At 42.7% G+C, this 71,890-nt stretch overlaps 3 protein-coding genes across 9 annotated transcripts; 1 reads left to right on the plus strand and 2 right to left on the minus strand.

Annotated features, from left to right (window-relative positions):
- Nucleotides 1-7,613: 7,613 nt before the first annotated feature.
- On the plus strand, nt 7,614-13,697 carry si:ch211-212d10.1 (mast cell protease 8). The gene is made up of 5 exons (XM_021603742.3): nt 7,614-7,827; nt 10,281-10,443; nt 11,109-11,238; nt 11,458-11,685; nt 11,843-13,697. The coding sequence occupies exons 1-5, from the start codon at nt 7,770-7,772 to the stop codon at nt 11,972-11,974; spliced, it is 711 nt and encodes a 236-aa protein (XP_021459417.3). The 5' UTR covers nt 7,614-7,769; the 3' UTR covers nt 11,975-13,697.
- Nucleotides 13,698-16,059: 2,362 nt separating this feature from the next.
- LOC110524260 (cold-inducible RNA-binding protein B) lies at nt 16,060-22,801 on the minus strand. 4 transcript variants are annotated; one of them, XR_002473567.3, is made up of 8 exons: nt 22,680-22,801; nt 21,644-21,758; nt 21,417-21,523; nt 19,466-19,619; nt 18,703-18,793; nt 18,421-18,455; nt 17,619-17,725; nt 16,060-17,083 (listed from the first exon to the last, which is right to left on the minus strand). XR_002473567.3 is itself a non-coding variant. In XM_021603747.3 (7 exons), the coding sequence occupies exons 2-7, from the start codon at nt 21,741-21,743 to the stop codon at nt 17,064-17,066; spliced, it is 507 nt and encodes a 168-aa protein (XP_021459422.3). In that variant the 5' UTR covers nt 21,744-21,758; nt 22,680-22,801; the 3' UTR covers nt 16,060-17,063. The 4 variants fall into 4 exon arrangements, 2 of the variants coding, with proteins under 2 accessions (XP_021459422.3, XP_021459421.3); XR_002473566.3 differs by having other exon boundaries at nt 19,445-19,619; XM_021603747.3 differs by lacking the exon at nt 17,619-17,725.
- Nucleotides 22,802-23,954: 1,153 nt separating this feature from the next.
- LOC110524259 (cold-inducible RNA-binding protein) lies at nt 23,955-30,451 on the minus strand. Of its 4 annotated transcripts, none has more exons than XR_002473565.3 (7): nt 30,342-30,451; nt 28,465-28,571; nt 28,242-28,377; nt 27,946-28,135; nt 27,718-27,785; nt 25,170-25,237; nt 23,955-24,377 (listed from the first exon to the last, which is right to left on the minus strand). XR_002473565.3 is itself a non-coding variant. In XM_021603744.3 (6 exons), the coding sequence occupies exons 1-6, from the start codon at nt 30,439-30,441 to the stop codon at nt 27,270-27,272; spliced, it is 615 nt and encodes a 204-aa protein (XP_021459419.3). In that variant the 5' UTR covers nt 30,442-30,451; the 3' UTR covers nt 26,320-27,269. The 4 variants fall into 4 exon arrangements, 2 of the variants coding, with proteins under 2 accessions (XP_021459419.3, XP_036833914.2); XR_002473564.3 differs by having other exon boundaries at nt 23,955-24,383; XM_021603744.3 differs by lacking the exons at nt 23,955-24,377; nt 25,170-25,237 and adding an exon at nt 26,320-27,283.
- Nucleotides 30,452-71,890: the final 41,439 nt, after the last annotated feature.

A 71,890-nucleotide genomic window follows, 5' to 3' on the forward strand; every position in this document is an offset into this window, starting at 1 on the left:
CAGATCACAATTGTTGAATGGGGTGTTGTCTGTAAAGTGGAATACAGATAACGAAGAGGAGGGCATCAAGGCATTCAATATGGCTACAGGGATGGATGTGCAGGAGTCAGGGCTTTGGGTCACAGGGCCTGGGATCCTGGGTGCCTGATGGGCACCACAGCAGTTGGGGAGGTCAAGTGTCCCTACGGTGCAAGTTACATTACCATTGAGGAAGCAGTGATGTCAAAGGATTTCGATATCAAGGAGGGAGGGACATACTGAAGATCATCCGTACTGGCAGCAGGTCCAATGTCAGCTCAACATGACTGGAACACCTGTCACTTCTCGTTGTGTGGACCACAAAAGCTTCCATCACCATCCCCATTCAGTGCGATGACCTCTGACAAACTCATATTGCGCCTCCTGTCTGGGTTAGGGAGGGTATGACCGGTAACCAAGGTAGCCAGGTGCACAGTGTTTCCTCCGACACAGTGGTGCGGCTGGCTTCAGGGTTGGAGGCACGCTGTGTTAAGAAGCAGTGTGGCTTGGTTGGGTTGTGTTTGGTAGGACAACATGGCTTTCGACCTTCGTTTCTCCCGAGCCCGTACGGTAGTTGTAGAGATGAGACAAGATAGTAATTACTAACAATTGGATACCACGGAATTGGGGAGAAAAGGGGGCAAAAATGAATACATAAATAAAATAAAAAATACCTTAACCCACAGATTTGATCATAGTCACAGTAAAATAGGCTGGGCTTTGGTCTATCTGCACATCTAAAATCCTACTATGTGGTTGGGATATTTCTGCTGGGATGGAGGAATTATCTGGAATGTTCAACTACATGATCAGGACAATCTAGGGTACTATTTGCTTAAAGAGGTGAAGTATTGCACTATGAGCTATACTACACTCAGCTTTGAGGTCACTGAGGAGGACCAACAGTTATAAGGATTCATTCCGGGATGGAACATAAGGATTTTGGGCAATGACCACGATTTCTACTAGCACATTTAATTCCTAAATCTGTGGCATGCGATGGTTATAAAGGTAAAATTTCATTGATGTGTCCGGCTAGTTTGCACATTTTCTACAAGCCATTTCATTGCCGTGTCAGGCTAGTTTGGCACATAGTCTACTAGCCGAGTGTGAAAAGTACCAGCCTCAGGCTAGCTTAATTTCCGTCCATGCTGACATGTATAACTGACTTCACAAGTTATCTGACTAGTCATGTACAGCAGATGCACTCGTGGAACAAAACCATGTGTTTTTTATTGGAAAACATTTAGCCTACAAGTCCATTGTGTGCTAGCTAGCCAGCGAGTTATTTTCTAGCGCACTGTTCGTGTAGTAACCATTTTCAATGTGGTAACATGCTAGCTAATGTTAACCCAACAGGGCACGGATATTTATTTAACGTTTAGCTAGCTAGTTACGTTAAATCATTGTTTGTATGTGTAATGGATGTGAAACGCTAGCTTAGTTAGCGGTGGTGCGCGCTATAAATAGTGTTTCAATCGGTGACGTCACTTGTTCTGAGATCTTGAAGTAGTGTTTCCCCTTGCTCTGCAAGGGCCGCGGCTTTTGAGGAGCGATGGGTAACGATGCTTCGTGGGTGACTGTTGTTGATGTGTGCAGAGGGTCCCTGGTTCGCGCCCGAGTATGGGCGAGGTGACGGTCTAAAATTATACTGTTACATATAGTCAGAATTTTTCCCAGACCCCACAGGTGGTGATATGCTAGCTAGTCCATCAGGGAAGGGATATTTAATGTTCACTAGTTAGAACTAATCGCTAACATTAGGCACATTCGCTAGCATGTCACCGTCTATTGGGGAAGTTCGACTACACCACGGTGAGATACGGTGGTTAGCTAATGTAGCCAGCCAACCAAGGTGCCTAACTAGCTAGCCCACCAGGCACTATTTAGCTAGCTATATCCCTGCCCTGGGCTAAAGTTAGTTAAAACTCTAGTCAGAGTGCGTGTCTGTGTCTCCGCCGACGGAGGAGAACGAGCAGTAGCAGGTTTTCTATTCTTAACCACATTAATAACAACATTAGCTCATCATGTTAATTCTCTCTGATTACTGATCCAATCTCCCCCCGATGGACTTCCATCAATTAAGAAACCCTAATCCCATTTATTGTGTTGATGTACAGATCATTTGCACGTATAAAAGCTACATTTAGTTCAACAAAAAAACATTTTAACCCGTGACTTGGAGATCATGTATTGAAATCGCAGGTGGATCTCTGCTATTTCCCTGGCCTTCAGTAACTGTAGGAAAGCATGAGCTACCTGAGTAGCCCCAGTACCTTTCCAGCTGTGTAAATAGGATAGAGACTTTTGCATGAAGTCTTACTTTCATCAGACGCTGAGTGCTGGACAGTGGGATGTCAGGTAATATCCGCTTAGTGCCTTGGCAACCCTTGTGGTGTTACCATGGCGACAGGCATACATCTAGCTGACTTGGCCAAGAGGGTCTGGCACACAGACAGTTGAAGGGGCTAGTTAATCACCATGAAGCTTTTGGCCTATTGCCTTTGCCATATCTATTTACTTAATTTCTGTTCTTGCCTGTTTTTGTAAATAATCACACTAAAGATACACTACGTGCGGAAGCGTGGCCAGTCAACTCATCATGATAAGTGCATGACTTTCACAAAGACACATTTCCTGAGTGTGTTACTCATCCGAATGCTTCAAGATGTTCAGGACGTACAGTATATCGCTTGCTGTGTGGTCCTGTCAGATTGTAAACATAACGATAAAGAATCTACACATGTCATTTTGAAACTAATTCCATTTGTGTTTGAGTGGACTGAGCCGTGTGCATAGCGGTTACATGACAGATGATACAGATACTTTTTTTTGTCTGTGTCACAGGAGGAGTAAGGCCTAATAAACCTGTATATCTCGTGAAGCGATACAGATATCAGCACCTGATCAGATAACTTGTTTTTTTAGTACAGTACGGTTCACCAGTCTCACCATTCATCAGAAAACGCATGCTACTGTTAATTGCATGCTTTCGAAACGGTTCCAAGCACTTTCGTACAGCAGGAGTCATCTTTGGAAACATACAGCAATGATAGAATGGAGTGAGGAGGGCAGAGGATGTGCACTTGGCCTCGGTCTCGACATGATACTTGGTGAAAAGAATCACAGGTGACCAGCTGTCAAATGTTATTACCATTTACTATTACCATTAATATTTTGTTATTGATTCTGTCATAAAGAAGCTTATGAAAAAAATCAGATGAAGTCATGCACAGAGGTCTGCCAAGAAGCTTAACAGCATAACCTCTGGCTCTCTAAATAGTCCAGGCTGTCAAACAAATAGCAATTTACCTATGATTGTGTAGAGAGGGAGTGCATCCACCCCCATTTTTTTTCTCTATGCAGGGGAAAGGCATGAGTTCCTCCTTGGGTAAGCCTACTTAAACTAGCATTTTCATTGGTTCAGCAAGTGGAAAGGGGTAAGGGACCATTTGGGAACACTGGCCTAGTCACGTCCCCTGGTCTCATGGTTGGGGTGAGCTACTACTCTGGGCTCCTCTCTCTGTCCCCTGGACTAGTCACATCCCCTGGTCCCGTGGTTGGGGTGAGCTACTACTCTGGGCTCCTCTCTCCCTCCCCTGGCCTAGTGTGCGTCTGTTTGGCAGGGCCCTCTTCCAGGGCCCGGCGGGACCCCAGCAAACATGGGCCTTTCTTCTTCAGCTCTCCTCTCAGAAAGAGAGAGAGGGCAATGCGTGCATAACTATGGCCTGATTTCACCCTGCTCCTCGAAAAAAACACCCTCAAATACATACGACTGGGTTTTACAAAGTTTTCATTGTTGATAGTGTGAATGGGATTTTGAAACACACATCTGTGGAAATGTGAAACACCAAACTTTAGAAACAATATTTCAGTTTATGTGCCTTATAAAAGTTATTACTGAAGTTGTCTTTTCCCCCCTCATCTAAAGAACAGCATCTAGACTTTAGATATATTTTTTATTTTATTTATTAAAATAAAATAAAAATATTTAGCCTTTATTTAACTAGGCAAGTCAGTTAAGAACAAATTCTTATTTACAATGACGGCTTACACTGGCCAAACCCGGACGATGCTGAGCCAATTGTGCGCCGCCCTATGGGAATCCCAATCACGGCCGGTTGTGATACAGCCTGGAATTGAACCAGGGTGTCTGTAGTGAGGCCTCTAGCACTGAGATGCAGTGCCTTAGATCGCTGTGCCACTCTGGAGCCCCTACAGATTTTATGTCTATTGATTTTTACTTTCTCAACCAAGAGTCCCATAGACCACTCGGCTGTCATGTGAGCCGCTTCAGAGGCCACGATGGACATGTGGCTAAAGGATTACTTCTATAATAAACATGGCAGGATGTCAGTCAGAGGCTGGAGGCATTGTAGCTAGTTATCTGGACAGACAAATCAGAACTGAGCTGATGGAGGACTCAGGAAGTTAGTCTTCAGTACTTCTCCATCCTATCAACATAAATCAAATCACATTTTATTCGTCACATGCGTCGTAAACAACAGGTGTAGACTGACAGTGAAATGTTTACTTACGGGCCCTTCCCAACAATGCAGAGACAAATAAAATAGAGAAATAATAGAAAAGTAAAACACGTAATAATAAAAGTACTAATAAATTCACAATGAGTAACGATAACTTGGCTGTATACACGGGGTACCAGTACTGTGTTGATGTGCAGGGGTACGAGGTCATTGAGGTAGATATGCAAATATAACTACGAATAAAGTAACAGATAATTAACAGTAGCAGCAGCGTATGCAATGAGTGCAAAAAAGGTCAATGCAGATGGTCCGGGTAGCTATTTGGTTACCTATTTAACTAACTATGTAGCAGTCTTATGGCTTGGAGGTAGAAACTGTTCCATGTCCCGTTGGTTCCAGACTTGGTGCTTCGGTACCGCTTGCCATGCGGTAACAAAGAAAACAGTCTATGAATTGGGTGGCTGGAGTTTTAGAAAAGGTTTAGGACCTTCCTCTGACACTGCCTGATATAGAGGTCCTGGTGTACTGGGCCGTATGCACTACCGTCTGTAGCGCCTTGTGGTCGGATGCCAAGAAGTTGCGGGGATGCAGCCAGTCAAGATGCTCTCAATGCTGTGGAACTTTTTGAGGATCTGAGGGCCAATGCCCCAAAACAATTTTTTTCGGAGAGGGAAGAGGCGTTGTCGTGCCCTCTTCACGTCTGTGTTGCTGTGTGTGGACCATGTAAGAACTTAATGATGTGGACACAGAGGAAATTGAAGCTCTCGACCGGCTCCACTACAGCCCCGTCGATATGAACGGGAGCGGGCTCAGCCCTCCGTTTCCTGTAGTCCACAATCAGCTCCTTCGTCTTGCTGATATTGAGGGAGAGGTTGTTGTCCTGGCACCACACTGCCAGGTCTCTGACCTCCTCGCTATAGGCTGTCTCATCGTCTTCGGTGATCAACCACCGTCGTGTCGTCGGCACACAGATCCATGTGTTTCTGGGTGTAGCCCTCTTTATAACATGATCATACTACAGAGATAATGCCACATCCACAACTCTACAGTGGGTCAGGAATGAATCCCCTGCCTACCACATATGTGATTTCAATAAGAAATCAAGGAATGTCCGTTTTTTGGTCCTCATTTTAGTGTTGTTGTTTTGTTTTCTTCTTAATAAACATGTAATTTGCAACATGATTTATGGACTTTTTACGACTGTAACTACTTCCCCCCGCTTTCTACCTCAATGGCCAATGGCTAAACCAGGCGGAGCTCAACCCCCGCGGTTCCAATAAAACTGACAGACTGACGGTAAAGGCCTCTCCTGCTGGGCTGCCTCTTTGTCCAGCTCCTCTCTGCCTCCTCCTGTGATTCCCATTACGCCATCGCACAGCTCCCAGAGCCCATTCACTTCTCCCTGCCACTTTTCTCCTCACAAAATTCACTGTTGCACATTATTCCAAACAATTAAAATAAAAAGCTTGTGGCTCAGGTATGAAAGGGAGTATTATTCAGTCTAGACTCTGGAAGGTATGTAATAGACATACCTGGGGCTATGCGGTCAGTTTATTTGCATACCAGAAACAAATGGGTACCCTTTTCAGCCAAGGGAAATAGGTTGTTACCAAATCACATTTTTTTTATGCATTTCTGGTTGGTAGGTTTTATACATCCCATAAAGGTATCTGGAACAACTTAACAGGAGGGTCACTTAGGGAGAAAGGAGGTTCATGTGGTTTGAAAGTATCAGAAAACAGAACTTTGGTTTAGATTTGCATGGCAACCAGAAGCAGCTTCAGCATCCCTGTGTGTGGGTGTGAGAGACAGTACAATAATAGATATGTTCACATGGGTCACAGGGAGAAGAGGAGCCAACTGTTTCATTGCTTTTCTGGCAAATAGTAATACTAGTAATACCCTGCTATTATTATGTTATGAACTAAAATCAACTGAAGCAATTGGAAACAAATTGCACCATGCCAATGGGGAAAATGCAAAATGTGTAAGATTAATGGACATTCCTAAAAGTGATCTAGACTTAAATCCTTGAGGCAGCTCTGATACTTGTGTGACAGTCCGTGGTCCAATCATTGACCCTGAAGTTTAATTCCAATCTAAAATAATTTTTCCACTTGAATAAATGGAACATCCTTCAAATGTTATTTTCAAAGAGAATAACGATGTTGGGCGCTGGTATTTTACGACCGAGGGTACCCATACCTTTCAAGTCAGCTTCTCCTTTACTTTTCCCAAGATACATAATTAACTGCGTTTGATTTATGCCATCCATTAATATTTCTAATAGTGGTATCATTTTATTTGGATTTCTGGTTGGAAGTAGAATGACTGACCGTGATGCTCACTGTTGTCTGTGCATGTTAATATAATATACTGTAAGAGAGTCACTTGATCCTCTTGATTTCTTCCCAAAGGACTCTAATGCCTTCTTCATACCAGACAAATGACCCAGATCAGAAAGCACTTGGTATAAGTAACCCTTATATCAAACCAATCCTATTTCAATACACTCTCTTTTGACTGGGGTTACGTTGAAATAGCGTTACCTCTGGAGCCCGATGGCAGACAAAGAGGCTCTTACAAGAGCCATGACTTTGAACAGGGAATGGGAATCTTCAAAGCTGTCTGCTGCTTCTACCTCAGAGACATTGAATGGTAAATTATGACGGATGTATTTGGATCACAGTCGGCCAAATGGCCTGATTTATGCTAAAGGATGCACCAGTAGACTCAATTATAAGTCAGCCTTGGGTCACACACTAGAAGTGGCTTTTCGCATCGTATAAACCTATCAAAACATAAATCATCATCATAGGATATGTGTTCAATGTCACCCACAAGGGTCTTCTCTCGTTACAGCAGACAATAGTTCTCAAAAATAATCCATGTGTCTGTGTTCTTTCCTTTCAGCCCCATGATATTCCCGAAAGACCCCTATAGTCCACAACAACTAGCTATAGTATCACCATTTCAAATATTTATGTCTTGCTTGTAGTGGTTCAGAGGCAGTAGGCTACATGCACAACCAATGTTAAATGAAAGATGCACACAACAGGAAAAATGACAGGCACACAACATAAAAGGGTTTAAGCTCTGTCATTCATCACTCTCAGTGTCAATCGCTCATAATATATGCATAGATGATTAGTTCCTGGTCTGTCTCCCCCAAGGCCTATTTAAAGCTGGAGTGTAGTAAGAGACTGAAGGACATTTCTCACAGGTCTCCAACCACATCAATTGCTCAACTGAACTCCATTCACTATGGGCATTCCACTGAACCTGGGTACTCTGGTCCTAATGCTCATTTTCTACAGCGAAGGTAAAGAAAGCAAATACCTAGACTTTAAATGTATGTATTGATTCAGGCTCTTGATGTACTTTTGCAGTCTACTACTACCAATCCAAACTTGTACTGAAGGGAATTCAAGGAATGTACAGTAAGAAAATGTGTTTGAAAAGTGTTGATAAAAGACAGCTGACTCGCTCGCCTCCATATGTATTTGGACAGAAAGTCAAAATGTTAAATATGGTTCTATACTCCAGCGTTTTGGATTTGAGACAAAATGTTTGGTATGAGGTGAAAGTACAGAATGTCATATTTTAAATAAGGATATTTTCTAACATATCTGTTTTACCATTTAGAAAATAAATGCATGTATCTACAGTTGAGGTTGGAAGTTTACATACACTTAGGTTGGAGTCATTAAAACTCGTTTTACAACAACTCCACAAATGTCTTGTTAACAAACTATAGTTTTGACAAGTAGGTTAGGACATCTACTTTGTGCATGACACAAGCAATTTTTCCAACAATTGTTTACAGACAGATTATTTCACTTATAATTCACTGTATTACAATTCCAGTGGTTCATAAGTTTGCATACACTAAGTAGACTGTGCCTTTAAACAGCTTGGAAAATTCCAGAAAATGATGTCATGGCTTTAGAAGCTTCTGATAGGCTAATTGACATAATTTGAGTAAATTGGAGGTGTACCTGTGGATGTATTTCAAGACCTATCTTCAAACTCAATGCTTCTTTGCTTTTCATTATGGGAAAATCAAAATAAATCAGCCAAGACCTCAGAAAAAAATGGTAGACCTCCGCAAGTGCAAAGTGCAAATCAATCCCAGAACAACAGCAAAGGACCTTCTGAAGATGCTGGAGGAAACAGGTACAAAAGTATCCTTATCCACAGCAAAATGAGTCCTATATCCACATAATCTGAAAGGCCGCTCAGCCAGGAAGAAGCCACTGCTCCAAAACGGCCATAAAAAAGCCAGACTACGGTTTGCAACTGCACATGGGGACAAAGATCGTACTTTTTGGAGAAATGTCCTCTGGTCTGATGAAACAAAAATAGAACTGTTTGGCCATAATGACCATCGTTATGTTTGTAGGAAAAAGGGGGAGGCTTGCAATCCGAAGAACACCATCGCAACCGTGACACATGGGGGTGACAACATCATGTTGTGGGGGTGCTTTGCTGCAGGAGGGACTGGTGCACTTCACAAAATAGATGGCATCATGAGGACGGAAATTGTGGATATATTGAAGCAACATATCAAGACATCAGTCAGGAAGTTAAAGCTAGGTCGCAAATGGGTCTTCCAAATGGACAATGACCCCAAGCATATTTCCAAAGATGTGGCAAAATGGCTTAAGGACAACAAAGTCAAGGTATTGGAGTGGCCATCACAAAGCCCTGACCTCAATCCTATAGATAATGTGTGGGCAGATCTGAAAAAGCGTGTGCGAGCAAGGAGGCCTACAAACCTGACTCAGTTACACCAGCTCTGTCAGGAGGAATGGGTCAAATGTCACCCAACTTATTGTGGGAAGCTTGGGGAAGGCTACCCAAAAAGTTTGACCCAAGTTAAACAATTTAAAGGCAATGCTACCAAATGCTAATTGAGTGTATGTAAACTTCTGACCCACTGAGAATGTGATGAAAGAAATAAAAGCTGAAAGAAATCATTTTCTCTACTATTATTTGGACATTTCACATTCTTAAAATAAAGTGGTGATCCTAACTGACCTAAGACAGGGATTTTTTTACTAGGATTAAATGTCAGGAATTGTGAAACTGAGTTTAAATGTATTTGGCTAAGGTGTATGTAAACCTTTGACTGTATCTAGTACCCCCATCAGTATTTGGACAAATTCACTTATAGTGTATTAAGTAGTTAAAAGTTTGGTAGGTCCCATATTCCTTGCACACAATGACTACATCAAGCTTTTGGCTTTACAACCTTTTTGGATGCTTTTACAGCTTTTACAGTTTTGGTTGTGTTTCGGATTATGTTTTGCTCAACAGGAAGTGAATGGTTAGTAATGTATAGAGTCATTTTGGAGTCACTTTTATTTGAAGTTAGAATAGTTTCTGAACACATCTACATTTATGTAGATGCTACCATGATTATGAGTAATCACAAATTAATTGTGAATGATAAAAAGTTAGAAAGTTACAGAGGGACAAAGATCATGGGGGACTAGATATATAAAGTTCTTTCATTTCTAAATGGTAAAACAGATATGTCTGAAAATACCCTCGAATAAAAGGTGACATTCTGGGCAGTCTCCTCATGTGAAACATTCTATCTTAAATCCAAAATGCTGGAGTATTAGAGCCAAATTTGAAATGTTAGCTTCAATGTCCAATTAGATATGGAGGGGGTGTACATCAAGTATTGCATAACCTTTATGAGGGTAAGATGAAAAATGCACATCTATCGTTAAATATTGTGGGTCCTGATTTTTGGTGCTGTCACAGTGCATGCAGGGCGCATCTATGGGGGCAAGGAGGCCGTGCCTTACAGTAGACCCTACATGGTCCTCCTGGAGAGGGCTACCACCAACATCCTGAAGCCCAAAAACTGTGCTGGCTTTCTAGTGAGAGAGGACTTTGTGATGACTGCTGCCCACTGCAATGGGAGGTCAGTAATGTCCGCTTATCTAGTGAGAGAATACCAGGGGCAAACATATGGGAAGATATAAGCCATTGTCTGCCCTATAAATCATGCAACTGTTTCTCTTTCCTACCTTATATATGCAGGGAATTAGATTTCAGCCAAAACAAGTGCAAAATTATTGCTAGTCAAACACGGATATTTATTGCAATCCCACCTATTAAAAGGGCATTTTAATAGGCCACCATTTCAATGTCTCTAGGTTTTTCACACCTGAATATTTTTTACTGTTTTTAGGCTAGGGCTATCCTACGCTACCCCATGTTTCACACAGCTCTTCCTAATTTTGCATTTACACATTTTGACATCATGCATTTCTAACGTCCCCTTTGGAGAATTAAGATGTGAAACACAGCTTAGCCCAGGGCTAAGAGCTCCAATAGCCAAACAAAGGTCCAGTATGAAAAACCTACCAATACATTGGATCACGCACCATTAAGATGTATTGCAGACTGTTGAAATGTCAAGCCACATGCTAAACAAAGGGGAGTGCAAGAATATACTGTAGATTGACATGACATAGATTAACATTATGTTTTCAATCAGCCTCTGTGATTAACCCACTACTGCCTGGTGCAGATATGTGTAAGACCACAGTATATTGTATTACATTGTGTCTGTGTATGTTACAGATCCATTAAGGTCAAGCTGGGAGTCCACAACGTGCAACAGGAAAGCGCTCAGGAAATGTTTGTGAAACAGGCATTTCCACATCCACATTATGATAATGAAGAACATGATAATGATATCATGCTACTCAAGGTAAATCTCCTAGCTAGGACCTAAAGTTATACATACTGTTTTTATGTTTAATTGTGCAATGCATGTTGATGTGACTACAATGTCAAAGTATGCAATCTCTTTGTATCAGACATGTCACAACAAATAATAATTATTAGTTTACCACTATTAAGGTAGGTTATAGAACATCTAAGGTTGTAAGTTGTAACATTTGACATCCCCGCTCTTTCTTCCTCCCAGCTGGAGAAGAATGTGCTTGTCACCAACCGTGTGAGACCCATTGGCCTCCCGCAGACAGAAGATGAGGAGGTGCCCAAGGACTGTCTGGTGTCAGGCTGGGGCTTCAATATCAGGGGAGTAAACAAAGGATCCTCTGTGCTACTGGACCTCAACGTGACACTGGTTGTGCGTCAAGTATGCTCAGACAACCATGCGTTCTGCTCTGCAGGACTAAATGGACCTGCTCAGGTAAGTGGCGTCTTAAAGTATGTCATTTTGCAGGGGAAAGAACATGGGAGTAAAGAAAGAAAACAATACTTTCACCTTGATGGATGGCATGAATCATTCCAAGTGAAATGTGCCTGTTCATTTGGTCAGTATCGTGGTCACCATGTGTTATTTCCAGGGAGACTCCGGAAGTCCATTGGTCTGTAACGGTGTGGCCTATGGGGTGGTGTCCTGCTCTATAGACCAACTCTACATTTACACGCGCATCCCTGACTACCTGGACTGGATCACCAACACCATGAATAATTGATACGACACTGACCAGAAACCTATACAGTTTGTTCATTTGTTCACCCAAGTCCCTAGAAGCATGATTATGATACTGCAGAATCTGAATGTGTTTATGATGCTTTCTGATTGATTTAACGGTGCTGGTTAATGTCTGTGTGCCTTCATGCAGTAAGCCAAAGATTGTTAGTATAACCTCCTTGTTCTGTGTTGAAGCCTCTGAATTTCCATCTGTCAAACAATGCTTTCAAGTCCTGTTCTGTGCTGCAGCTGTTTTAAATCTTAAATTGTGAATTGTGGGATTAAATAAGTAGAGAGTTGATGTTATTGAACACATTTATTTTGTGAATATCAATATGAGCAAACTGAGAAGAGGTGCTTTGAACAAGTTGTCCCTTAAACAGTGAGGCAATCACACAATGCTTACTGCATTTTGGAGTAGGCTATATTGAAAATATATGAGCAGTAAAAGACATTGAGCATACCAAAAATCTTAACAAGACTGCCCCCTTGTGCACATCTGAATAACATACAGTCCATGTAAAATACATTAAAGGCCCAGTGCAGTCCAAAACGTGATTTATTGTGTTTTATATCTATTTCCACACTATGAGATTGGAATAATACTGTGAAATTGTGAAAATTATGATAATGCCCTTTTAGTGTGAGAGCTGTTTGAAAAGGCTGCCTGAAATTTCAGCCTGCCTGGTGACATCAGTTAGTTAATAGACCCATAAGAAAGAGTTCCAAACCTCTCTGCCAATAACAGTTCGTTTTCAGTTTTCCCCTCCCCACTCAGACTCCCAGACAGTCCTAGTAAAATTCTTGCTTGAGAAACTGTTATTTGCTAAGATGCTATTTTTGTTATTTTTTGACAATTTTCATTGAAAACAGGTACTTAAAGGGTATCCACCCCAAACCACAAATGCCCATGATTAACAGTGTTAAATAACACTAATATGTGAAAACAATATTTTTGGTGAACAAATGTTTCGTTTTCTCATTATAATAAGCTTGGTAGCAACATGAGAAAATCGGTGTTGAAATCTGTTGAAGCTAAAAAATTGACTACAAAACCCACAATGCAATACTCTCTCTGGGCTGTCTAGGTAGCTAAGCTAGCAAACGTATAATACCAAAGTCAATATCAGCATGTGAATTAACTAGCTAGCTGTAAAATCGCTTAAACTGCACTATCAATTTAGGAGTCTATTTCACCGAATTCAACCTGCAATTATCTCTGACTAGAGCACTGAGGCACAATAAAAATGGACCAGAGCAAGGGCAGATGACGTTGCTATGGCAACAATTGCCTTTCCCATGTTTCCCACAGACACACAAGGCGCATTGCGAGAAGGAAAAACTGAGTTTAATAATTGATTGAGCACATCTAAGCGAAATATACACTTTGTCATAATGATATAAACGGATGGATGTGTTATAGACACATATGCCAATGCCATATATTGGCTGATTTGGCGATCTGGAGTGCAGGTAATTGTTTTAAAAGCTTTATGAAATGTGATAGCATGTTATCCTCTATTTCCAGTGAAGAGAACCATGTATCTATGACGCATTCCTACAAGATTTCCTGATTTCAGTTTTTTTTTTAAATGTGTACTTTTTTGCATTTGTTAATATATATATTTAGATGTTTTATTTATTTTTTACATTTTGAACACATAAAAAAACAAAAATATACAAACAAGAGCACATAAATACATTTAATAAATTTGTCAAACACTTTTATGGTGCATATTGCTTTTTTGCTTTTACATTTACTGATCATTTAAAAAAATATTTAAATTCTATCTTAAATAATGTGAAGAGGGGTTTGTTCTCTGCCCACTTCATTTTATGGATAAAGAATCCTCCATGAAAAATAAACAAATTAACAATGAAAGTTAAATCAGGGTCCATATAATTTGGATCAAAACAAAACATAATATCAGTCTCTCAGATTAACATTAATAGTCGTTCCTTTTCAAATAAAATCTAACTCTCTCCTAAATCTTCTGACATAAGAACAGTCCCAAAATAAATGGTCAAGAGTTTCTGGGTCAGAACCACAAAATACACACTTGTTATCAATAGCTATTTTGAATCTGTGTATAATAAAGGTCTTTACAGGGTAGATTCTATGAATGAGTTTGTAGGATACTTCTTTCACCTTATTAGATGTAATGGAATGCAGCCCTAGGACAAGTGAACTGGAACAAAGTCTTGTTGTCTGGCAAATATAGTATATCTAATAAAATGCCATTTGATACTCCTCAGGAGTAAATGTAACATTGTGTGTTCTCATGAATCCTGGATAATCATATAGAATAAAATCATCATTATTCAATAATTGTTTAACCCAGATAATGTTGTCAAACCAGTTCTGGAAAAACAAAGACTTGTTTTTGTATTTTATGTCTTTATTACTCCAGATTGCATAACTATGTGGGGAAAAATTGTGTAGGTACATGAGTTTCCAAGTTAGAAGTACTTGTTTATGAAAGTTTGCAAGCTTAATAGGGATTTTACCCACATCAAAGTTGCATTTGTGTAAAAATTTTAGACCACCAATCTGTTGGAATATTAAATAAGGGATTATATTCCAAATGCAATCCTTATTTTTAAATAGTTTTGTATCCATTTGATCTTAAAGATTATATTAGATGTTTTATAATACACCTGATTTCACAGATGGACCACAAGTTAAATCATGGGGAAAATGTGTATTTTACCCAATGATAGAACATAGGCTTTCACCAAATTGACAGGGGTTTTGTGATTTGTATTTCTGGAGGTGGATTATCCCTTTAATTGTTACCCAGAAATTATTTGATTTTGAGATTTTAAAAAACATATTGGACCTTCAAAACAGTCTGGGATGTATTCCAAGGGCAAAATTAATTGCAATAAATGAAGCAACTTCTCTCGTGACTTGTTTACATAGCCTAACGATAAGATCGCTAATACTGTGGCAAACAGAAGCGATACAACAGAAGAAAAGTCATATATCAATGTGGTTCAATGGAGTATGATAGCATTCCAACCGACCTACAAAATATTGTCCCCGTTATCAGCCCTGGCATGCCAGGCTAGATCTGTTGAATACTGGTGAATCATTGGTTTGATCGGGACCTCAGGTCGACAGAATACTCTTGAGTTCCAGGGTAGTTTTGTCTACACATGGAATAGATTACAGGACAACAGCCCCCTCTGCTGGAATTATTTTATACATGCATGGCCTATAAACCCTCCAACAGTGAAATACTACATTTCACGTGACTTTCCAGAAAATAATTAACTCTTGCCTGGATGTTCCAATAGCCTATTTATTCCTTAGCATGTGAGTACCTTTAAAAATGTATTTATATATATATATATATATATATATTCACACACACTTCTACCCAGATACTCCTTTCAATAGAATCTCAAGTACTCAGTGGTAAGTTTATTAGGTACACGCATCTAGTACCGGTCATCCAGAACAGCCTGAATTCTTTGGGGCATGGAAACATGCTCAATTGTTATCAAGGGACTTAACGTATGCCAGGAAAACATCCACACCAGCCTGTACCGTTGAGGTCATCTGCTGCAATAGCCCATCAGTGACCAGGACCGACGAGTTGTGTTCCGAGACGCTGTTCTGCGGCATTATTTGCGGCCCTCCTGTTAGCTTGCACGGTTCTGGCCATTCACCTCTCATCATCAAGCTGTTTTCCTCCACAGGACTGCATGTTTTTAGTTTGTCACACCATTCTCAGTAAATCCTAGACATGCGTGAATAGGCCAGATGTTTGAGATACTGGAAACAGCACACCTGGCACCGATGATCATACCACACTCAGGTCACTCGTTTTGCCCATTCTAACTTTCAATTGAACAGTAACTGAATGCCTCGATGCCTGCTTTATATAGCAAGCCGCAGCCACATGACTCACTATATGTAAGAGCGAACCATTTTCGTGAATGGGGTGGTTTACCTAATGAACCAGCCACTGAGTGTATAGCTAGCTATTAAGTCACCTTTTTTTAAAACACTTGCAGATGACTAGATTATGGATATGCCTATGTAATGAAACCTGACCAAACCAGCAACAGATTTATAAATGTTTTTTAAATTTTTTATTTAGGAAAAATACAACCATGAAGATACAGAACGCTTAAAAAAATCTAATACAAAACCAATCTGATGCTATGACGAGAACAGTTGTGAAATCACTATTTGTATCCTCATAGAAAGTATGTTTGTTGAAAAGAGCTTGCAAGTAGTAGAACTGTCCCGCTTCACATTAATTCAGCGCTGTGTGTACTTGAAACCATTGTGTGACTCAGATACACAAAAAAAAAACATTCCTTATTTAAAATGTGCAGCTAATAAAATAAAAACCATTCTCAGTAGAAACCAAAATAAATTAGACAAGAACCTGCCATAGACAGGACAGTCAAGCAACAGGTCAGTGCTCCAGAAAACCAATGAGTAAGTTCTCATTTACCGGAACCCACAGCGATCCTAGCAAGCCCAGTCGATTAGAGAACGTCTCTACTCATACTCTCCTCTCTCAGTCAGGAAGAACAGCGCAGACATGGTGGTGATGGTTTCAGACCTTTGTGTGCATTTACCTCATTCAGGCTCATCACCATTATCAGTTGGCAAAACAGTCAATCATAAACAAAATAAGTGCAAGCATTTTTGTACTTTGTTACAAAGCAGAGTTAAAACTACAAAAGCGTTAACATTATCTATCCAAGATATATTCCTTGTCTTTTAGGTTGTGCCTCTTTGCGTGCACGGCCCAAAGTGAGGCAACGGCCTACAGCACGAGCCTTGCTCTTTCGAGCTACCCACAAAAACTGTAAATTAAAAAGTAGTTCTCTGCAGTTTTCAATAACAAATAAGGAGAATCAGAAAGTTAAAAAACAAAAACTTGGAATAGACCAGTGGTGGGAGGCTCGGAGTGCGAGCCAGCCCTCCCCGCACTTATCCAGGACTGCTCTTATCTACATGGTCGGTTTCAGAAGATTTAAAGTGTTGCGGAGCAGCAAGCCCTGGGCTGGGACCAGGCCTTGCCAGGGGCCGTGCCCAGACGACAGACAGTCCGGTCGTCTCCGTCCTACCAGCCGCCCTCGTCACCTGTAGAGGAAGTCGGAAAACACACAGGTTACCATGATTCTGTGGAAGGTATGAGGCTCGTCTTTCGAAAGGGGCCCTGCTGCTACTGAACACTAATCCCTTTTGAAGATACTTAAGATTTGGTAGCAATTTATGCTGGTGTGAACGGCACTGTGACAAAAACATCTGAAGGCAGGCCATCCGAGTATAAACTCATTGTTTCCATTCAGAAAACACAGTCGCTCCACAAAAGCAATATTACCTTGGTATATTCCATGGACAGATTTTTTTTCTGAAGAACTAAACAAAAGCAGACAGATAGGACAACTGACCTCCTACTCTTGCAAATAACAGATTACATCAACCAGAAAGGTGACTGACTCCACTGTGTATGCAGATCCTAGTACTGCAAGGTAAAGAAGAAAAGTAAAATATACCTCTACAAACAAGCTGCTGCAAGACAGAAAAAGCTTATGACAAGAAAAGCAGGAAGTAGAGAGCTAATGCTATAACCCCTGACAGCTCGCGCCAAGACGGTTGCAGACCGAGAGCCTACCTTGGCATTTTGCAGTGCTAAACTGGGGCATCAACATATTGTTTCTTCAGTTCAACATATTTCAACTACAGGAGGCAGCCTCACTGTGCACCAGAGAACAGCACCGCCTGTTCAGAGAAGAGAAAGCCCAGTGGTTAATGACGAAGTCCCAGACTCTCCAACAAGGAGGGAAACAAGTACACTAAGGCCCATCTGCAGACCCTCTCTTCCACTGCTACTCCCTAAAGGAATGGATGCTGAGCTGAAGTGGCATCTTGGGTCTTTCATATACTACATACCTTTAATGAGCACCAATGACTCATTTTACAATACTAACCAGGTAGGGCATTTGTATGTTGGAAATGCCCAGTGAACCCACCACTGGGTTCATTTGCAACCCTTCTTTAAGATGAATTATATGGCGCATATTGTGAAAGACAAAAGTGTAACTTGGGAGGGTGTATTTCTTAATACAGTGAGGCAAGAATGGGAATAGGGAACCCGTTTCTCCATTACATATGACTAAAGGAAAGCTTCATACATTGAGAAAATTACTTATTTCATTACTTTAATGGATATTTTCATCCATCGGTTGGCCCCAACACCAGAGGGGGCGAACCCAGTCCGATTGAAGTCCATCCAGCTGCTATACAGGTCAAGGACCTGCCAAAGCTCTGGTGTCGATTGGCCGAATACATATCTATGGCAGCTTGCAGTGATGTGGCTGTCCAGGCACCGGATTGGCCGCCTATCCTGACTCCCTACACTTGTGTAAGCTTTTAAGAAGCCTCGCCATAGCTATCGTAGCCGTCTCTATACGAACCTCCAGAACGATCTCCGTATCCTCCTCCTTGCGCTCTGTGGGCAGAAGAAAAAATGTACATCAGTAAACAAGAATTGGATGAGCATTTGAGTAGTATCAAATTGAAAAAACGTTATTCCTAAAAAGTGCTTGCTTATTATCAAAAGTGGGCACATAAGCTTCTTGAAATGTGTTAAGATTAATTTATAGAATCTATCCTGTCTTTTCAAATTCCAGCGATTGTCTAACAGGTATGTATATGCAAATATAGCGTCTATGTATCCGAGGTGGTGTATCATTCACCTGTCTTTGTTGTAGTAGCCTCGGTCTGATCCGTATGAGCCACCACTTCTGTTGTCGTAACGTCCACCGCCATATCCCCGCTCCCCACCACCTGTAATAGAACTTGTGGTCAACAGCTGCCTCAAGGTGGACTCAACATGTACGGTATTCATATTATGGTTCAATTAGTTGATAAGAGAATATTGGACACTTTAGTGTTGACATGCTATCACTAGGCTAAGAGATGGTTCAATCAAACCTCTACAGCTACCAGACAACGGCAAGTCACTGCAAAACAAAAACAAGACACAAGGACAACCCACTGGGCACAGGCATCAGTTCAACTTTTAGTTTCGACTTATAGTAGGTTGAGTTGTTAACTGATATAAAATCAACAACAAAAGATTCACCATGTCATTGGATTTTTTATTTTTTATGACAAAATCCAGGCTGATTACTTTTCAAATCCAATCAATTTTCTACATTGATTCAACAATTATTATTTGATGTGGAAACATTAATTCAATCCATTTTTGCCCAGTGGGATAGGAGTGGTTATTAAGGATGAGGGACCAGAGGGGAGGGTCAGAGCACGGGGTGCACACACTGACTACTTCTGGTTAGTTCTGCAAGTCACAGAATCCCAGGCTAGCGAAGGTGTGAGGACATCTTTGTAGGGTTGGGACTGGGGTGTCTGTCAGTCACTCCAAGGCAAACATGGGAGGGAAACTGGACGCTGGAGGATAGAAAACAACAAACTTGCCTCGTGAGAAGCCACGCCCACCTCTTCCACCACCACCACCACCTCTGCCTCCACGGAAATATCCTCCTCCACCACCTCTGCCACCCGACGAGCCCCCTCGGAATCCGCCCCCGGACCTGCCACCACCGCCAGACTTGCCAGCCTGGTCGACACGGATCTGTCTGCCGTCAAGTGACTGACACAGATAAGGTTGGGTGAGAAGATAATACACCATTAAGATCATCATTGAACAGTCAAAGAGTTGTGTTCCAGGGCAGAGTTTAGGTTATTTATTTATTTCACCTTTATTTAACCAGGTAGGCAAGTTGAGAACAAGTTCTCGTTTACAATAGCGACCTGGCCAAGATAAAGCAAAGCAGTTCGACACATACAACAGAGTTACACATCGAGTAAAACAAAGATACAGTAGAAAAATAAGTATATACACAATGTGAGCAAGTGAAGTGAGATAAGGGAGGTGAAGGCAAAAAAAAGTCCATGGTGGCGAAGTAAATACTATATAGCAAGTAAAACACTGGAATGGTTGATTTGCAATGGAAGAATGTACAAAGTAGAGATAGAAATAATGTGGTGCAAAGGAGCAAAAATAAATAAATACAGTAGGGTGGTTTGGGCTAAATTATAGATGGGCTATGTACAGGTGCAGTAATCTGTGAGCTGCTCTGACAGCTGGTGCTTAAAGCTAGTGAGGGAGACAAGGGTTTCCAATTTCAGAGATTTTTGTAGTTCGTTCCAGTCATTGGCAGCAGAGAACTGGAAGGAGAGGCGGCCAAAGGAAGAATTGGTTTTGGGGGTGACCAGAGAGATACACCTGCTGGAGTGCGTGCTACAGGTGGGTGCTGCTATGGTGACCCGCGAGCTGAGATAAGGGGGGACTTTACCAAGCAGGGTCTTGTAGATGACCTGGAGCCAGTGGGTTTGGCGACAAGTATGAAGCGAGGGCCAGCCAACGAGAGCGTACAGGTCGCAGTGGTGGGTAGTATATGGGGCTTTGGTGACAAAACGGATGGCACTGTGATAGACTGCATCCAATTTATTGATTAAGGTATTAGAGGCTATTTTGTAAAAGACATTGCCAAAGTCAAGGGTTGGTAGGATGGTCAGTTTTACAAGGGTATGTTTGGCAGCATGAGTGAAGGATGCTTTGTTGTGAAATAGGAAGCCAATTCTAGATTTAACTTAGGATTGGAGATGTTTGATGTGAGTCTGGAAGGAGAGTTTACAGTCTAACAAGACACCTAGTTATTTGTAGTTGTCCACATATTCTAAGTCAGAGCCGTCCAGAGTAGTGATGTTGGACAGGGCAGGTAGCAATTGGTTGAAGAAAATGCATTTAGTTTTACTTGTATTTAAGAGCAATTGGAGGCCACAGAAGGAGAGTTGTATGGCATTGAAGCTCACCTGGAGGGTTGTTAAGTGTCCAAAGAAGGGCCAGAAGTATACAGAATGGTGTCGTCTGCGTAGAGGTGGATCAAAGACTCACCAGCAGCAAGACCGACATCATTGATGTATACAGAGAAGGGAGTCGGTCCAAGAATTGAACCCTGTGGCACCCCCATAGAGACTGCCAGAGGCCCGGACAACAGACCCTCCGATTTGACACACTGAACTCTATCAGAGAATTAGTTGGTGAACCAGGCGAGGCAATCATTTGAGAAACCAAGGCTGTCGAGTCTGCCGATGAGGATGTGGTGATTGACAGAGTCGAAAGCCCTGGCCAGGTCAATGAATACGGCTGCACAGTATTGTTTCTTATCAATGGCGGTTAAGATATCGTTTAGGACCATGCGTGGCTGAGGTGCCCATGACCAGCTCTGAAACCAGATTGCTTTAGCGGAGGAGGTATAGTGGGATTCGAAATGGTCGGTAATCTGTTTGTTGACTTGGCTTTCGAAGACCTTAGAAAGGCAGGGTAGGATATAGATCTGTAGCAGTTTGGGTCAAGAGTGTCACCCCCCGTTTAATTTGTCACCTTGCCGTTCATGGCCAGCATAGCATCCTTGGCCTCATCCGGGTTCTCAAAGGTGACGAAACCAAAGCCCCTGGACCTCTGAGTTTCCCTGTCTTTAATTACAACAACTAGACAGAGGAAGAACCATTTTAAAAGTTAGACCATAGACATTCAAACCATTTTCAAATAGCAGACCACATGCCCAAATAAAGAATTACGGTGCACCAGTAATAGTAACAGTTAGTTACCTTCAGATATTTGCCCATATTTGGAGAACACATCTTCTAATGACTGTTCATTAGTGTCAAAGCTCAGGCCACCCACAAAAAGCTTCCCTTCGTCAGACATCCTTCCTTTTAACCACTGTAGAAGGGAATAACAAGTTTATTATGTGGTTCAGATTGTTAACTAGTAGCAGGTTATTTTTGGATTCAAACACCTGTTCATGTTCTATTCTTGCAATGGTGCAAATACACGCAGTAATAAAATGTAATTCTATCTAACAGTTGATGGCTTGATTTAATAAAGTATTTAGTATTGCGAAAATAAAATAAATAAAAGTCAGCGAGATCCTAGCAGAGTTTGAGATGGTCGAGCGAGAGAAGCACAAACGCGTATGGGGGTTTACGTAGGAGAGGCCCAAGATCATCCTGCCCCCGGTAACTAGCTAGTTCTGTCGTCTTCCCTTTCCAATAGACCGTAGTTAGAGCGCAACATTACGCTTGCTAGCGAGCTACCTAGCCAATGAAATGTGCGTTCTCACAAAAAGCACGCCTCGCTGGACAAGCGGATGACCGTGGTGCTATTTTGTTTATTTGAATCAGTAAACTAGCCAACTCGTGTATGTACACAATGCAATTCCCGCCCCCATGTGTACTATGCCTAGCTAGATTCAACTGCCTTTGTTCAACATTGTCCAGCTAAACCACAACGGCCTTTACAATAGTGCTATAGTAATGTAATGGAAGCCCCTGGTAGCCAGCCATCACTGCGTCATTGCATCGACTAGTGAGCGCGCTCGCAGAGTAAAATGGTTGGCATTGCCTTACTTTAACGACGAATGCAAGAAAGGGGGACTTTCGCATGCCACCACAATATAATTGTCCATACATTGACTGAATTAAATTTACAATCACGAGAATGTTATCGTAGACTAACTACTAGTTACATATATATATAGCCACGTTCAGACTTCTCGGGTGTCAGACCCTAATTTACCGCGACACCATCTTGTTACTGTCCCCAACTTAAAAGTTTAAACAAAAGGCTATTACAAGCGCTTACCGCCGACAAACACCGTGAGACTCTTCCGACGAACCTGCAGTAGATGGGAACGAATGAGTTGCGGGGCCTCCTGGTTTATGTATTGATGAGACCTTTGCGGTTACGCCCATCTTATTAATATTAAGTAGGTACACGCCATCTGACCCAGCATATCAATTCAACTCGACTTACTTTTAATCAGTCAATGGTCGCGAAATCATGCATGTTAAATTGTAGCATCAACTAGACGGATAAGTAAACTCAAGTATAAATGCCCGTGCCGTGGTCTCATTTAAGTCGATGCCTTTTTTGGGGTCAATATGAAAGTCAAATGATTTAGTTGTTCCCAACATCAACTCCTCTAAATAAAAACTAAGTGTTACATCTTAGTGTCCTGTACTACAGATAAATGTTGACATTGAAGGAATGTCCTATAAACTACTATACCAGAGAAGCAAAAACTTAAATTAATGGACCACTCAGTTAATTTGATGACTTAACACCAAAAAATGTCAGTTATGTATACTGGTAATATAGGTATTTCATGTTGCATCTTGTGACAGTCAGTAGCAGTGCGTGGTTAAAACCACAACCTGTGTTGTGATAAGTGTGTTTACGTGATAACCAGTTAATTCATATGCCTTGCCTAAAGGCTGAGAAGACTGTCGCAGAATAAATTACACTACATCTTTGTTCAATCACAAAACCACAGAGCAACCTGTCCAGTGAAGTCCAGAGCATATTGCATGTACACTAACGCGACCTACAGCATGGTCAAGCAACTTCATTTCAGACAGATTTAGAACGAGTTCAGCAAGACGCAAAGAAAACAGGCACTGCCTCCACTATTCCAGCACCATTTTTATAATCAAAGGACCTCTGCCTAGTCTAATAGTGACAACTAAAATATCAAACAAAAGTTAGTCCAATCAACGTAAGCTAAATGTGGCTGTCCATGGTTCCGATTGGTTCGATTCCGTGTGTTCATGCAAGTAAAAATACGTGTAAATTCACCCTACTTGTAGAGCAACGACAGTGCCATCCTTTACTATGTTGACGAAACAGTCTCACCATGTCATGTAGTACACACTTATTTGTTTGGGCTACCTGGCTAAAATTCTTGCTCTCCTAACTCCCATTCATGGCCAACGTTGGCTAGTTACAGGCAGCAACGTCACTCGTTTGGACCAGACAGCATCAGATAACCTACGCATAGAGGCAGTGTTTAGCTCCCGCGGACGCTTTCTTCTGTAATAGTCGCCTTCTGAGGAATTGAAGAAACAATTTGAAACAGACTAACGTGTTTTGAATTTTATTTCTTGAAGCCTGGCTTCCTTTGGCATCCATGAATACACATCACTGCATACAGCATTTAATTAGCATGCAAAAATGACAGTATTGTGCATGTTAGTACCAGATTTGATTTCCAATCCCATTTTAAGGCTGGTCTTGACAGAGTCAGGGCCACGTTCAGGTGCCAAATGTCTAACAAAGCAGATAGAAATGCCATGAATAAAGCAGACAGGATTCCTTACTATACTTGTCAGAGTAATGTTTGTTCTACATGGCATATTTCCATCGCATCTTTCAAAGACGCTGCATCCTGCTGAATTACACCCCAGGTCCAGTTCAGCTGCTCATCTAATTCAGCCTTCAAGATCTCTCCTGGTAGCGACCTCCCAAGGAGCAGTTTGCCGTTTCAGGGCAAGCCATCCTGTGCTGAATCTGGAATAGAAGCCACAATTAGCATGAGAAGAAACAGTAAAGTGACATGATTGTACATAGCACTGCTATATTTGTAAACCAAGTCAGTTTTACCATGCAGAGTATATGCTACTGCTAATAGTTGAGGCTGGTCCACAAAATGTAAAGTCGGTGCTTCTGAACTACAACTAATGGCAAACGTATTATATTACTATTATTAATAATCTCATAACATGTGGTCCATATACAAAAACATTTAAAACAGCCATTTATTTAAAAGCATATTCTATTATTCAAGGTGATTTATAGATCAGCCAGTCTTGACTAGTCTGCTGCAAGGTTTCTCTTTAATGGGAGTCACCCATTGCCGGATGAATGGCAAGATTCGGTGGTCTGACCTAAAGCCCCTTAAACAGTCCATCTCTTGACAGACGCAACTGTCTGAAAAGTTGACCCGAGGACAATGTAGGTTGTAAACAATTCAATACGCATTCATGCATCCACCAATGGTTGCATGCCACACTGGCGACTGACAGTTAACTGAAACGCAAAATCCAGGCATAGTTCTGGCAGGCATTAGCCACACCTGTGCAGAGGAACACACCCTCCATACTTCAATTCATGTGGGGGCCATAGAGCAGTGATAAAGCCACCTGCCTAAAGGACCGATGAAAGTAGGGTTCCACAACACTGCTTTCACCAATCCATTCACGTCAGATCAGTGATTTCATAATGAAGGGGGAACACAAAACAGGGCCTATGACTTCAGCGGCAAGGCATTCAGTACACATGCCATAGGACACCCACCTAGAAAGCATCGGCAGGAACCAGTTGCAGTCAGGCCTCGAGTTAGTTGTTCACATCCAACGCTTAACCTAATTGTGTAACGAGAAGGGTAATTAGTTTGTAGTACAGTCTGAGGGCAACAATGACAAGGCATGCATTTGCTTATCAATATCAAGCTAGCAAAGAACTACAGATGTGTTGAACAGCATTAACTTTTAGCATTAGACAATATTATCAAGTTTTGAAAGCTGGACATTTACTAAACTGTACATAGTGATACTTGACAAGAAAAAGGTGAGTCTAGAATTTAAGATGAAGACAACTTTGCAATCACTGGGAGAACAGTACAAAACACTGGTTTCACAGATGGATCAAACTTAGAATATTGTGATTTACACTAGGGATACTTTAGCAATGACTGCTCATGGAATTTGCAAAAGCTCAATGTTGATTTTCAGAGGCTCTAGCAGTCCCCTCGGTCTAATGGGGGACAGGGTGAAACGTTTCTCCAAAAACTGGATACTTTACTGGACGTTCTCATGCAACTCTGGGTATTGAACAGTAACGTCTAGGGCCTGAGGAAGTGACAGCGGTGCTTGGGCAAAGTTGAAGGTAGATAAGATGGACATCAAAATGAGAACTGTTTGAGGGATGCGAACAGGAGAGCAAAAGTCGTTACCTCACATTACTGGCCTATATCCACTTATGAACTAGCCAAGAGAGCAGCATTCACCAGAGAGGATTCACATGTCGGTAGGCACAACACTTCATTCTCCAAGGACTTTGTTGATTTCCAAAACGATAGTAGAGCTCTTGGGCGCAATGAAGCGTTATAAAAGAACCAGTGCCAGCACCAGGATGACATTTCATTTCTATTCTGCTTTCAACACCCCCAGCCCCCCTGTACATTGACTAGCTTCAGCATCAGGGTAGACCCTTTAGCATGTTTTGAGTATTAATTCAGAGGACCTCCCAATATTCCTAAATGAGACTTACACCCAGCCACCCCTTCATAATGAAATCCTGCTTTGCAGAATACCCTTTCCAGCAGACTATGCCATCATTTCACTCAACCCACTTACTAAATCCCTCGCTACCACTCACATTACATAACATTCAGCTGGCTTAGTGAACAGGCTATAGTTCTTTGAAGGCACAATAAATCAGAGCATTTTCAACGGGGTTGTTTAATAGGCTTCATGAAGCCAGGATATACAAAAAAATCTTAGGTGTTGGTTAACAGAACAGAGAGCACATATCCTTGAAGTAACATTGAGAGTGAACGTTCAGTCCATCAGCATATTATGCACATGTTTGCAAAGAGCAAAGTACCTTAGGCCAACTGCAGAAGGCTGCAACTAACACCTAGAATACAGCCCAAAGAGCCAAAGTAGGTTCACCAGTCAAAGTAATTCACTCTTTGGATACCGAGTATTGACAAATCTTTAGCAATATCAAGGTGGTCTGCTGGAAACCAGTGCTCCCACTTAGCATTCCTACCTTGCTACACTAAAGGAATGCATTACAGAACTGAAGGAGCAACATGTCTTTAGAGCACAATCACAGCTTTTCCAGCTTCTAGTGTAAATTTCATAGATTTCATTTTTTCTTTTAAGACCAGAATTCACTACAACTCCAGTTAAAAATGAGATTAAATGGAAACATGTCGCTACTGATATTTGAGTCTTTCGATTGAGCAGGAACATCGTCAAGATTGAATTTGTCTTAGAAGCTATCAGGCTGTGTTGAACAGGTTACGATTCAACAGTAGAAACAGGTTTAATTGCAAACAAAGGCATTTATAAAATTATCAAATTTGATTTTCTCCCAGTGCATTCTCCCTGCAACAGGAGGGCATATTGAGCTTAAGGTACTCAGACCCTTACTGAGCATCAAGGCTTACAGTAATTAAATGCTACAGGATTTCAGTTACTGCCATGAGGACAGAGATCCTGAAGAATACTTTCAACACGATAAAAAAGGACTAAAGATGCTGATTTGTTAAAGAAAACACTAGAACCAGATACCACAAACAGAAAAAAAAAAGTCTTCGAAGAGCGCATCTTTAAAAAAACAGCCAGCGATGGGACGATCTTGCAATCAGGAAGTTTGTTTTTGTTTTTACTCGTGTGTAGCTGAGGACAAGAAGTAGGCACAAGTGTAAAGGCACTGCAGCATTCTGACATTTCTCACAGTAGACTAGAGCCCATTTATATTTTGTGCCACAGTTATCATTGCAACAGGAAAGCACCAGGACAAGGGCATTGAAAGAACCTATGCCTCTTCAAAAGAAACTGAGTGAAAAAATCTAGGAATGTCTTTCTGCTTTTGGATAGGGTGGTAGAGGGCTGGATATCCATCGTTTCAAAGAAATGTTTGATTCTTTGAGCAGACATGAGTATTTTAACATACTAATCCAAGAGGGCACAAGCTTTCGGCTTCTGAGCAACAAAGTCTTACAGGGGTCGTTCTGGGAGTCTATGCAATCATGTCCAGTTCCTCCTAAACATTTCTAGTTCGTACTAACAGTGAGATCATGGCAACAACTAGGCTACATCTTTATACTTACCATAGCTGTCATAGCTGTCTCGGTAGGATCCCCCGGAGCGGCCACCATATCCACCTTCTCCTCCACTCCTAAAAAGGGGGACAAATGAACTGGTTAACAGACACCAAGGAAAATACATGTCGGCGCAGGTACATGATTATCCTAGAAATAACTTAGGTAGCTTAAATACTATGTTATTAAAACTAGGAGACTGATAACTTAGAGAACTAAACCATGCAACATTCTTACCTGGCCTCTCTGTAACCTCCGCTGCCACCCCCAGAGGAGTATCCTCCTCCACCACCACCACTCCTGTAGCCACCTCCATAGCTGCGGTCCCCGCCACCCCCATAGCTGCGGTCCCCGCCATAGCTGCGATCCCCGCCATAGCTGCGATCCCCACCATAGCTTCTTTCTCCCCCACCATAACCTCCACCACCTAGGACAACATTAAGAGGATTTCAGTCAAAGGACCTTCACTTTGGAGCAAGTTAAACACTAAAAAGGAGGGGTGTGACGTGGAGCAATTGACGCTAACCACTTACCTCTTCCTCTGCCTCCCCTGAAGCCACCAGAACCGCCCCTGAAACCACCAGAACCGCCCCTGAAACCACCCCCGCGGTCAGATCTTCCTCCTGACTTGCCAGCTTCATCCACACGAATCATCCTGCCATCGACCGACTAAACAGGAGGGCGAAAAAAAATCTATAATACCAATGATTCACGTCAGTCAAAGATATGCATGTGTCTGGGAAACCATCCCCTCACCTTGCCATTCATTGCAGCCATTGCGTCTTTGGCATCTTCTGGGTTTTCAAAAGTCACAAAGCCGAAACCCCTGGATCTCTGCGTCTCACGATCTCTGACAACGTCGACTGAAACAAAACATCAACCACGCACTCTAAATATTGACACAATATGGCCAAAGTCCACTAGACTGCACAAGTAGAAACCGATGGGTTTTTTCTGGCCCAAAAGGGGAGTGGTCAGCAACAATTCAACTTTTGTTGTTACATTTAAACCAATAATTTTTTGCCATAAGGAGAGATTCTCAACTTGTTTACTGCAATTATATACATTCTGTTATGGCGCTGAGAGAATTTGTGTAAATGTTAGGTGACGAGACACTGACGTTATGCAAGAATTCTACAAACAGCAGTAAACAAATCCATTCTCACTAAATGCCAATTAGGCATCAAAATGCATAAATCATTTGAACACATGCAGTAGTTACCCATGACTAAAAGTATCAATACTGTACTTCATGAAATGTATGTTATATGAGCCCAAATGAATAGCAAGTGACTTGCCAAGGTTGAACTGTGGGACAGCCCTTTTGGTGAAACCTGCAAAATTGGTACTAATAACTCGCCATTGGCGGAAGGTATTCCTCAACCTACCAGACTAAGCTCAATGTGACATATTGCTAAATAGTACTGGGGAAGTCCTGAGCGCATTTGTCATCCTTGGATTGAAATCATTTCAAACGTTTATTTCGTTCATTGAATTAAGTGTCTGGAGATAAGATGATCCATAAGATGGATCAGGAAGATCTATTTTTACACGCATTTATCCCTTTTACACCCCATTTATCTTATGACTGATAGCAGGGACTTTCAGACTAGGCTTGTAGGCATCAGAGCAAAACGGAGAGCACCATTGTGTTCGTGAGAGTCTCAGCTTTCCAATAAGGTATATTAGTGTGCATCTAAAACCAGAGACACTACAGACAAAAGTGAGCAAAAAAGAGGCTGTACCAACTTCAGACGAGTCTTGTGGGTGTCCTAGAGCATGAAAACCAATGTGGTCAAACAAAAATGTTTGACGTTACCACTATTTGCCCATTCAAACACATTGAATAATAGATTCACTACGAGGAACAGGTAGTCCCCCCAAAAAAAATTATACAAGGAAATGTGTTCTGGAGTGTCACCTATATCTGATAAGACCAGAAAATATTTGTTTTTACATGCATTTAACACCAATTATTTCATGCATTAAACAAACATTGGGTGGATTTATTCTTATTCTTCAAACAGTACACAAATTGCAGAAATTGTTAAATCATTTTGCATTAAGATTTGTGAACATGACCAGCATAACTTAAAATTGAGCTTAATTACATTACTGTAATTCCTCATGTACTGCTAATATGCATATTAATTTCATAAAAGTATATTTTATTTGAATTATGTGTTCTATCACCTTGAATTTCATTATATGCACAACCAAATCTTAAGATATTGGACAAAATGTGATGGGGGGGAATTGTCATTCAACTGTCCACAACCTTTTCGTCACTTGAAAATAAGATCAATGGTAAATCCTGAACATATTCATTAAAAGCTGTTCTATAACATTGAATACAAAGTATAACACCAGAACCAAAGTCACCTTTGAACCATTAACGCCACATTTTTGGCTATTAAGTGTATTTTCCCATGGCTAATGCGTCATTGTGGTTTTGGATTTAAATTCACTGACTAGATATATTGGTGATTGTTATCAGATTGAAAAATATATAGGTCCAGTTTAGTCATTTCATTTCCACACGTTTCCCCACCCGGGTTGTAATTCTTTTTTTTTTATCCGGCTGGCCCAAAGATTACAATGGCTGAAAAATCCCTGATCTAGATGCAACATACCTTTAGCAATGTTTCCATATTTTGAAAACGCCTCTTCCAGTGAAGTTTCATCGGTGTCAAAACACAATCCTCCAACAAAAAGCTTCCCCTCGTCAGACATCTTGGATTATCTAGAAGGGAAAAATTAAGAGTATGACCAAGTCCTGTAAGAAAAGGTTAGAAAAGCACCAACTGGCTTTCACATGCGGATGGCACCACGAGATGCCATACATTTTAAGCGATGGCACGCCATTTTCTTCCACCCATCGGTTCGTTTTCAAATGCGTGGAGTAGCCATGTTTTAACCCGTGCAGCAAAGTTGACTTAGCTATGCATAATGTATAATTTAGCTGGCCAATTTAACTAGCTAGCTACACGGGAATGTTGAAATTCTCAAAGATGGCGATTAACTAGATAGCGACGCTAGACAAACACCCACAGCTCCGTCTCAAACAAAGCCAGACCATCTAACGTTAACTAGCCAACGTTAGCAGGCCAAACCAGTCAAATTAGCCATTTCAAGCCACTCGGTACACATGGCCTGGGCCAGATATTGCCCACCCTGCAACGTAAACTAGCGTATTAAAAGTTAGCGGCAGTAAGCCAAATTACTTGCCACGCAGTGTAAAAATCGTAGCCAGCTAACGTAGGCGACGGGATTGCTAGCTAGCAGCGTGCATTACCGTACTGTAGCGAACGGCCATTTTGTAGGGAATGTAGTAACTGACGTTTGCTAGTTAACGTTGCTTTTATACTTTGGAATAACATCCAGTTGTAACGTCAAATAGTGAAAATACGAGTAAAATTGTCACTCAAAATAGAGTACGGTTGAAGGGCAAGTTACATGCGAACTGGGGTCGAGTAAGGTTAATCAAAGGCTAACGTTAATCTATTCTCCATCGACTAGTAAACGTTAGCTTGTCTAAATTGCAGCGCTAGCTAACGTTGGCTAGCAAGTAATTTGTCAAAGACAATAACTTCCCATAGGAACGCAAACTGCAAGGTCGAAATGAACAATGCAATTTTAGTAGGCCTATGTTTCCCCCGCTAATTGTTAGAATTGGGTGGCTCTCTACTCACCTCTGTGTAGTTTGGCGCCGTCTGAGAAAGATGTTAAAATGGCTCCTGTTTATGAGCTCTTCTTCTTCTTCGTGTGGTCTTCCGGTATACTAGACGCTTTGTTGGGTATTGCTGCTGTTCACAGGTCAGAGTGTGAATTGCACATTTTGTTCACAAAAAAAGGATCTACCTGCAGACCGCTGTTATTACCGCGCCCACTGCCAAACACACCAAGACAGTTCAGGAGACTGAAAAGATTTGGGGCGGCAGGGTAGCCTAGTGGTTAGAGCGTTGGACTAGTAACAAATCTGTCGTTTTGCCCCTGAACAGGCAGATAAACCCACTGTTCCTAGGCCGTCATTGAAAATAATAATTTGTTCTTAACTGACTTGCCTAGTTAAATAAAGATACAAATTTGGCATGGGTCCCCAGATCCTCAAAAAGTTATACAGCTGCACCATCGAGATCGAGATGGCAACTGCTCGGCATCTGACCGTAAGGCGCTACAGAGTGCGTACGGCCCAATACATCACTAGGGCCAAGCTTCCTGATATCCAGGATTTATATACTAGGCGGTGTCAGAGGAAGGCCCAAAAAATTATCAAAGACTCCAGTCTGTTCTCTCTGCTACGGCACGGCAAGCGGTACCGGAGCGCCAAGTCTAGGACCAAAAGGCTCCTTAATTAACTTCTACCCAAGCCACTGCTGAACAATTAATCAAATCCAGCCTTTTTATATTGACCTCACTTTAGTTTATTTAGTAAATATTTTCTTAACTCTATTTCTTGAACTGCATTGTTTGCATGCAAGTAAGCATTTCACGGCGCATGTGACAAATACGATTTGACTAGATAGACACTGCACCGGATGTACAAATGTGAAGCATCCGTTTGGCGTTTCCACTCACTACCAAATATGGTGATGAGAGGAAGCCCATTGGCCGGCAGTGGGAGAAGACGGAGCAAGATGGATTTTGGACGACATTTTGCAAAAATAAATGATTGATGAAACATTTGATAGCCATAGTCTTCTTTTTCCAAAACTAGAATCTGTAACAGAGTGTTTTGTAGACTTTACCCTTTGCCAAAGTTTCCAAAAAATTGTGTAATTTTTTATTTTATAGTGCCACGCAGAGTTGGATTGGCTACGCTAGCTAGCTACTTCCCTCGCCGTAACGTTACCAGAACTGTGGGAAAGCTGTGTTAAGGCGGGGGAAAATGACGCTAGGGTTTTCTCATTTGGAAAATGTCCATCCTCCGTTCTCATTAGTAGGCAAACGGACGATTGTCTTCCCCTCCACGATAGCCTCATTTTGACAAGGAAGTGTCCTTTGTGGAAAAGTTTTTAAGTCTACCACACCCCCTGTGAATCAGCGACTGTTTTCTCTAAGGAGAAAAAGCATGCAAACATTTAAAAACGATTACCTTTGACCTTTTTCAAAAGGATGACGGAGCAGTTGTGAAAATAATTCTGTACCGGTGTCCCCTAGCTGGCGGCCTCCTTTAATGTTTTTTTTTTGTTTTTTGTGCGGTGCATTACCGCAACTGTGCGTAGTGTGGGCCAGAGGAACCACATATAGTGCGTGAGGCATGTACTAAAGGACATCTAAATTGACTGGGGAGGGGGTCAGTGGTCCGAAATATGTATATTTTATTGGGCACAGGGGAGGGTAGTGTGTTTTGACCCTGGTTTACATTCACCTTTCTACTAATTGTTTCCCTATAAACAATGGCTTGACTTACTTTTTATATTACCATAATAAACGTTTGTGAAGGCTTGGTATGGTGTGGCTATTATTAAACTTTAGCTACTGCAGGACTATGATATGAAGGCAGTGTTCCCCAGCGCTCCAACTGGCTCAACACTTGAACCTGAGGTGAGGAAGTCTGTTTCAGGTCTACCAGAGTTACTCTTATAATCTAACAATATAACGCTCGTCTTTATAAAAAAAACATTTAGATATAATTTTTATGAATTAGCGTCCTTCTGTACGTCTATATCTAAATCGCAGACTCAGTAGCCATCTGGCATAAAGACATCTCGGTGTTGAAGCATGCCCCTGGCATATCTCTCTGGGGTTAGGCCTAAGCTTCTCTTCCTTTATATAGGATATATACAGTGCATTCGGAAAGTATTCAGTTTTTCCACATTTTGTTACGTTACAGCCTTATTCTAAAACATCAGTCTCAATGTCAACAGTGAAGAGGCAACTCTGGAATGCTGGCCTTCTAGGCAGAGTTGCAAAGAAAACGCCATATCTCAGACTGGCCAATGAAAAGATTAAGATGGGCAATAGAACACAGACACTGGACAGAGGACCTCTGCCTAGAAGGCCAGCATCCCGGAGCTGACGCTGAGACTGGTGTTTTGCTGGTACTAGTTAATGAAGCTGCCAGTTGAAGACTTGTGAGGCGTTTGTTTCTCAAACTAGATACTCTAATGTACTTGTCCTCTTGCTCAGTTGTGCACTGGGGCCACCCACTCTTCTTTCTATTCTGTTTAGAGCCACTTTGAGCTGTTCTGTGAAGGGAGTAGTACACAGCGTTGTACAGGATCTTCAGTGTCTTGGCAATTTCTCACATGTAATAGCCTTCATTTCTCAGAACAGAAATAGACTTTCAGAAGAAAGTCCTTTGTTTCTGGCCATTTTGAGCCTGTAATCGAACCCACAAATGATGATGCTCCAAATACTCAACTAGTCTAAAGAAGGCCCGTTTTATTGCTTCTTTAATCAGCACCACAGTTTTAAGCTGTGCTAACAATTGCAAAAGGGTTTTCTAATTATCAATTAGCCTTTTAAAATGATAAACTTGGATTAGCTAACACAACGTGCCATTGGAACACAGGAGTGATGGTTGCTGGTAATGGGCCTCTGTACACCAATGTAGATATTCCATTAAAAATCAGCTGTTTCCAGCTACAATATACATTTATTATGTTAAAAATGTCTACACTGTATTTCTGATCAATTTGATGTTATTTTAATGGACAAAAAAAATGGTTTTCTTTCACAAACAAGGACATTTCTAAGTGACGCCAAAATTTCAAACAGTAGTGTACGTAAATAAGGTATTTCTGTTTTTTGTTTTTTTTATATACATTTGCAAACATTTCTAAAACCCTTGTTTTCGCATTGGCATTATGGGGTTTTGTGTGTAGATTGATGAGGAAAAAAAAATATTTGAATCAATTTTGAACAAGACTGTGACGTAACAAAATGTGAAAAAAGTCCCACGGGTCTGAATGCTTTTCCGAATGCATACAGTGGACGCCTAAGCCTATAGGCCTATGTATGCTATGCCCTGATACATTTAGTACTCGAATCTCTTACAGCTGAACCGCGAGGTGGACCATTATTATTTTAAGAATAGTGTTTTTTGTCATTGTTATAGCTGTTTTTAAGGACACGTTAATGTGGCTCATTTGGCCAACATCCCTCGTTTATTGATGGAGCTGTCTGCTCCAGGTCCGATCTGAATGCATATGGATGTCCGGTCAATTTCTCAAATGTCTTAAAATCAGCGCTTCATTTTCATAAATGAAACTCTGAAATGCTTTTATGAAGATTTTAGAATATTCCCATGAAAATCTGTCGCGAATTGGATGGAAACTTAGCTATAGACACCCTAAAGACTCTGGCAAGTGAGCTAGTCCAATGTCACTTTGATTATGCACATCATGGTTCACCAGGATTCCCAAACATCTAAAGAATAAGTTACCAACCCAACAAGCTTGTAAGAATTGTACTTAAACTCCCCCCTCAAACTTATCTGGAGGTTGAGCATCTTTTTCTCTGTATCTTTGTAATGTGTCTGCATTTCTGAAATTGAATATGTATTTGAGTAAAAAACAGGGACCACAATGGAAGTAAGTCCCAACTTTATTGTGCAATCCCTGTCACTTTTAAAAATCTTTGTGTATAAATGTATTTTTTAAGCTTATAAATAAAGTCAATCAATTCATCCAAATTGTGCAGTGGCCAACTGATGAATGGAAAGAGACATCTGATACAAAACACCAAAAAGTTTGACATTTGGAGATGATCAATCCAAGCCTTCGATATTGGGTAAACCTACAAGGTAGGGAGGGATCTATTTTCTGTTTGTCGATATTGACATAGTCTCTTTATTTTGGTGTTGCAAATGTAAACTGTGATATTAAAGTGACCGAAGTCGGTATGCTTTGTTTAGTGGTTATGTGGTGCATTGGCACAGAAACCTGTTGGTGGAAAATTAGTTGCATATATTTTATGTCATTGTAAATATTGAATCAAAATGTAAAAAATCTGATTCCCCCTAGCTGATCATTGTCTGCAGTCGGCTCTGATAGTGAAGTAATGAAACAGGCTGGGAGAGTGAGCTTGTCTGTGGAGGACCACAAACTCTCAATATTCTGGCCCGTAGCCCTGTGTGGCATCGACGGTGCCACAAAAGCATACTGAAGTGGCCATATCCACATTGTTAAACACAGGGTCGCTACAGTTATTGTTGTTTTTGGTCACAAACATCATTTTGAGTTCATTCTAAGCAGGGAGAGGATGTTCAATTTATTTTACAGTACAAGGGGAGAATATGTTTAAATTGTTTAATATTGGGGAATGGAATTGCATTTTGTTTTATGACTCTTTGAGTCACTCTGTACTGGCCTACTACTACTTACAGGGACCCTCACAGTCTCCCTCACCCTTTGCACATCATCCATCTACTTTCCTCACTGCCTCAGCATGACACTTTCTACACTGCTCGAACCCTGGCAACCTCAAACTATCTCTCTCGCACCAGACATTTCTGATCAGCAACATGAGCACCCCCACAATTGACATACAGCTTTTTCTACTGAAACGAAACACTCCTTTGGCCTTTGCCCTCCTGCACACTTAAATCTCAGAATCTCCCTCCTACACACTTCTGCAACATTACCATAAGTTTGACAGCTAAAATACTGTAGTGGGTCAGGAACAAAAGCTCTCACTGGATAACATATCCTAGCATGAAGCGCTAATTCTTTCTGGGCGGAGGACACACAGAACATCAACACTAATTATTTCTGGGCGGAGGACACACAGAACATCAACACTAATTCTTTCTGGGCGGAGGACACACAGAACATCAACACTAATTATTTCTGGGCGGAGGACACACAGAACATCAACACTAATTATTTCTGGGCGGAGGACACACAGAACATCAACACTAATTCTTTCTGGGCGGAGGACACACAGAACATCAACACTAATTCTTTCTGGGCGGAGGACACACAGAACATCAACACTAATTATTTCTGGGCGGAGGACACACAGAACATCAACACAAGTCCACTTTTGGTTTCTTTGACTGAGTTAAAAGTGCCCAGCTTCTTGTTGCTGATGATGTGGACATTTCGAGCTCTTCACTAACCAATTCCTTCTTGAGTTCTTTTTGAGAGGAGCATGTAAACATCACTCCCATTGTTGATTCATACGTGAGATTAGTAGGCTTGTATTCGGGAGACTAAGGTTTTTACAGGTTTGCACTTGGCGCCGTTCTTTCTGCATTGCGTCATCCTCCCTTCTCCTCCCTGTTTATGAGCATCTGTGTGAGTCATGAATAAATAACTAAAGTTGTGTGTGTGCATGCCTCGAGTAGTTTCTCCGCAGTCCAGTGGGTGGCGGTAAAGCAACAGTATAGTTCACATCATAACCACCCTGTTGTGGACAAGTAGGTCAAATAAAATAAAATCTTGTGGGTAGGCTAGGTCTACTGTATTTTCAATCATTCTCTTAAGACGTGTGGTATTATTGTCATGTTATTTTGACAACACTTGGTGTAAGAGTTAGACTGACAGTTGCAGGAACCTGAGTTCGAGCAAATATTAAACTAACCCAAGAAAGGACATCTGCTTTGTTTCAAATGAGAGATAGGACGCACTGTGGGCAGAACAAGCCAGTTTCCCCTTTCATTTATTTGTGATTTGAGTCAGGGCGCTACTTCTCAATTCGCTGCATTGTGGTCTGGGATGGCACCATGAGGTGCACATGGACGTGAGAAAATGGAGGTATACCTGGGGGGCATGTTTCCTGAAGATAGGGATTTTACATTTTCACTTGTTCTCTGAAATAAGCCAAAGCTACTGTATGTAGGCTACATTAAGTCTACAAACCAAAGGCAAGGGACCAAACAGAATAAAACATGCCAGAGATAAGCATGCCATTCAAAACACCTATTCACCAGACCTGTCTGATCAGATTGACAGTTTTGCAGCCCCTCCAATGTTGCTGTTCTTGCACTACACAAGACAGAGGAGCATATTGGTGCCGACCACAGCCAGGCTATAAATACCAGAGCTGCCGGGCCAACGTGAGTGCTGCTATCCTCTGCCTTACCTCCTACACGCTCTGCGGCTTCCTGTTCGTTACCACGGTTTTCCACCCAATGCTGACTGCTTCACCGCCTCCTCATACTCTCTCAGCTATAGGCTGGTTCACAATGTCCCATTATTCACTCAGGACCATAAAACATTAGTAATAAATCAACTAATGTGAGAGAAGAGTGATGAATGCCACAAAACGTGCACATTTAAACGTATGTATTAGTATGTGTGTCTGTGCAACCTCAATTAATGGTAGCATATGGAATGCAGATGAAATTAACAGAATGTTTATTTCTGGTATAGCTGCACTAACATACAGTCAGATGAAGGGGGTTGCTGTAAGTTCCAGCTGCCTGGACCAGTTCTTCCAGAAGTTTATTGACTGCAGCAGATAGTGCTGTGTCCTGGCAGTGGATTCTCTGTTATATGTTGATTGCTATTATGTGAATGCAGCATTGCAGAGGCTGTGTGAACCTGGATGTGTTCAGGCTTAGCTGCCATACGTGTTGCTTAACTCATACTGATTATCCCACACAACAGAACTGTCTGCTCTGGTTCTGAGCACCACTGCCAAGTCAAAACGGATGACGAAAGAAAAAACAAGACCTCTGCTAAAATAGGATCGCAGTGGTCATTCTTGAATTGCGGTGGCATTTGGGCATGGCATTTTGGGAAAAATTAACATCATTTATGTGTGTCTAAATCAACTAATACGGCAGAATCATTTCTACCATTATGATACCACTGTGCCACCAAGTATGATGGTAACACCAATTCAAATGTTTAGGTTATCAAGGATTTTCTTAAACGGAGGCCACATATTCTCTAATATAAGGTATTTAAACCCTTTAAAAATAATTTACTGAAGTGATATGATTAATCATGTTTGCTAACAATGTAATTAACGTTCATTAAAATTGACTAACACCAAGTGACACTTTGATTTAGACACACCAATAAGGAATCCTCAAATTTATGACGTACTAAAAGGGTGTGATTAGCCAATAACAGTTTGCCACGGGAAGGAATGGTCAAGATCATTGTATGTCTTTGTAATGAGTGATTAACAAGGCTTTAACATTTACCTATGACATAAAACTGAGGGACAAAAATAGTTATTTTAATTAATAGCCTCCTTTGTTTTTATACATTCTTACAATATATTCAATATTTTTGTTCACTTAACTGCATTCAAAATAATATATCTCTTAATCCCTTGTCACTTGTCACTACAACTCTACACATCACTACTGGGACATGCCAATTTGCTTACCCCCAGTACTTTAATCAAACAATGAATAAACATAACATTTACAGATATGCATCTGTTGGTCACACAAAAAGTTAGGGACGTGGATCGGAAAACAAGTCAGTATCTGGTGTGACCACTATTTGCCTCATGCAGTGCGACACATCTCCTTCCGCATAGAGTTGATCAGGCCGTTGATTGTGGCCTGTTGAATGTTATCCCACTCTTCCTCAATGGCTTTGCGAAGTTGCTGGATATTGGCGGGAACTTGAACACGCTGTCATACACGCCGATCCAGAGCATCCCAAACATGCTCAATGGATGACATGTCTGGTGAGTATGCAAGCCATGGAAGAACTTGGACATTTTCAGATCCTTGCTACATGGGGCTGTGCATTATCATGCTGTAACATGAGGTGATGGCGGAAAATTAATGGCACTACAACGGGCCTCAGGATCTCATCACGGTATCTTTTTGCATTTAAATTGCTATCGATACAATGCAATTGTGTTGTTGTGGATATCTTATGCCTGCCAATACCATAACCCCACCTCCACCATGGGGCACTCTGCTCACAATGTCAATGTCAACATCAGCAAACTGCTCACCTACACGACGCCATACAGGCTGTCTGCCACCAGTTGTAATCGGAAGATGTAATCGGATTCATCCGTGAGAGCACACTTTGCCAGCGTGCCAGTGGCCATCGAATGTAAGCATTTGCCCACTAAAGTCGGTTACTACGCCGAACTGCAGTCAGGTCAAGACCCTGGTGAGGACAACAAGCACGCAGATGAGCTTTCCTAAGACGGTTTTCTGACAGTTTCCTCAGCTGTCCACGTGGCTGGTCTCTGCAGGTGAAGAAGCCGGATGTGGAGGTCCGGGGCTGGCGTGGTTACACGTGGCCTGCGATTGTGAGGCCGGTTGGACGTACTGCCAAGTTCTCTAAAACAACGTTGGAGGTCGGCTTATGATAGAGAAATTAACATTAAATTATCTGGCAACAGCTGTGGTGGACATTCCTGCAGTCAGCATGCCAATTGCATGCTCCCTCTGTGGTAATGTGTTGTGTGACAAAACTGCACATTTTAGATTGGCCGTTTATTGTCCCCAGCTGTTTAATCAGCTTCTTGATATGCCACACCTGTCAGGTGGATGGATTATCTTGGAAAGGGAGAAATGCTCTCTAACAGGGATGTAAACAAATTTGTGCACAAAATTTGAGAGAAATACGATTTTTTTGTGAGTATGGAACATTTCTGGGATCTTTTATTTCAGCTCATGAAACATGGGACCAACACTTTACATGTTGTGTTTACATTTTTGTTCAGTGTATTTGTCAATTTTAAAGTTTTTCACGGTTGCAAAGGGATACAATTGCCACTGCAATTCAAGAACGTTGTACAATCAGAAGTCACTGTATGTAACAAAAGTACAAGCACCAATCACATAAATAGCAAGCCTTTCCCATTTGCTCCCCCTTTAAGCTGTATTATACTGACCACACCTCCCAGAAGAGAAGAATACATCTATCAACGTTGAAAACGTTATACAGCTGATATTATACAGCTGACGTTATACAGATATACAGCTGAAATAGCAGCTCCTGACGCAAACCATGGCCATGTCTCTTTAAGAGGCAAAATAAGATCACATTGTTATTCTGGGTTTGTCCACATGCTGCTTGTGGAGGTGGGCGGATAGTGGTGGTGATGGTGGTGTGGAGATGTGTAGGAGTCTCGAAACATGTGTCTCCGGGGGGCAATATGGATTAGGGAGGGAGAGGGGGGGTCCTTTCAGTGTCCTCTCTGCTTTATAGATCTTCCATGGTGGAAATTGGATAATTTCCCCAAAGATTCTCCCAAGTGGTGCTGTGCCGTGACTAGTCAAAGCTATTAGTAGACCTCTAATTCTGTCATTATGTGGAGACCACAGCTGATGCCTTGGATGCTACACTTCCCCAATTTCAACACTGCACTGGTCATTTTCCCTTGTCATTATAAGCTAACTTCATCCATTGTTTTTGAGATGTAGGCATATCCTGGAAAAGGCTTTGCATTTTTTCCCCACTCACCTTAGAAAGCCCATTCACAGCAGGCTCCATGCAATAAATCAATGTATTAAGTGTGTTGAAGTATGTCCAGGGACATGCTGCGGTCCCTACCCCTAAGTGTAAGACTAGTGATTAAAGCTAATAGTAATTATTGAAATTCTCTACAGTGGAGCTGGAGTGAATTGAAGGGCTCACGCAAATTAAGGGGGTGGAGGCTGGAGAGGGTTGGCAGTACTCCAGGTGAAGAGGAGGTGAGTCATGCTTAACTCAGACAGACTATCCGTGTTTGTGTGTGTGTGTGCGGTGTGTGAAATCTGTGCATGGCTCTGTGTATGTGTGTGCTTGTGCCCATTTGCGTGAGGATGTGTGTGTGAGCATGTGCAAGAAATAGTCATGGTCCATGTGACCTATATCAAACTGCTAAGGGACGGAAGAACCTGTAAGTACACACACACACACGCACACACACACACACACACACACACACACACACACACACACACACACACACATACACACACACACACACACACACACACACACACACACACACACACACACACACACACACACACACACACACACACACACACACACACACACACACACACAGCTAATAAAAATGTGTATCTGTCAGAGGGGGACAGAGAGGTGACTTGGAGTTGGGAGGCCAAATCTGTTCCTTGTCACTTACAGATTTACCACTCACCCCAGGTGCTGTGTAGAGAAGGTCTGTCTGGAACCTGCTACTGGGAGATAGAAAACAGTGGGTACTGCCATAGGCCCACTTGTCTACCGCCGCTCAATAGTAGTACTGGGAATGTACCTGGACCACAGTGCAGGAACTCTGTCCTTCTTCAACATCTGACAGAATGATCTTCCTCCACAGAGTCCAGACCCCGTTCACTGAGCCCCTCTATCCTGTGTACTTTGTCTGGGATGCATCTGTCTGTGAAGATACTGACACCCGTACAGTGAGGAATTTGCATGCAGTATGACATGCTCAAACCCCTAAATCAATTGATTTGAATATTTCACAATGTTGAAATAAACGTTTACATGGATACTCAAGATTGTGTTGTCCTTGTGAATTATTGCAAAAAGGTTTATTTTGAAACTCCAAAGTCCACCAAGTCTTCCATGGTCAGCATCAACCCTCTATCAGAGAGGAACAAAAATGCAGGTTAAAATATTGGCCCCATGTCGCCTGCCCACTTTGGGGCAATGTGCCCTACTCATCCACTCCACATTAGCGCCAAGGCATTGGCCCAGGGCAGCCCACTCTATGCCAATTCAGCAGTTTTCTCTATTATTTAATAGGATTTGTATTTATCACAATTTAACTCAGTGCATAAATTGCATAATTTTCATGTCTTGACCTATTTAGGAAATGTGTTACAATGCATCAGAAAGACAACCAAGTTGTTGTTATCACATACTGTATATGTTTTTTTATAAGATAAACACTTTTTGAGCGTTACACAACAGAACACTTAAAGGGAAATTTCACCTTAATATGATTCTGGGTTTATTTTGATCGTGTTCGAGGCACTACTAAGTCAGTGAGATGTGTTTCACACATAATTGGCTACCAAGAAGGTGTGTCTGGGTTTGATACACCCACTGACCGCATCAGGTGTATTGACGGGGTGGACGAGATCTGAAAATGAATGTAGTCCTGCTTTGTGGCATTTCGCGAAGCCTCTATGTTATACTGATTGCAGTATATGTTAGTGTGCGTGCAGATATGCTTGTCCTTTTTCGATAGAGCAATTGGACATCTTTCAGCAATGTTAAATGTAAATGCTCCTATTAGGGGCGCAACTTTGGTTTTAGAAGTGGGAAGGACAACTTAAAAAAATAAATAATAATAATAGTAATCCAGTCGGATAAGCACTCCAAACAGCCTCCCCGGCCACTCGGTGGTGTCCACATGGTCCTAAAGCACACCGTTGCCTCGTTTTGTACAGCTTGGTGTGGGGCGGTGCTTCCTTCTCTGGCCCCGCCGTGCGTCGTGCATTCACTATGAGTGCGGGAATACACAGGAAGTTGAAACTCTTCTGGTGAAATTCAAATTCACTTCTTCTAGCTTGTGGTGTGGTGATTTTTTATGTTTATGACAAAACATAATGTTGTTAATATAGTAATGACTATATACAGTGCCAGAGCCAAGGTGAAATTTCCCTTTAAACTGGAACAACACTCTCAGTAACGGTTACACAAAAAGAACTGTATGCAACCCACGCACAAATATTCTAATGAGTCCCCGCTTCTACATTATGAAGTAGTTGACAAGCTGGGCTTGGTGTTAGCTAGCCTGTGCTGGGCTAGCCCATGTTGGTCTGGTCTGGACTAGGCTTGGTGTTAGCTAGCCTGTGCTGGACTAGCCCATGTTGGTCTGGTCTGGACTAGGCTTGGTGTGAACTAGCCAGTGTTGGGTTTCGTGTGAGCTAGCCCATTTTGGGCTTGTGTGGGCTTGGTGTGGGCTTGCCCTTGCTGGGTTAGCCCATGTTGGGCTGGTGTGGGACAAACAGTCCCAATTTGGTTTGCTGGGATATTAGTGTTGGAAAACAAGCAGCGAGTTGGTAAGTTGGCTGACAGGGAGGGGTGTGTACAAAGAGGACATTCTGTTCTAGACAAAGCCAGCTTCCAGCGAGCTGGCTTCCACCCCCGCCTGCCCACCCCGGCCCACCAGCCTGTCTCTCTGCCTAATATCTCTGCCAGACCCTTTCCTCTCCACCAACGCCATGGAGGAAGAGCAAATAAAAAGCTGTTGTCATGGAAACCTGCCGTGCCTTCCTCCTCATCCCCTCATCCCTCCTATCTGCACTCAAGAGAATGGAGGACATCAAGAGGAAAAACAGTGGAAGCAAAAAGGTCTGCAGATATAGGAGAGAGTGCTGCTCATAGGCAGTGAACTCCTCAAGTACAAGCACATGCATTCAGGTGTCCTACTTATGTCTTAGCCATTCTAATCTGCTTGGTTTCCACCTGCCTCTATTCATGCCCCTATCAAGGTGTCACAAAAGCAGCATGGATCCGGATAACTGCATTTCAATACCTACTTTTCCAAACAAGGCTTTGCACAGAGACAAACATTCCTTGATAGAGGTTACAGGAAATATAGTCCTCCAGCTCCAGAGGTGTCTCTACACAGAACAGGGAGGAGTTGCTATGTTGTTGTTGTTGTTATGGTGTCCCTCCGGTGAGAACATAAGAGTCTTGTAGGAAGCCAGCCAGCCAGCGTCAACGTCATCATATCCTGGCATGGAGGATACAAACAAACAGCCCTGGTTGCCGTGGGTGTGTCCTGGCTGCCTGGCTGCCTGACGCACTACCACTCCGCCCCATGCTCCTGGGGGAGGGCCTTCACATGTCACTCAGGTTTCCATTCATTCAAGATGAGACACAGCTGACATGACAAGATGGTTGCCATGGCAACAGTTGTGGGTACAGCAGCACCGCATGCTCTTACATGTCGGATAATGAAGTCACTCAGATCATCCTCCTTAGGCTTTTACCTCTTACCTCTTACCAGCCTTGTCTCTTGAGCTTGTTCCTGTTGTTGTAATTTTCCACATTTCTGTTCTACCAGATTCAACAATTCCATGTTTGTTATTTTGTAGGAGTTGTGTTGTGAGGGAGTTTGAATACATGAGGATGCAGTTCAATGCTGAACAATGTTATATGCAGTTTAATGCTGATCAATGCTATAGGCAGTTCAATGCTGATCAATGCTATAGGCAGTTCAATGCTGATCAATGCTATAGGCAGTTCAATGCTGATCAATGCTATAGGCAGTTCAATGCTGATCAATGCTATAGGCAGTTCAATGCTGATCAATGCTATAGGTAGTTCAATGCTGATCAATGCTATAGGCAGTTCAATGCTGATCAATGCTATAGGCAGTTCAATGCTGATCAATGCTATAGGCAGTTCAATGCTGATCAATGCTATAGGCAGTTCAATGCTGATCAATGCTATCGGCAGTTTAATGCTGAACAATGCTATATGCAGTTCAATGCTGATCAATGCTATGTGCTGGTCAATGCTGATCAAACCTATATGCTGGTCAATGCTGATCAATCCTATATGCTGGTCAATGCTGGTCAATCCTATATGCTGGTCAATGCTAGTCAATCCTATATGCTGGTCAATGCTAGTCAAGCCTATATGCTGGTCAATGCTGGTCAATCCTATATGCTGACCAATGCTGATCAATCCTATATGCTGATCAAACCTATATGCTGGTCAATGCTGATCAATCCTATATGCTGGTCAATGCTGGTCAATCCTATATGCTGGTCAATGCTGGTCAATCCTATATGCTGGTCAATGCTGATCAATCCTATATGCTGGTCAATGCTGGTCAATCCTATATGCTGACCAATGCTGATCAATCCTATATGCTGGTCAATCCTATATGCTGGTCAATGCTGGTCAATCCTATATGCCGGTCAATGCTGGTCAATCCTATATGCTGGTCAATCCTATATGCTGGTCAATGCTGGTCAATGCTGGTCAATGCAAAAAATCAATGGCATTTGTGATGATGGTTTGAGAATGCTGCTTTATTCAGCACAGTTTATTCAAAATGAGGCAGCTACACTTAAATACAGAATCATTGCCACAAACAACAGATGTATTTAAATTCTGAATTTAACTAGGGTAGATGAGGCAGCAATTCTCCACACTTCCCTCTGATGCATGGAGCAGCATGATTGGCACGTGGGAAAAAAAGCTTTAATGAAAACCAGAAGAACAAAGTGTTTGTCAAATGAGTCTATCATCCCCAACAGCTAATGTATTTGATATGATAATTATGTTGGTGTTTATTTGTTTTCCTGCAACTTGTTAGACTAATTAGAGTTTAACAAGCCAATTAAGCAGAATTTTGTTAAGGTAAAGAGAATCATTCTTTTTTTCCAGAGTTTGCCTTCCATGGTTGGGAGGTTGGTTAATATATTCATATTTATTTGATGCTACCCACCACAGCTTTATATGATATTAATTGATATTCTATCCTGAAATTGCCACGGTTGATCTCAGATGTAGGACTGTTGGTGATATACGTAATGTAGCATTGACTTCATGTCGGTGACAGTTGCTTTTTCACTATTTCCATATGACTTTGTTTTGGCCTGTTGAAACAAGATGGAACAGAAACATGTCTCTTCAGTGCAAATTGAGCCTCCATATCAACCACCGTCTCAACCCCCTCTACTACTCTCATTTCCCAGTGTACCAACCAGTACAACACCAATGGTTTTCAACACCCCCTTCTATTCCTTCCTTCTAATATATAATAATGATATTAATAACAATACTGTATGTGCCATTTAGCAGAGGCTTTTGTTCAAAGCAACTTACAATCATGCGTGCATACATTTTACGTATAGGGGGTCCAGGGCCTCTCTGTCTCCTTCTAAAATGGTCCTCTAGTGGTGTTTTCAATAGACCCGCCGCAGCCATTTAGATAAGAGGATACCTTCCCTGTGACATTCAAAACCAGTCCCTACCCCTCATCCACCCTTCCATTGTGACCATCTTCTGTGCCCTATAATGAGTGTGTGCACGCCCATGCCATTATAAATAGCCAGTGTCCTGGTTAAAAGCAACACCTCTCTCTGCGTGCCGTATAATTGGCCTGTGTGATTCACCATGATAAATCATGCCAGTACGTGTTCTGTTCTCTGAGCTGGACGGGGGGGGAGGTAACTGTACAATGTACTGGAACATCTGTCATGTGTGTGTGTTTTCAGGGGGGGGGGGGGGGGGGCTTGTTTGTGTCTGTGACTGTGACTTCAGAAAGTATTCACACCCCTTGACTTTTTCCACATTTTGTTGTGTTACAGCCTGAATTTAAAATGGATTACATTGAGATTTTGTTTTGTCACTGGCCTACACACAATAGCCAATAATGTCCAAGTGGAATTATGTTTTTTTTTTAAATGTTTACCCCACACATACAATTATCTGCAAGGTCCCTCAGTCGAGCAGTGAATTTCAAGCACAGATTCAACCACAATGACTAGGGAGGTTTTCCAATGCCTCACAAAGAAGGGCACCTACTGGTAGATGGGTAAAAATGAAAAAGTCTGACATTGAATATCCCTTTGAGCATGGGGATGTAATTAATTACCCTTTGGACGGCGTATCAATACACCCAGTCACTACAAAGATACAGGCGTCCTTCCTAACTCTGTTGCCGGAGAGGAAGGAAACCGCTCAGGGATTTCACCATGAAACCAATTCTAACTATAAAACTGTTACAGAGTTTAATGGCTGTGATAGGAGATAACTGAGGATGGATCAACAACATTGTAGTTACTCCACAATACTAACCTAAATGACAGAGTGAAAAGAAGGAAGCCTGTACAAAATAAATAATATTCCAAAACATGCATCCTGTTTACAACAAGGCACTAAAGTAATACTGCAAAAAATGTGGCAAAGCAACTTATTGTTCTGAATACAAAGTATTATGTTTGGGGCAAATCCAGCAAAACACATTACTGAGTACCATTCCACATATTTTCAGTGGTGACTGCATCATGTTATGGGAATGCTTGTAATCGGCAAGGAGAGGGGAGTTTCAGAACAAAAAAGAAACAGAATGGAGGAAAAATCCTAGTGGAAAACCTTGTTCAGTCTACTTGATGGCACAAGGCCAAATCTACACTGAAGTTGCTTTCCAAGAAGACACTGAATGTTCCTGAGTGGCCGAGTTACAGTTTTGACTTACATCTAATAGAAAATCTATGCCAAGACCTCAAAATGATTGTCTAGCACTGCTCTTAGAAACTTGCCCAGAAAGACTCACAGGTGCATTCGCTTCCAAAGGTGCTTCTACAAAGTATTGACTCAGGGGTATGAATACTTATGTAAATTAGATATTTCTGTATTTCATTTTCAACAAATGTGCAAATATTTCTAAAAACATGTTTTCACTTTGTCATTATGGGGTATTGTGTGTGTTTAATCAATTTAGAATGCAGGCTGTGTGTATTAAAGTGTGTATTAAGTAAAGGAGTATGAATATTCTCAAGGCACTGTGTGTGTGTGTGTGTGTGTGTGTGTGTGTGTGTGTGTGTGTGTGTGTGTGTGTGTGTGTGTGTGTGTATGTGTGTGTGTATGTGTGTGTGTGTGTGTGTGTGTGTGTGTGTGTGTGTGTGTGTGTGTGTGTCCATGCATGTGCGTATATTTGTGGTTCAGGTGCAGGCAGTAGAGGTGTGACAGGCCACATTATCACTGTGTTTGGTATTTTCCTGCCTTGCATTCCCTCCCTCGTTAATGGTGATAGACAGAGTGATTGAGTGATGGACACCCACTTAATTGCCACCTGCTGTCTCTGGCCTATGAGCCAGCTAGGTAGGTGGGGAGGGTAATGGCTGAAGAGGAGGATAAATATGATGCATCTCCTAGAGGACAAAAATACATGCCTCTGAACAGCTAATGTACTGAATGCTTATTAAGCTATAATTATACGTGGACATCATTTGGCATCAGTAAGTGTGTGTGTGTGTGTGTGTTTATACACCTATGCGTGTGTATGTGTGTTTATGCGTGTGTGCTCCCAAAAGCACATGTGGGTGTATGGTGGGTAGCTGAGATTTGCAGTAATAACCCGGGATAGGGAGTGAGGAGACAGGAAGAGGAAATACAGTTCACTGGCCGCCCACTACTTCCTGTGTCTCTGTCGCCTACTCATTCAGCCCACGGACCAGCACTGCATCTAAAACCAGTTTGTTTGGAGGCACTGAGATAGAGATACGATAGAAGCTCTAAGACAAACATAGTGAGAGAAGGCTTTGGAATGCTCCTTCTGAGGAAACAATGGCTCTGTCTGTCATGTCACTGCAGCAAGATTATGCAAGAAAAAACGATCCATTCCAGATCAGATGATCTCTGGCTAGATCTGTACGCTGAGTCACTAGGATTCATAAATACTGTTATGAGCAACATTACAGATAAGTTAAAGTCATGTAACCTGAATGTTTTTTATCTGTCACTTGTCTCAAGCTTGTCTCAAAGTACATCCCAATAAAACAGTCTGGACTTCCAAGGAAAAAGCGAAGATCTATTTTATGGCAGAGCTGGAGTAGCGCTTAGTGTCCACCAGGGGTCCTCCACTCATTAGCTGATGATTGTGACTGTCCTCTCTATCCCGAGAGAGAGAGCAGCTGATCTGTTCACTGTGACTGAACTGCAGCACATCTCTATCCAGTGACCCCAGTATAGAGCAGCTGTCTGAGGCACATTTCAAACCCTCTGCCCCCTTCAAGGCTCCAGACAACCATGCAGTCCAGTGACCCACTTACACTTACTGGAGCGGAGTAGCCGCTCCAGTAAGATGGGAATGGCTGATAAAACATATCTCTCTGGCAGAGTCTAACGAATAGCGAACCCTTGCCCTTTCGGGCTCCCACATCCCCATTGAACCTTCCGCCCACTCACTGAGGAATGTGGAGAGAGCAGGGAGGGGATACAGGGAGGAGGGGAGGGAGGCGGCAGGGGAGAAAGGGATACAGAAAATGGGAGGAGAGGAATAGCGATGGGAAAGAGAGGGGGGAGAAAGCTAGAGGGAAGGAAGAAAGAAAGAAAGGGAGGCAAATTATGAAATATGTTCATGTTATGCCAAGCTCTGATGCCTGAGCCATCTCATCTCATGGTATCTGCTTGCTGGGTCATGTTATGTCAGCCCAGGGCCTGTATGTTTTACTGTGTGTCCCCCAACAGAGATTTCTGTAGGCCTACATGGCCATATTTGGGTTGAGAGCATCCCCTGGTGTTTACTGAACAGGTGGACATTACAGAAGAAAATGGTCGCCCAGGATGTCAAACACCCACGCTGACAAACACCCTGTTGTGAATCATAGGCCTGTACAATGTGTCACTGTCTGTGTGGAATGATGTTTACCTGGAATACAACAATGGAATGCCCACTGAGCACAACACATCATTTCAATGTGAAGAATTGGGTTATATTTGATAGATACGTTGATGAGATTCTAACCTATTTTCACCTACTCAAAAACAGCCAAAAGTTTGTTGAATTTCCCTATGCTTTCAACCATCTTAAAGCATAACCAAATTCCAATGGAAATTGAAAAGCACACCAAAGATTAAATAAGAATACTATGTCAGATATTTTGTTTATTTATTCAACTTAATGTGTTATCACTGTACCTCATCTAATAGCACAAACAAATGACCTGGATTGCAGTTGAGATGACATTAAAAGTACATGGTCCAAGTGATCAAGACGTTTTGCAGATTATTATAGCAATTGACCTGTGACCCTGAATATGCACACTTTCTATGGTTACGTAAGAAGACATTTATTGTTATCGTAACCTCAAGATGTGGCCATGAATGTGTTGCTCGTTTTAATGGTTCGATAAATACTGTTACATTATTTTGTAAGATAGCCTTAACTTTAGGCTATTGACTCCCTTACAAAAGTAATATTGAATTGTGTTTGGTTGACAACGCAAACAAATATGAACATTTAAAGGAGCTGTATCTGTTGCTTGGATAGTTCCATCAGGGCCACTGACTTAATCGTATTCTTTGACTTTTATTTTTAGTTGAGATGTAGATGTGAATCCAACATATCATTTGTTAACTTGTCGACAATGATGCTACCATGATGACATAATCCTGTGGATATAACCCTCAAAACAACAGTTTACGTTGATAACTTTTTTCCAAATCCAACATATTTTCCACATAGATTCCATGTCACAATACGTTGACAAATTACGTTGAAACTACGTTGATTCAACCCGTTTGTACCCAGTGGGAGGTGACACCTGTGAAGAGGTTACAAAGCTTTGGGAATGAGGATAGTGGAGAAACACAGAGACTGTGGGTTGTGAGAGGAGGTGTGTTAATGACCAAAGTTGAACTAGCCTTATATATCACAGGGCAGCCTCATCTGAACGGCCTCGCTGTGTTGTAACTAGCAGCAAAACAAACCTTTTTTTATGACTCATGACATCATACACACCCTGAAGTGTTTGATTAACTTTGTTTTTCTCACCTCTTGTCAACAAGGCGCTTATATCCACTCTCTCTTTGCCAACTGGGCAACAGTTCTTCAAAGCACATTGGGAATGCTGAAAAAAGGGCTTGGTATGGGCAGAACGGCGCTCATTGAATGTGGAATTCCACTGCCGTCACGGCGTAAAGTGTGGTATTGTTGATAAAAGGTTAGCTGAAAAGAGCTCCTCTCCAGTGGACGCGCTGAACGAGTGGTGACATTTTGGTTGCATCAGCTCTATCTGATCAAAGCCAAATCTACAGAACTCTACACAATGACCTCCTATGCTGCCTTTTTTTTTATTTCCACAACAAAACTTCAATTGAAAATCCCCAAAATAACAATTCCATGATCATCAGAATGAACGATAAACAATAACATAACAAAAATGAATCTAGCACATTTATTCACTTTTAGGATGTATCTCTGGTTGTGGAGGTCTTTAAGGACATTTTGGAGGAGTGGAAACTCAGTGGGTGGAACATGAAGAGGTTTCACAAGTGGAGTCAGATGGTGGTAACACAGATCGTTAAAGCCACACACACACACACACACACACACACAGATGGCCACTGCCAGAGGGTCTCCCCTTTGAGAGATGCCCCCTGGAAAGAAATGAAGGAAAATATCACCGTTTCAAAGGTGCTGTTAAATGGCAGGACATGAGTATGTCTCTCCCTTGACCTTCATTGTCCCAGCCATCCATGCAGGTCAGGCCTGTGAATGTCACCTCTTTATTTTTCATTGTGAGGAGGAACAGGCAGTCTGCACTTAGAACTTGCCTGACTCCTCTATGCCTAAAGGCGTCCACATGCGAATCACTTTCACAGTTTGTGCGTATATTATGACGATAGGTTGTGACGTTTGTTCGTTTGGTCTTTGGTTCGTTTGGTTTTTTCGGCTGTCCGTGCATGTAAAACATTTTCTCGAGGCAAGCCGAAATTAAGTAGCCAAAGTCTACGCCCCTTTGATTGGTCAACAGTAGGGATTCTTCAATGAAGTGCTATTCATTCAACAAATGTTTTCACTTGAGAAATACTGCACCAAACATCTTAGTTAGATGTAAAATTGCGCGACTAAGACCTCCTCGGCAAAAATGTGAAAATGAATGACCGATTTCTTAATTTATCTTAGATGAATTCAGACTATTTTGAAGAAGTGGCTAAGGCGTCTCAAAAGGGTCAAACTACTATTGCCATTTTTGTCTAGTTTTTTAAGCGAATGTTTTTTAAGGGAGTCTGCGAGGCACAGACGTTTACGTCGCCTAGCCGAGTTCTGCTAGGAGCAAACCGAACCTAGTATGCAGACTCCTTTAGTCCCAGTGACTCACTGCCTCTTAATGCCTCTTTCAACCAACACCTCTCTGACAGACTAACTGGGAGTATCCAGTTTAGCTTTAAGTCCTAACCCAATTTTCATTTCACCTCATTTAACACCTGATTTACTTGTCAAGAGGCACATCTTAATAGGTATCCTCATGATATGGCACAAGTAAGGGGGGAGGCCGATGACAACCCAAAGTCACCATCAGACCAACTCCCTGAATGCCCTACACCTTGAAGTTTGCAGTTGTGTCAAAGAAAAAACACTATTCTGCTCAAAACATACACTCCTGTTCAAAGTTTGGGGTCACATAGAATTGTCCTTATTTTGAAAGAAAAAAAGCTGTTAATGTTGTAAATGCCTATTGTAGCTGGAAAAGGCTGATTTTTTATGGGACATGTACATAGGCGTACAGAGGCCCATTATCAGCAAACATCACTTTTGTGTTTCAATGGCACGTTGTGTTAGTTAATCCTAGTTTATAATTTTAAAAGGCTAATTGATCAAAAGAAAATACTTTTGCAGTTATGTTAGCACAGCTTAAAACTGTTGTGCTGATTAAAGAAGCAATAAAACTGGCCTTCTTTAGACTAGCTGACTATCTGGAGCATCAGAAACTCAGCATCAGGACTTTTTTTCTGAAAATCTTATACTATTCTTGAGCAAGAGGTGAAGTACATTAGAGTGTCTAGATTGAGAAACAGACGCCTCACTGTCCTCAACTGGCAGCTTCATTAAATAGTACCCACAAAACACCCGTCTCAATGTCAACAGTGAAGAGGTGACTCCGTGTTGCTGGCCTTCTAGGCTTGCAAGTGAAAGAACACCATCCCAACCGTGAAACACGAGGGTGGCAGCATCATGTTGTGGGGGTGCTTTGCTGCAGGAGGGACTGGTGCACTTCACAAAATAGATGGCATCATGAGTAAGGAAAATATGTAGATATATTGAAGCAACATCTCAAGACATCAGTCAGGAAGTTAAAGCTTGGTCGCAAGTGGGTCTTCCAAATGGACAATGACCCCAAGCATACTTCCAAAGTTGTGGCAAAATGGCTTAAGGACAACAAAGTCAAGGTATTGGAGTGGCCATCACAAAGCCCTGACCTCAATCCTATAGATAATGTGTGGGCAGAACTGAAAAAGCATGTGCGAGCAAGGAGTCTTTTATCGATGGCGGTTATGATATCGTTTAGGACCTTGAGCGTGGCTGAGGTAAATCCATGACCAGCTCAGAAATCAGATTACATAGAGGAGAAGGTACGGTGGGATTCGAAATGGTCGGTGATCTGTTTGTTCACTTGGCTTTCAAAGACTCTAGAAAGGCAGAGCAGGATAGATATGGGTCTGTAACAGTTTGGGTCTAGAGTGATGACCGCGGCAGCTTTCCAATCTTTAGGGATCTCAGACAATACGAAAGAGAGGTTGAACAGGCTAGTAATAGGGGTTGCAACAAATGCGGCAGATAATTTTAGAAAGAGAGGGTCCAGATTGTCTAGCCCAGCTGATTTGTAGGGGTCCATATTGTCTAGCCCAGCTGATTTGTAGGGGTCCAGATTTTGCAGCTCTTTCAGAACATCAGTTATCTGGATTTGGGTGAAGGAGAAGTGAGGTGGGTTTGGGCAAGTTGCTGCGAGGGGTGCAGAGCTGTTGGCCGGGGTAAGGGTAGCCAGGTGGAAAGCATGGCCAGCCGTTGAAAAATGCTTATTGCAATTATCGATTATCATACATTTATCAGTGGTGACAGTGTTTCCTATCCTCAGTGCAGTGGGCAGCAGGAAGGAGGTGCAATTATTCTCCATGGACAGTAGAAGGCAAGTTGGTCAGAATGATATCTATGAGGGTGCCCATGTTTACGGATTTAGGGTTGTACCAGGTAGGTTCCTTCATCATTTGTGTGAGATTGAGGACATCTAGCTTAGATTGTAGGATGGCCGGGGTGTTAAGCATATCCCAGTTTAGGTCACCTAACAAACTCTGTTTAGGTCACAGTACGAACTCTGAAGATAAATGGGGGGCAATAAATTCACATATGGTGTCCAGGGAACAGCTAGGGGCTGAGGGGGTCTATTTGCACCCCATTATTTTTATTTCTACTTTGCACATTCTTCCACTGCAAATCTACCATTCCAGTGTTTTACTTGCTATATTGTATTTTCTTTGCCACCATGGCCTTTTTTTTTGCCTTTACCTCCCTTATCTCACCTCATTTGCTCACATCGTATATAGACTTGTTTCTACTGTATTATTGACTGTATGTTTGTTTTACTCCATGTGTAACTCTGTGTCCTTGTATGTGTCGAACTGCATTGCTTTATCTTGGCCAGGTCGCAATTGTAAATGAGAACTTGTTCTCAACTTGTCTACCTGGTTAAAGAAAGGTGAAATAAAAAATAAAAAAATAAAATAACAAGCGGCAACAGTGAGAGACTTATTTCTGGAAAGGTGGATTTTTAAAAGTAGAAGCTCAAACGTTTTGGGCACAGACCTGGATAGTATGACAGAACTCTGCAGACTATCTCTGCAGTAGATTGCAACTCCGCCCCCTTTGGCAGTTCTAACTTTTTGGAAAATGTTGTAGTTGGGACATGATGTCCAAGGCAAACTTGTCTGACCCACAAGGGTTCCAGAGCAAACAGAGTGGATGTATTTGCTCTTCATCTGGAAATCAATGTGCCCAGAAAAAGATGGCTGTTTGTTTCCTTAGTATATCTCAGGCTCCATGATCCGTCATTTTAGATTAAAATGTTATTTTTTTTGTCATTTAGCAGACATTCTTAACCAGAGTGACTTACAGTTACATTCAACTTGGTGAGACAACCACATATCACAGTCCATGGAGAATAAGAGCACCTCCTCCCAGCTGCCCACTGCACTTCCTGTGTAAGGAAAGGTTGTACTCTACAAATGTTGTAGAGCATGAAACTGCAGGACCTAGTCACTGCTTTGATGTTTGCAGAGAATGACAGGATGTTGTCCAGGGTCACGCCAAGGTTATTTTCACTCTGGGAGGGGGACACTGTGGAATTGTCAACTGTGATAGAGAGGTCTTGGAGCGGGCAGGCCTTCCCCAGGCGGAAGAGCAGCTCCGTCTTGTCGAGGTTGAGGTGGTGGGCCGACATCCAAGCTGAGATGTCTGGCAGGCACGAAGAAATGAAGAGCCACCTGGGTGTCAGATGGGGGAAGGAGAAAATAAGTTGAGTTGTCATCCGCATAGCAATGATAGGAGAGAACATGTGAAGATATGACGGTGCAGAGTGACTTGGTGTATACAGAAAAGAGGAGAGAGCTTAGGACTGAGCCCTGGAGGACAACTGTAGTGAGAGCACGTGGTGAAGACACAGATCATCTCGATGTCACCTGGTAGGAGCGACCTGCCAGGTAGAATGCAATCCAGGAATGTGCAAAGCCTGAGACGCCCAGCACTGAGAGGGTGGAGAAGGGGATCTGATGGTTTATGGTGTCGAAGCCAGTGGATAGATCTAGGAGGAGGAGAACAGAGGAGAGTGGGTCAGCCTTGGCAGAGCCTCTGTGACACAGAGGAGAGAGGGTCAGCTTTGGAGAGCCTCTGTGACACAGAGGAGAGAGGGTCAGCTTTGGCAGAGCGGAGAGCCTCTGTGACACAGAGGAGAGAGGGTCAGCTTTGGCAGAGCCTCTGTGACACAGAGGAAAGAGGGTCAGCTTTGGCAGAGCGGAGAGCCTCTGTGACACAGAGGAGAGAGGATCAGCTTTGGCAGAGCGGAGAGCCTCTGTGACACAGAGGAGAGAGGGTCAGCTTTGGCAGAGCCTCTGTGACACAGAGGAGACAGGGTCAGCTTTGGCAGAGCGGAGAGCCTCTGTGACACAGAGGAGAGTGGTGTCTTTTTAGTGAGCCATCTTAAAGCCTGACTGTTAGGGTCAAATCAAAACAAAGTTTATTGGTCGTGTACACAGATGTGCAGATGTTATCATAGGTACAGCAAAACGCTTATGTTTCTAGCTCCAAAAGAGCAGTAACATGATGCAGCCACCACTATGCTTGAAAATATAGAGAGTGATGCTCAGGGATATATTGTGTTGGATTTGCCCCAAACACACCACTTCAGGACAAGAAGTTCATTACTTGCAGTATTACTTTAGTGCCTTGTTGCAAACAGGATGCATGTTTTGGAATACCTGTTGTCAATGTTGTTGAGCCATCCTCAGTTTTCTCCTATCAAAGCCACTGAACTCCGTAACTGTTTTAAAGTCACCATTGGCCTCATGGTGAAATCCTTTCCTTCCTCTCCGGCAACTGAGTTAGTAAGGACGTCTGTATCTTTGTAGTAACTGGGTGTATTGATACATCATTCAAAGTGTCTGATAACTTCACCATGCTCAAAGGGATATTAATCTACCAATACGTGCCCTTTGTGAGGCATTGGTAAACCTCATTGGTCTTTGTGATTAAATCTGTGTATGAAATTCACTGCTCGACTGAGAGACCTTATGGATAATTGTATGTGTGGGGTACAGAGATGAGCTAGTCATTCAAAAATCATGTTAAACACTATTACTGCACACAGAGTGAGTCCATGCAACTTATTATGTGACTTGTTAAGCACATTTTGAACTTATTTAGGCTTACTATAAGAAAGGGGTTTGACATTTTTACAAAACAATTATAATAATACATAATTCCACTATGACATTATCGGGCAAAAAAAATAAAAATAATTCAGGCTATAACACAACAACATTTGGAAAAAAATCATACTTCCTGAAGTCACTTAAAATGGGATAAACAATATGTTAACATTTTGAAAGTGATCAGTGTTCAATGTCTCTATATACATGGGGCAGCAGTCGCTAAGGGGCAGCGGTGGTAGCTGGCTAGTGTCAGTGTCTAAGGTGCCAGGCAGAGTATCGACGGTAGCTGGCTAGTGTCAGTGTCTAAGGTGCCAGGCAGAGTACCTGCGGTAGCTGGCTAGTGTCAGTGTCTAAGGTGCCAGGCAGAGTATCGACGGTAGCTGGCTAGTGTCAGTGTCTAAGGTGCCAGGCAGAGTACCGGCGGTAGCTGGCTAGTGTCAGTGTCTAAGGTGCCAGGCAGAGTATCGACGGTAGCTGGCTAGTGTCAGTGTCTAAGGTGCCAGGCAGAGTATCGACGGTAGCTGGCTAGTGTCAGTGTCTAAGGTGCCAGGCAGAGTATCGACGGTAGCTGGCTAGTGTCAGTGTCTAAGGTGCCAGGCAGAGTACCTGCGGTAGCTGGCTAGTGTCAGTGTCTAAGGTGCCAGGCAGAGCACCTGCGGTAGCTGGCTAGTGTCAGTGTCTAAGGTGCCAGGCAGAGTACCGGCGGTAGCTGGCTAGTGTCAGTGTCTAAGGTGCCAGGCAGAGTACCGGCGGTAGCTGGCTAGTGTCAGTGTCTAAGGTGCCAGGCAGAGTACCGGCGGGAGCTGGCTAGTGTCAGTGTCTAAGGTGCCAGGCAGAGTACCTGCGGTAGCTGGCTAGTCAAGATTGTTCCGAGAGAGGGAGTCGGTCATAGACAGCACACTCAAGTGTTTTGAAAAGAAAAGAAAGAAGGGATGTTGATCTGTAGTTTTGGACGTCAGAGGGGTCGAGTGTTGGTTTCTTGAGGAGGGGAGAGACTCTGGCAATCTTTTCTACCCTCTTTCCCTCCTGTGGGAGGAAAACCAGCATCCTTTACACCTAACTGGATGACAGACGTCCCCCCCCCCCCCCCCTGCACTCTCTCTCGCTGTTCTTTCTCTAACGCCTTAATCACACCGACAGCTTTATTGTGCAAAATGTTACTGCATGGAAAAGCATCACTTCTGTTATGTTGGAACATAAAGTATTAGCAAATAGCATTATCGCACATTGAACCTATCATGGCTCAGGCTAAGACCCAGATGCAGACACAGGAGGTGGATAGTACGAGTCTCAGAGTTTATTTCAGTACAAGGGGCAGACAATCTGTAGGTCAAGGCAGACAAAGAGTCGTAATCCAAATCAGAGTCAGGCAGGACAGGCGGAAAGGTCAGAACTGGAAAGACTAGGAAAAGCAAACACTAGTGCACAGGGACACGCTGGTAGGACTTGACGAGACAAGACGAATTGGCAACAGACAAACAGAAAACACAGAAAACACATGAGGTAACGGGAGACACCTGGTGGGGGTAGGGGACAATCACAAGACAGGTGAAACAGATCAGGGTGTGACAGAAGCAAAGTGTTTGAATTGAAAATGTCATGACTAGCAATAATCACCAGGGGGTTTATTCATAGTCATAGATAATTCATAGAGAACATCGGTAGACAGTCTGTACTGTCCAGCTCTGAGACAGCACCAGACAGACAGTAATGAATAAAGGGATGGGTACTTATTCTAGCAGTACCTGATGTGTTGCCATCTGTCTCATGCCTTCAAAAGGTTAACTTGACTCAGCTCATTCAAGAACATGGGCTGCTGATGGGCACCTTGTGCTGAGGAGAAAACAGTCTAACAGTCTTATTCCATCCTGAATCACAGACAGAGAGTTTCCATTCTGACTCACAGAGACATGATAATAGACAAACACTGTGTCTGTGGTTCTACCAGCACACCACTAGCTTAGTATTAGCATCAGAGTTTGCTGCGTCTGTGGGTTAATTATGAACTTAAAATTCCAATGGATCAGGCTTTTCCTCCTCCTGCTGCTTTCGGGGATATTTTTAGTCCATGGTTCTTTATGCTGCGGCGTATTTGAGGAGCACAGACACGAATCTGGGTTGCTCTATTTTTTTCCTGTGGCCTCAAAGTGAGAGTGGTTTTTGGATGGAACTGTTATGCTGCAGCCGTCTGAGCTCCTTTTTGAGGCCGGAGGGTGGGCGAGAGGGGCGAGGGAGCCAGGGAGAGGAGGGGGAGAGTGGAGAGGGGCGAGAGCCGGCATTCCAGGCAGAGCAGAGGGCGTGAGGTGTGGGTGGAGTGGTGTTGCAGGGGCGTACTAGAGCAAAGAGCAACGTCTGTGCACTTCTGATTCCATGGCCCTGAGCTCATCACCTTTGAGCCAGCCGCTCCCTCCCTCTCCTCCCACTCCTCCCCCTCTCCGTCTCAGGCGTTTTTAACTCCTTGCTAGAGCCTTTCTTTCCAAGAGGGACTGCTCCAGTATTACTGTACTGTCCCACTGGTGGCAGGCAGGAGACTCAGAGAGGCAGACACAGCTTGGGAGTTGAGTTTTCTGGGAAACTAACACAATATGAAAGTAGAAGATGAATAGACTGCAAATGTTTCTTCCCATCAAAGGTTCATTTACCTAGGAATTTGCCATCATGTGACGTAACCTGAAGGACATGCCCTGGCCACACACTGGTTGTGTGTCAATGTGGGTAGACAGAAAGACAAACAAACAAGAGAGGGTAGGGCATCAGTAGGTCACTCCTCTGTTTACCTCAATGTTACTGGGTTTACTGGAATTGAGATGAAACATGGAAGGTGCCAACAAACACATTACCCAAGCCTCACCTGCAGCAGGAGATCAAAGGATAAGATTACCATTGTTGCCGCCTCTATTATTCCAAATAGTTCACAATGGGCTATTATACTAAGTATGGAGACATATTAACATGGCAAATTGCCAAGCGAGTACAGGCACAATGAACAGTAGTGCAACCAGGAAATGGTCGTACAAGTGTCACACTAATAATATCCTAATATGGGAGGGTTAGGGGAGAGGATGCAGGGTGGGGGGTTGGAATGTAGTTCACAAGACGAGGAATTGTCTGGGAACTAGGGTGAATAAGAACATTGAAATCAGAAACCTGCACCACTGTTTTCCAAAGACTGAATTATGCAACAGCAGCAGACAATGATATTTGAATGTGCTGACTGTTTTGTCATAGGTAACGCAGTGCAAGTGACGCATAGCCAGTGGTACATTGATGATAGAGGAACTGCTAATGCACTCAGTCGTGTTTGTCAAGATCTTATTGACCACCGTCTTTCCCACACCCCCTCTCTTTCTGTTTCCTTAATGAGATGTCCTTAATAAACCAAAGTCAGGTGGCTGCTGAATTGTCCACGAACGAGCGCTATAAGAATATTAACTTGACCTACCATTTCTTTATCAATGAATCTGGCACACGCCATTGGCCCACTTACAGTTTTCCCGTATGAAATGACAAATGAGTACAGGCTCTGCTCTCGACATTTGTTCAACCACTGCAGCCTCCATGCTATATTATAACAACTTCCATTTGAACTTTGAATTTCTCCATGACAATGTCCTCTCCAATACAATTCAAATCAAGGCTTCTGGCATTTTCACAGTTTTCACACAGCGGTACTGTAACAGCAAGTGACGTGTGTGAGAAGAAGTCGTAGGGGCCAGTGGTGTAGAACAGAGGGGGGGGGGGGTTACTGAACGTGTCTCAGTGTTCTGGTGGAGTGGCAGCCCTGCTGCAGCCTGCCGCCCTTGCGGTACTGCAGCCCGGGTCCACACTGGAGAGAAAGAGGGGGTCTATGTAAACACAGCCAGTCAGCGCTGAGGAATGTGTGAGGCACGCAGCGCCCTGGGGACAGGGCCAGGGGAGAGGCAGAGAGGGGTAAAGGGGGAAAGAAGGGGAGGAATGGAAAGAGGAATGGGAGTGGGAGGAAGTCAGGGGCGAAACACGAGGGTGGAGTACAAGGCCCGAGGGCAGAGCGATGGAGGGAGGGATAGAGAGAAAGGGAGGAGTGAAGAAACCTTGGCGTGTGAGGAGGAGGTTGTGGTGAGGATGGGGGTGACAGCGTTGAAGTGGTTTGGGGGCAAGGAAGGAAAGTCATAAGGCACTTCAAAGGCAGGGAGGCTTTGAGAGGCCTTGAGTCAGGAGGTTCATAGGGGTTAGCCTGCTAACATCCTAACTCAGGTTCCTGGTGCTGTCCGCAGAGCTGCTGAAACCAATTTAGGCGAGGCCTCGGAGGCCTCTGGAGATGCAGGGTCGTAACCGGAGGAGCTGTGAGTGACAAAGAGCAGGGGGCTAGGCAGGGAGCAGGTCCACAGAGCCTGGGAACACAACACAGAAAGAAAGAGAACAACCCCACAGTGACTGACCCGGACTACACTGCACACACAGCAGCTCAAAAAACCCACTGCTGCTAAGATACAGTGCCTTTTACGGTTCTATTCTCAATTAGCAATGAATCTTTTCAGATAGCTCATACCTAATAACTTCATCAGTCTATCATCATAAACATGTCTGAATAAAATCTAACACTCCTCATATCTGTGGTATGAAATGTGTTGACAAGCACATGTCTGAGATGGTGCAGAATGGTTTAAAATGACCCCATTGGAGCCATTCGAATATCTTGCTTGGTACATGTGAGCACACTGTACTGTGACGGTGGAGAACATTTTGTTACAACCCGTCATCATGGCCAAGGCAGGGGACATAACCATATTTAGAAAAAGACGAGGTTCAACCCGTCATCATGGCCAAGGCAGGGGACATAACCATATTTAGAAAAAGATGAGGTTCAACCCGTCATCATGGCCAAGGCAGGGGACATAACCATATTTAGAAAAAGATGAGGTTCAACCAGGATACAATCATGTTTCACAATCTCACTCATCCATGCTTCAAATAATAGTTTCACTGCTGACGTGTATGGAATCCAACCCACCCAAACCTTTCTAGTGAATGTCTCAGAAAAGTTTCAAATGTGAGCGACTCTGGTGAAATAAAACACTATTGTGACATCTGTGTGCCTTTTACTGAACGGGACTGAAGGGAGGGAAGGTGGATGACTGACCCAATAGTAGGTGAATAACACAAACTGTACATTTAGAAAGCAGATCACATGAAACAGGAACAATAGTATGTGTGGACCGGGTGGGTGTGGAGAGTGAAGCTATGCGGTTATGTTGTTTTATACATGGTTTGGGGATAGTTGTGTGAGTGACGGCAGGGGAGGGTGTGAGAGAGATTGTGAGTCACTCTCGGGGTCCTCTTTTGTGAGTCATAGAGTTAACAGTTCCATGTCCTTGCCTTGACCAGCCATATGTACTGGAGTGGGCCATACATGTGAGTAGTGGGGCGACGGTAATGGGGTAAGAGTTTTCCCCACCGCATGACCAGGAAAAACTCATAGGGTATAACAGCATGGGCTAGGATGACTGCTGTTGTTTGTCTCCCTGGCCTCATTATGGGGAAAAGGAATGGCTTCACAAGGAGAGAAAAGGAGAACAAATACTGTAATGTGTGGGTGGCTGAAGTGTGTAATGGGTGCAGAGGAAGTGCTGTGCAAGCAGCAGGTACATACTTATAGGTGTGTGTGTATGTGTGTGAGAGAGTTTATGCCTGTGGTTGGTCTTAACGTCCTGCCTGTGAGACCGGATGTGCATTCAGTGTATGTGGGTGTGAGTCAATGTGTGTGTATGTGTGTGTGTGGGGTGTGTGTGTGTGTGTGGGGGGGGGGGGGGGGGGGGGGGGGGGGAGTGCATGGGCGGGCTTCACTGCACCGTGTGGATTATGGGTGTGGGTTTTGATTACAGGCTGCTGAGCCAAGAACTCACAGCACTTCTGTCTGACACAACAAGCCAAATCACAGCAGATGTGCACACACTGATATCAGTTTAAGAGTCATACAATCACGTGCACACACACACACACACACACACACACACACACACACACACACACACACACACAAAAAAAAGAAAGTCCCACCCATCCCCAGTAGGCAGGCCTTCATCACACCTGCTAAGTCTCACATGCTTTTAATTAGACAAAGGCCCCAACTTCTCCCTTCTTCTCTGACATCTCTCTTGCTTTTACTCTCTCAGATCATTTGAACTCCCTTAGTGTGAGAAACCCATACTGATCCTATCATTTCTCCAATCACATCACAGGAGAAGTATGGACCCTTAAAGAAAAATCTCCAGATTACCTCTGATTAGACAGGTGTGTGCGGCATGATACGAGGAGGAAATATGTGATCATGTTTAGAGGTCGACCGATTAATCGGAATGGCTGATTAATTAGGGCCGATTTCACGTTTTCATTACAATCGGAAATCGGTATTTTTGGGCGCCGATTTCAGATTATTACATTTTACAAATTTAACTTGAAAAAAAATATATACTTTTTATTTAACTAGGCAAGTCAGTTAAGAACACATTCTTATTTTCAATGACGGCCTAGGAACTGTGGGTTAACTGCCTTGTTCAGGGGCAGAACAACAGATTTTCACCTTGTCAGCTCAGGGGTTTCCAATATAGTGCTATTTAATGCACACACGGTGAACAACGGCCACCCCACGAAACACTGGGTGCTCAAAACAAATGCCCCAAACACGGGGGACGAAAACAGTCCAGCAAAATCCACGACCATGAACAAACACGTTCGTCTAATACATACACAAAGGTTACAACAATTAATCCCGCACAAAGAAACGGGCGGGCCGGCTGACTAATAAAGCCCAACTAATTACCACAAACTCATAATAGGTGTAACCAATAAACACATAAGGAGGGGGAGGAAAGAATCAGTGGTAGCTAGTAGGCCGGCGACGACGACCGCTAAGCGCCACCCGAACGGGAAGGGGAGCCACCTTCAGTCGGAGTCGTGACAGATAGTTTCCGGATTCGATCATATTAATGACCAAAGGCTCTTATTTCTGTGTGTTATTATGTTATAATTAAGTCTGATTTGATAGAGCAGTCTGACTGAGCAGCAGCAGGCCCGTAATCATTCATTCAAACAGCACTTTTGTGCGTTTTGCCAGCAGCTCTTCGCAAGCACAGCGCTGTTTATGACTTCAAGCCTATCAGCCTAATGGCTGGTGTAAACAATGTGAAATGGCTAGCTAGTTAGCTGGGTGTGCGCTAATACTGTTTCAAACTTCACTCGCTTTTAGATTTGGAGTAGTTATTCCCCTAGCGCTGCAAGGGCCGCGGCTTTTGTGGAGCGATGGGTAACGATGCTTCGAGTGTGGCTGTTGTCGATGTGTTCCTGGTTCGAGCCCAGGTATGGGCAAGGAGGGGGACGGAAGCTATACTGTTACACTGGCAATACTATAGTGCCTATAAGAACATCCAATAGTCAAAGGTATATGAAATACAAATGGTATAGAGAGAAATAGTCCTATAAATACTATATTAACTACAACCTAAAACCTCTTACCTTGGAATATTGAAGTCTCATGTTAAAAGGAACCACCAACATTCATATGTTCTCATGTTCTGAGCAAGGAACTGAAACGTTAGCTTTTTTACATGGCACATATTTTACATGGCACACATTTTTACATGGCACATATTACTTTCTTCTCCAACACTTTGTTTTTGCATTATTTAAACCAAATTGAACATGTTTATTTATTTGAGGCTAAATTGATTTGATTGATGTATTATATTAAGTTAAAATAAGTGTTAATTCAGTATTGTTGTAATTGTCATTATTACAAATTTAAAAAAAAAATCAGATTAATCGGTATCGGCTTTTTTGGTCCTCCAATAATCGGTATCAGCGTTGAAAAATCATAATCGGTCGACCTCTAATCATGTTATTCCATAGAAAGGGGGATACCTAGTCAGTTGTACAACTGAATGCATTCAAATGAAATGTGTCATCCGCATTTAACCCTCTGAATCAGAGAGGTGCGGGGGGCTGCCTTAATTGACATCCACGTCTTCGGCGCCTGGAGAACAATGGGTTTAACTGCCTTGCTCAGGGGCAGAATGACAGATCTTTACCTTGTCAGCTCGGGGATTCGATCAAGCAACCTTTCGGGTTACTGGCCCAATGCTCCTACCCACCAGGCTACATGCCACCCCAATGGTTGAGATACTGCAACCATTTCTCCTCACTAGTATGATAAGAATATTTTATACTGTCAGGACAAATGGCGAGAGAGCCCCTATGGAGAGAAAGATGGTTGGTTTTCTCACCTAAATGAGCCCATATTTTAAGAGCGCTCTGCTCTGCGATCATTCCTATGAGTGTATACCTTGTAAAGAAATCAATAGATTGATGTTGGCCTCATTCTAGTGATGCACCGACAGCGCAGAAGAGACCGGAGGCAGACGCATAAAATAAGTGTTTATCAGGGGAAATGCTAAAAAATTATCTGGGTGGCTGTTAGACTTTAATAGGCATTCCCTAGTTGGAAATTAGGCTGGACAAGTTGAATCACAACTCTCTATTCTACTTAGGGAGATAAGTCACCCTCCTCTCGTTAAAAAAGTGCAGCGCATTCAAAGACACCCAAAGGTCCTGAATGACCTAGTTAGCCAGTCCCCGTGGTGGGTCCTCACTGTGCGTACGAATAACAGGCCTGTCTGCTCTTTTTAGCTCTTTCTATCTCTCTACTCTTTACTCTCTTTCTCTCTTTTCACTCTGCAGTGTCTTTCCGCTGCCTCCCACCATTTTCTATCATCCCCTGTTCACTCTTGATATCCCACGACCAGAGGTATAGTACAATATGCCTGTGTAGCTTCAAGTTCCTTGGTGTCCACATCAACAAACTAACATGGTCCAAACACACCAAGACAGTCGTGAAGAGGGCACGACAAAAAAAAAGATTTTGAATGTGTCCCCATATCCTCAAAACGTTTTACAACTGCACCATCGAGAGCATCCTGATGGGTTGCATCACTGCCTGGTATGGCAACTGCTCGGCCTCCGACCGCAAGGCACTACAGAGGGTAGTGCGAACGGCCCAGTACATCACCTCGGCTTCCTGTAATCCAGGACCTCTATACCAGGAGGTGTCAGAGGAAGGCCTTAAAAATTGTCAATGACTCCAGCCACTCTAGTCATAGACTGTTCTCTCTGCTACCGCACAGGAAGCGGTACCGGAGCCCCGGAAGATTTTACCCCCAAGCCATAAGACTCCTGAACAGCTAATCCAATGGCTACCCAGACTATTTGCATTGCCCCCCCCCCCCCCCCCCCTCCCCTCCCGCTGCTGCTACTCTGTTATTATCTATGCATAGCCACTTTAATAACTCTGCCTACATGTACATAATTACCTCAATTACCTCGACACCGGTGCCCCCCGCACATTGATACATTGACTCTGTAACGGTACCCCCTGTATGTAGCCCCGCTATTGTCATTTACTGCTGCTCTTTAATGATTTGTTATTCTTATCTGTTATTTTTGGGGGGATTTTCTTAAAACTGCATTGTTGGTTAAAGGCTTACAAGGGCTTGTAGTAAGGAAGCACTTCACTGTAAGGTCTGTTGCATTCGGCGCATGTGACAAATAACATTCAATTTGATTTAATAAACCTGAAGATCTCTCTTTACGTTCAGGCTTTTTTGTTCCTTTATTTCACCTGGAAGCAAAGCTCCCATTAGGCCTCCATATGCATCACAGGTTTCCTCGGAAGGTAAACGGTTCTGAGAAGCGGCGCTTCTGGAGTATTGAGGTCACAACTGTCTGCCTGGATGTCTGTGTGTGTTCTCATTGCCAGCCACTGTTCTCTCCACATGCTGTAACTTGTTCCCCCATCTAATCACTAGGGAACATCCTGTTATGCCAGAGTGTCAGAGAGAGAGAGAGAGTGAGAGGGGAGGTGAGGTGAGGTGAGAAACAGAAACATGGAAGAGGACATAGCCTCAAGCATGGGCCTTTTGGTCCATTACTACACTGGTTTTTCTATGGATCGCTCTCATCTGAAAGTGTGGTTGCCGAACTTTGAGAAGTTAAAAAGTGACACTGGCTCTCCGAGCCTTCAGAATGAAAGACTTTACTGATAGAAACTGAAGTGTGTGAATAGAAACAGTAGGTTAGAGACACTATTGTGCACTACAAGTCTCTGAGATGTAAAACATTGTCTCAGTCCTTCCACCGCTCTCGTCTCTGGTCCAGGGGGGCTGATAATAGGCCTGTGCTCTATCAGAACATTCCTCTGTCCCTACAGCTGATTGGTGTAATTAACAGTGAACCACACACAGCCTGCCTAATGAAGAAACCTCACTGTGAATAATGGCCAGGGGTCTCACCATGCACACACACACGTACCCTGCCTGGTGTGACATGGTCACAGAGAGACAGATTCTGTCGGTGGAAGCTAGTCCCTCCCTCAGCTATGTTCTACTCAACTGCAAATCTCAATTGACACTTTATTCCTCTATAGACCAGGGCCACGAAAGGATGTGGTCAAGTGCACTACATAGGGAATGGCTTTAGTCTAATGTAATACACCATGTAGGGTATAGGGCACAGAGTGTCATTTGAGAAGCGCAGCCTACAATGTGTGATTACACCTGCTGGTGATGACTGCGTTATGAGCTGAGCCAATTGGGTTGTGTAGTGGGTGTGTGTGTGTGTGTGTGTGTGTGTGTGTGTGTGTGTGTGTGTGTGTGTGTGTGTGTGTGTGTGTGTGGGTGTGATTTCAGCTCGTATATGAAAGAGGCACCGTGGAACACTTATATGGGTTGGCAAGCACAAACGGAAGAGGCTACAGAACCTGCTTGATTGAGGTAATGTATGGGAGTGATTAGGATAATGTGGTATTATGATAATGATGATTATGATATGCATTATTAATGGTGTCATTACAATAATACCTCCAAAAAACATCAAATGTTACAACATAAAATATTCACATAGAAGACTAAATACAGTACATGGAAATCAATGAAGTTCATTTGGTCTTCCGTGAGAAATGGAGAACTGATAGGAGAGTGGGCCGACAGCTGCTGTCAGTTGTAGGAAGTGATGGATGAATGAAAGTGAGGAGGGGGAGGGAGGAGGAGTTTGGGGGGGGGTGTTCCAAAGAGCCAGTGGTGACTCCTGACCTACACAATGGGCAGGTGTGGGAGGGAAAGGGAGGGAGAAAGAGAGAGAGGGAAGCAGACCGATGGAGAGAAAGGAAAGACGTGGGTCGACCTGTTTCTTTCACAGCAGCAACGGTTGGACCGAGGGCCCAGCAGGATGGGGAGGTGGGAGGCAGAGTGGGATTGGAACATCATCCATCTGTCATCTTTCTGCTTTTTTCCCACTTTCTCTCACCCTGTCTCTCTTTTTCTCCATCTCCCCCCAAACGCCCTCCCTCTCTCTCTCTCTCTCTCTCTCTCTCTCTCTCTCTCTCTCTCTCTCTCTCTCTGTCTCTCTCTCTCTCTCTCTCTCTGTCTCTCTCTCTCTCTCTCTGTCTCTCTCTCTCTCTCTCTCGTTCTCTCCCTGTCTGCCTTTGTCCTACTTCTTCTCTCATCTCGTGGGAGTAGAAAAAGGCAAATAAACAGAGGAGATTGTTTACTTCTGCCAGTGGGAAATAACAGCACATTATTAACCTTGTATTACCTTGCCTTGGGTTACTTCAACTGACTAATTTATTATTGTGAAAAAACATTAATGATTTTTTTCTACCCTGGATATGTCTGTATGACACAGTGCCCATCTCAGAGGTGCACAGCATCCCCATCTTTCAAACACACACACACACACACACACACACACACACACACACACACACACACACACACACACACACACACACACACACACACACACACACACACACACACACACACTCATATCCCGGTGCCAGATGCTCACGCCGCACAAGGCTTCCCCTCCACAATCCCAGGAAGTCCATGTTGACTGTTATCTGCCTCTGGAGGCCTATGTACCACCAAATAAGACCAACAGCCTTCATCTGTCATCGATGCTTTCTCTCTCTCCCAACAACATCAAGCCCTTCTACACAAAGTGCTCTATTCAGTCTGTAATGCTGAAACATTACAGATTGAGAGATAGAAATGTAAAGGTAATTTCTGATTGAGTCGACATATGCGACATTTACCGGAAATGTCGTCTCCACTAAAGCGGAAACATTGTCTTTAAATTTCAATCACGCTGTTACGCTGAACTTCTGAGATGCGGATTGAATTAGAGCCTCTCTTCTCTATAAAGAAGTGAACTAGAACCAGAGGGCAACAGCCTTCCTCCCACAGATCTCCCTGTCCTACATCTCCACCTCACGTCAAAGCCTCACGTCACAAAAATCCTCCTAACCAAGAATTGAAGTGTTCTGAAACCATTTATGAGCGTTGATGCCCACATGCTCTTTTAGCATCTGTTTAAACTCCCATCCGTCAATTACTGTGGAGGACAAGTGACAACAACCCAGCGCAGTGGGAGCAGTGAGTAAGCTGGGAGAGAGAGAAGAGACCAGGCAGTGTGCAGGGCTCAGATAATACGGATTGTTAATAAAATGTAGTTCCCTGTGGGTTCAGTAGGAGTCGGGCAGGGTCAGTATATCGAAACCTTGAAGAGCTGGCAATAAAACTAGACCATGCACCAGTAGCATGTCTGCCTGGCTGTCTTTCCAATCTCCCATGTCTCTTTGACAGGAGTGATAATCCGCTTCTTTGTCTATTCAGCTAATGCATCGACCTCAAAATAGCTTTTGATCGTCAAGAGAAGCTCATTCTGAATGGGAGTCAATGTGCAGCCTGTTTTTCTCTGCACGTGCTCCCTTTTGTTTTGTTCGTCTTTGTCCTGAACCACTGAATCTTTCTCCCCTGACCCTTTCTGTCAGTGGTGAGGCTGAAGCTTGCGTGGGGAAGGGAATCATGTCAAACGTCTCAACCTCGATGATAGCTCAGCCATCACAGCCATCTTGAGACATGAGTAGAGTACCTTCGTAAACACTTGAGACATAAAGTAGAGTACCGTTGTAAACACTTGAGACATAAAGTAGAGTACCTTCGTAAACACTTGAGACATAAAGTAGAGTACCGTTGTAAACACTTGAGACATAAAGTAGAGTACCTTTGTAAACACTTGAGACATAAAGTAGAGTACCTTTGTAAACACTTGAGACATAAAGTAGAGTACCTTCGTAAACACTTGAGACATAAAGTAGAGTACCTTTGTAAACACTTGAGACATAAAGTGGAGTACCTTCGTAAACACTTGAGACATAAAGTAGAGTACCTTTGTAAACACTTGAGACATAAAGTAGAGTACCTTCGTAAACACTTGAGACATAAAGTAGAGTACCTTTGTAAACACTTGAGACATAAAGTAGAGTACCTTCGTAAACACTTGAGACATAAAGTAGAGTACCTTTGTAAACACTTGAGACATAAAGTGGAGTACCTTCGTAAACACTTGAGACATAAAGTAGAGTACCTTAGTTAACAGGTGACTGCAATTTTGGTACTTTCTGCACAGTTTTATTAAATAGAGAATACATTGAAATGTTACATCAACTATAGCCCCAAAATAAATGATAGATAAATGGCTCGAGCATTTATTTATTTTGTTTTGTTTTGTTTTATTGATCAGGGACACTAACCTCTCATGCTGCAGAGTAGACTGGACGTATCTGAGTGCTGACCTCTAGACATGGGTACGCTGAGGAGGTTTGTTACGATTGGATGCTGGAATGCTTTGATAGTTATTGTGTAATTGAACATGGCCTATTTCTCTCGTGTCAGGATACGAGAATGGAAGACACGTCAGCAACTCAACTCAATCAAGGTAAACTGTCATCCAGCGTATACAAGTGTCACCCGGCAAATACAAGTTACAACACTGCATTGCAAAAAAAGGAACATGACACATGTTCATTTCTTCTATGAGAACACACAGCGCTTAACCGATTCGTTCTATTTTCAGACTGGGTACGTAATAAATCTGGTGTCAAACATTAAGCCCTCATGGACAGCAGGGCTTTGTTCTTTCAAATTAAAGTACAGGAAAATAGCAAGGTAGATATGGTATTGTTGTTGATGTTGCTATACGTATGATATGATACCTAATGGCATTTCCCCCCCCCCCCCCTGGAGATTAAGAAGAGCTGCTCTAAGATCTGAGATACCCAAAAAGACATGACTATCTGTTTGTAAAGACTTGAAGATAGCAGTTGTTTGGAGCTCTAAACCGCCGTTACCAAAAGTTATTTTGTTGCATCTGAAATTGTTATTTTGGTTAATAAATCTTGATTACTTTGATTGGGTGTGAAATACAATTTGTGCTTTTGGATGTGCACGAGAGTTCTATAGTGAGTGATAAGTATTAATAACTAATAAAACATGAAAACAACAATAAATGATCAATTATCTGGAGATATAATCTTGTTCTACACCTGCATTGCTTGCTCTTTGGGGTTTTAGGCTAGGTTTCTGTACAGCTCTTTGTGACATCTGTTGATGTTAAAAGGGCTTTAAAAATACATTTGATTGATTGATACTTAACTATACTTTTTATACATTAGTTCTGAAAGTACTGCTCACGAGCCAAAAGTGGTCCCGGAAAATGGCATACTACGTCACATATGTGCAAATATTTGCACTAAGTCATTACTCTCTCTCTCTCTCTCTCTCTCTCTCTCTCTCGCTCTCTCTTTCTCTTTCTCTTTCTCTCTCACTCTCTCTCTCTCTCTGTCTGTCTGTCTGTCTGTCTGTCTGTCTGTCTGTCTGTCTGTCTGTCTGTCTGTCTGTCTCTCTCTCTCTCTCTCTCTCTCTCTCTCTCTCTCTGTCTATCTCTCTCTCTCTCTCTCTCTCTCTCTCTCTCTCTCTCTCCCTCGCTCTGCTGTGTGTGCATCATGTGTGTGCATC

The sequence above is a fragment of the Oncorhynchus mykiss genome, chromosome 5, assembly GCF_057628025.1.
Source record: "Oncorhynchus mykiss isolate SJ-2025 chromosome 5, ASM5762802v1, whole genome shotgun sequence".
NCBI classification, from domain to species: Eukaryota; Metazoa; Chordata; class Actinopteri; order Salmoniformes; family Salmonidae; genus Oncorhynchus; species Oncorhynchus mykiss.

Bases quoted from the DNA above. Each gene is read 5' to 3' on its own strand.
- LOC110524259 (XM_036978019.2), bottom strand. From the start codon at position 30,441: ATGTCTGACGAGGGGAAGCTTTTTGTTGGAGGATTGTGTTTTGACACC. The intron at 28,572-30,341 runs GTATGTTGCATC...GTTTTGTTTCAG, and splicing joins ATATGGAAACATTGCTAAAG to TCGACGTTGTCAGAGATCGT. The intron at 27,786-27,945 runs GTAAGAATGTTG...CCCCCTTTTTAG, and splicing joins GGAGGTTACAGAGAGGCCAG to GAGTGGAGGAGAAGGTGGAT.
- LOC110524260 (XM_021603746.3), bottom strand. From the start codon at position 21,743: ATGTCTGACGAAGGGAAGCTTTTTGTGGGTGGCCTGAGCTTTGACACT. The intron at 21,524-21,643 runs GTAACTAACTGT...TCCTCTGTCTAG, and splicing joins ATATGGGCAAATATCTGAAG to TTGTTGTAATTAAAGACAGG. The intron at 19,620-21,416 runs GTGACAAATTAA...TATCTGTGTCAG, and splicing joins TGCTGGCCATGAACGGCAAG to TCACTTGACGGCAGACAGAT.
- si:ch211-212d10.1 (XM_021603742.3), top strand. From the start codon at position 7,770: ATGGGCATTCCACTGAACCTGGGTACTCTGGTCCTAATGCTCATTTTC. The intron at 11,239-11,457 runs GTAAATCTCCTA...TCTTCCTCCCAG, and splicing joins ATGATATCATGCTACTCAAG to CTGGAGAAGAATGTGCTTGT. The intron at 11,686-11,842 runs GTAAGTGGCGTC...TGTTATTTCCAG, and splicing joins GACTAAATGGACCTGCTCAG to GGAGACTCCGGAAGTCCATT.